The sequence below is a fragment of the Tachyglossus aculeatus genome, chromosome X1 (assembly GCF_015852505.1).
Source record: "Tachyglossus aculeatus isolate mTacAcu1 chromosome X1, mTacAcu1.pri, whole genome shotgun sequence".
In the NCBI taxonomy this organism is placed as follows: Eukaryota; Metazoa; Chordata; class Mammalia; order Monotremata; family Tachyglossidae; genus Tachyglossus; species Tachyglossus aculeatus.
In genome coordinates, this window is record NC_052101.1 from 13,213,940 (window position 1) to 13,280,811 (window position 66,872).

The 66,872-nt window shown below is 43.9% G+C and overlaps 1 protein-coding gene and 1 pseudogene across 1 annotated transcript; one reads left to right on the forward strand and one right to left on the reverse strand.

Annotated features, from left to right (window-relative positions):
• Nucleotides 1-11,024: 11,024 nt before the first annotated feature.
• Nucleotides 11,025-28,397, forward strand: TMEM14A (transmembrane protein 14A). The gene is made up of 5 exons (XM_038739848.1): nucleotides 11,025-11,112; nucleotides 19,519-19,604; nucleotides 24,340-24,441; nucleotides 26,504-26,591; nucleotides 28,186-28,397. Exons 2-5 carry the CDS (start codon nucleotides 19,529-19,531, stop codon nucleotides 28,223-28,225), a joined length of 306 nt encoding a protein of 101 aa, XP_038595776.1. The 5' UTR covers nucleotides 11,025-11,112; nucleotides 19,519-19,528; the 3' UTR covers nucleotides 28,226-28,397.
• A 70-nt stretch (nucleotides 28,398-28,467) lies between these two features.
• Nucleotides 28,468-57,716, reverse strand: LOC119949820 (annotated as a pseudogene).
• Between the last annotated feature and the right edge of the window lie 9,156 nt (nucleotides 57,717-66,872).

A 66,872-nucleotide genomic window follows, 5' to 3' on the forward strand; every position in this document is an offset into this window, starting at 1 on the left:
GATGAGGTAGTTGAGGCACAGAGAATAATAATAATAATGTTGGTATTTGTTAAGTGCTTACTATGTGCCAAGCACTGTTCTAAGTGCTGGGGGGATACAAGGTAATCAAGGTTGTCCCATGTGGGGCTCACAGTCTTAATCCCCATTTTACAGATGAGGGAGCTGAGGCCCAGAGAATTGAAGCGACTTGCCCAAAGTCACACAGCTGACAAGTGGCGGAGTTGGCGGAGCCGGGATTTGAACCCATGACCTCTGACACAGTCTCAATCCCCATTTTGCAGGTGAGGTAGTTGAGGCACAGAGAATAATAATAATAATGTTGGTATTTGTTAAGCGCTTACTATGTGCCAAGCACTGTTCTAAGCGCTGGGGGGATACAAGGTAATCAAGGTTGTCCCACGTGGGGCGCACAGTCTCAATCCCCATTTTACAGATGAGGGAGCTGAGGCCCAGAGAATTGAAGCGACTTGCCCAAAGTCACACAGCTGACAAGTGGCGGAGTTGGCGGAGCCGGGATTTGAACCCATGACCTCTGACACAGTCTCAATCCCCATTTTGCAGGTGAGGTAGTTGAGGCACAGAGAATAATAATAATAATGTTGGTATTTGTTAAGCGCTTACTATGTGCCAAGCACTGTTCTAAGTGCTGGGAGGATGCAAGGTAATCAAGGTTGTCCCACATGGGGCTCACAGTCTTAATCCCCATTTTACAGATGAGGGAGCTGAGGCCCAGAGAAGTGAAGCGACTTGCCCAAAGTCACACAGCTGACAGTTGGCGGAGTTGGCGGAGCTGGGATTTGAACCCATGACCTCTGACACAGTATCAATCCCCATTTTGCAGATGAGGTAGTTGAGGCACAGAGAATAATAATAATAATGTTGGTATTTGTTAAGTGCTTACTATGTGCCAAGCACTGTTCTAAGTGCTGGGGGGATACAAGGTAATCAAGGTTGTCCTATGTGGGGCTCACAGTCTTAATCCCCATTTTACAGATGAGGGAGCTGAGGCCCAGAGAATTGAAGCGACTTGCCCAAAGTCACACAGCTGACAAGTGGCGGAGTTGGCGGAGCCGGGATTTGAACCCATGACCTCTGACACAGTATCAATCCCCATTTTGCAGATGAGGTAGTTGAGGCACAGAGAATAATAATAATAATGTTGGTATTTGTTAAGTGCTTACTATGTGCCAAGCACTGTTCTAAGTGCTGGGGGGATACAAGGTAATCAAGGTTGTCCCATGTGGGGCTCACAGTCTTAATCCCCATTTTACAGATGAGGGAGCTGAGGCCCAGAGAATTGAAGCGACTTGCCCAAAGTCACACAGCTGACAAGTGGCGGAGTTGGCGGAGCTGGGATTTGAACCCATGACCTCTGACACAGTCTCAATCCCCATTTTGCAGGTGAGGTAGTTGAGGCACAGAGAATAATAATAATAATGTTGGTATTTGTTAAGCGCTTACTATGTGCCAAGCACTGTTCTAAGCGCTGGGGGGATACAAGGTAATCAAGGTTGTCCCACGTGGGGCGCACAGTCTCAATCCCCATTTTACAGATGAGGGAGCTGAGGCCCAGAGAAGTGAAGCGACTTGCCCAAAGTCACACAGCTGACAGTTGGCGGAGCCGGGATTTGAACCCATGACCTCTGACTCCAAAGCCCGGGCTCTTTCCACTGAGCCACGCTGCCTTCTGTGCTAGAAGACGGTGGTCACTGACTGTGAAATGCACCTTTGAATAATAATAATAACGGCATTTGTTAAGCGCTTACTATGTACCAAGCACTGTTCTAAGCGCTGGAACGCGTGTGTGACTGAAAAGGATAATTTGGGTCTCAGGAGTAAAATACGATTGATTGATTGATTGATTGCGCACACCCAAGTTGTCTCTTGTGCTGCTTTGTTTTTATTTGTAGTGGCCAGGGTTGTTTTCTCCTTTGCCTTCTGCCTCTGTAGCCTTTCAAAGCTTGTGTTCATTCAATCGTATTTATTGAGCGCTTACTGTGTGCAGTGCGCTGTACTAAGCGCTTGTGACACTTCTTTCCCGATCACAATTTGCCATTTTGACCTATTCAGGGCCACAGTCTTTTAGACTGTGAGCCCACTGCTGGGTAGGGACTGTCTCTATATGTTACCAACTTGTACTTCCCAAGCGCTTAGTCCAGCGCTCTGCACACGGTAAGCGCTCAATAAATACGATTGATGATGATGATTCAGGGCAATTCGTGGCAGTGTTTATCTGGGAGGCAGCACTGGCTGACACTTTTGTTTTACCGTACCCTTAGCAAGTTTCCATAAATGACACATTCCCACTTGGCTCCACTGGCGATGGGGCAGTCCCGGCTCTGAATCGGCCAGCCCTGCTACTCTAAATTATTCACAGAACCTGGTTGAACTTTTCAAAACAGCCAGATTTAGACCGAAGATTAAACAGTCAAAACTGAAGATCACAAGAGGCCCAGAATAATAATAATAATAATAATAATGATAATAATAATAATGGCATTTGTTAAGCGCTTACTCCGTGCAAAGCACTGTTCTAAGCTCTGAGGGGATACAAGGTGATCAGGTTGTCCCACGTGGGGCTCCCAGTCTTCATCCCCATTTGAAAGATGAGGGAACTGAGGCTCAGAGAAGTGAAGTGACTTATCCAAAGTCACACAGCTGACAAGTTGTTTATTTGTTTTATTTTGTTAGTATGTTTGGTTTTGTCTCCCCCTTTTAGACTGTGAGCCCACTGGTGGGTAGGGACCGTCTCTATATGTTGCCAATTTGTACTTCCCAAGCGCTTAGTACAGTGCTCTGCACATAGTAAGCGCTCAATAAATAGGATTGATGATGATGAAGTCACACAGCTAAGTTATTTATTTACTTTATTTTGTTAGTATGTTTGGTTTTGTCTCCCCCTTTTAGACTGTGAGCCCACTGTTGGGTAGGGACTGTCTCTATATGTTGCCAATTTGTACTTCCCAAGCGCTTAGTACAGTGCTCTGCACATAGTAAGCGCTCAATAAATATGATTGACGATGATGAAGTGGCGGAGCCGGGATTCGAACCCATGACCTTAGACTCCAAAGCCCGGGCTCTTTCCACTGAGCCACGCTGCTTCTCAGAAGACTCCCACTTCTGGCCTGGGAGCCAGAGCATTCATTCATTCATTCAATCATATTTATTGAGCGCTTACTGTGTGCAGAGCACTGTACTAAGCGCTTGGGAAGTCCAAGTTGGTAACGTAAAGAGACGGTCCCTGCTCAACAGCGGGCTCACACCCGGATTTTCCTCCAGCCCTGCCACTTGTCTGCTGTGTGACTGTGGGAAAGTCATTATAACATCTCTGTGCCTCAGTTACCTCATCTGTAAAATGGGGATTAAGACAGTGCACGCTGTATGGGACAGGGGCTCTGTCCAAGCCTGATTAACTTGTATATACCCGACTTGTACGTGCCTGTTTGGTTTTTTTTGAGCAAATTTCAAGTGCGAAAAGACAAATAATGTTACAGTACGCATCCCACGCCGTTACAGGGCCGGTTTGATGAGGGTACGTTGTTTTTCTTTACTTTTAACTAAAAGAGCAAGCGAAATTTAAAAATTATAATTCAGCCCACCATCTCTTCACTCCAGCCTGTTGGGCTGAAAACCATTCTGTGGCCTATTACAACTGGAAAGAATTGCATTCCGCAAAGTTTAAAACCTCATATTCCCATCTGTAATGGAAACCCTGATGAGCCATTAGTTGCGCTGTTAAAGCAATGTTGTAATTATAGTCTTACTATAATGAATGTATCCTTGTGGTCAAAATAATGAATTTGCCATGGTATTTTTCCACGGGATAATTCCTCCTTAACAGTTATTGAAATAATTGAAATCTGGGTTTCGGGCTGTAATTGTATTTGGCATTTTCCCCCTGGCATGGGAAGGCTTTTGGACTCTGGAAACCTCCGCTTTTAGAACCCACCCTGGAGATGTATAATAATAATAATAATGATAATAATTATGACATTTGTTAAGCGCTTACTAAGTGCAGAGCACTGTTCTAAGCGCTGGGGGGGAATACAAGGTGATCGAGTTGTCCCACGTGGGATTCACAGTCTCAATCCCCATTTTACAGATGAGATAACTGAGGCTCAGAGAAGTTAAAAGTGACTTGCCCATGGTCACACAGCAGACATGTGGCGGAGCCGGGATTCGAACCCATGACCTCCGACTCCAAAGCCTGTGCTCTTTCCACTGAGCCACGCTGCTTCTCTAAGCATACATGTATATATGTTTGTACGTATTTATTACTCTATTTATTTATTTTATTTCAGCGTGGCTCAGTGGAAAGAGCAGTAGTAAGCTCAGTAGTAAGCGCTTAATAAATGCCATTATTATTATTATTATTATTATTTGTACATATTTATTCTATTTATTTTATTTTGTTAATATGTTTTGTTGTCTGTCTCCCCCTTCTAGACTGTGAGCCCGCTGTTGGGTAGGGACCGGCTCTAGATGTTACCAACCTGTCCTTCCCAAGCGCTTAGTACAGTGCTCTGCACACAGTCAGCGCTCAATAAATACGATTGAATGAATGACTATGTTGCCAACTCGTACTTCCCAAGCGCTTAGTCCAGGGCTCTGCACACAGTCAGCGCTCAACAAATACGATTGAATGAATGAATGAATGCTGTACATATGTATTTTTTAAATTAAATTCTGGGAAGAAGGATCGTGTGGATCAGCCGTGTGACCTTGGGCAAGTCACTTCACTTCTCTGGGCCTCAGCTCCCTCATCTGTAAAATGGGGATTAAGACTGTGAGCCCTCCGTGGGACAACCTGATCACCTTGTAACCTCCCCAGTGCTTAGAACAGTGCTTTGCACATAGTAAGGGCTTAATAAATGCCTTTAAAAATATGTTTAATAGTATGATAATGCTCTGAGGCCTTTGCTTTTAGGACACTTAATGGCCTCTTCCCCCTCCCACGTCCTCATCCTTGCTCCTCTCCCACTAAACCTCATCTCACATATTTTGCTCCTCTGAAGCCTGTTTATTCACTGCGCCTCAATCTCATTTCTTTTCCTCCACTGACCTCTTGCGTGTGCCTCGCCTTCTGCCTGGAACGGAGGAATGCAGCCTGTAACAAATGGGACTGTCGGTCTAAGAAGGAAGGAGAAGGGGGTTTGCTTCACATTCTCCAGATTAGGAAACTGAGGCACAGAGAGAAATAGCATAGCGTAGTGGATAGAGCACAGGCCTGGGAAGGGGGACTGGAGGGTTGTGATGGGGTGGGCGAGGTAAATGGAGCAATAACAATTTAATTCATTCATTCATTCATTCAATCGTATTTATTGAGCGCTTACTGTGTGCAGAGCACTGTACTAAGCGCTTGGGAAGTATAAGTCGGCAACAGATAGAGATGGTCCCTACCCAACAACAGGCTCACAGTCTAGAAAGGGGAGACGGACAACATGCAAAACATGTAGACAGGTGTCAAAATCGTCCGAACAAATAGAATTAAAGCTAGATGCACATCGTTAACAAAATAAATAGAATAGTATGTACAAGTAAAATAAATAGAATAATAAGTCTGTACAAATATATATATACAAGTGCTAGCTCTCTTCCTCCCTTCAAGGCCCTGCTGAGAGCTCACCTCCTCCAGGAGGCCTTCCCAGACTGAGCCCCTTCTTTCCTCTCCCCCTCGTCCCCCTCTCCATCCCCCCGTCTTACCTCCTTCCCTTCCCCACAGCACCTGTATATATGTATATATGGTTGTACATATTTATTACTCTATTTATTTATTTATTTATTTATTTTACTTGTACATTTCTATCCTATTTATTTTATTTTTTTGGTATGTTTGGTTCAGTTCTCTGTCTCCCCCTTTTAGACTGTGAGCCCACTGTTGGGTAGGGACTGTCTCTATGTGATGCCAATTTGTACTTCCCAAGCGCTTAGTACAGTGCTCTGCACATAGTAAGCGCTCAATAAATACGATTGATTGATTGATTGATTGATTGAGGGGAAGGAGGTGGGGCGAGGGGGATGGGGAGGAGGAGAGGAAAAAAGGGGCTCAATCTGGGAAGGCCTCCTGGAGGAGGTGAGCTCTCAGTAGGGCTTTGAAGGGAGGAAGAGAGCTAGCTTGGCGGATGTGTGGAAAAAATATGGAAAATATGGAATTTAACCCGGTGATACCCAGAGGAGATGGTTGAATTGTCCTTGGGTTGTCGAGTCTGAAAAGGCCTGCGACTAGGGGAGCCCTGAGGGGAAAGTTGAATTGTCCTGGGGTATATATATATATATATATATATATAGAACAGTGCTTTGCACATAGTAAGTGCTTAATAAATAATACAAGTGCTTAATAATATATATATATGTATATATGCTTGTACGTATTTATTACTCTATTTCTTTCATTTGTACATATTTATTCTATTTATTTTATTTTGTTCATATGTTTTGTTCTGTTCTCTGTCTCCCCCTCCTAGACTGTGAGCCCACTGTTGGGTAGGGACTGCCTCTAGATGTTGCCAACTTGTACTTCCCAAGCGCTCAGTCCAGTGCTCTGCACACAGTAAGCGCTCAATAAATAAGATTGAATGAAGGAATGATGAATGAATGGGGTCCTGCAGAGTGAGGAGGGCAGTGTTTAGGGGAATTAGGGGAATCCCGAGGGGTCCGTTAAATTGTCCTAGGGGGTTTGGGAGTGAAGAAAGAGGCCAGAGAGTAGGAATAAATAGCCTGGGCTGGGCAGAGTGGGTGTGAAGGTGGGCAGCTTTTGAAGTGTAATAATGTCTGAACCTGGGCTTTTTTTCTGTTTTTTAATGGCACTTATTAAGCGCTTACTATGTGCAAAGCACTGTTCTAAGGCCTTTGACAGCTGGGGGCCAGGCAGTCAATCAATCAATCAATCAATCAATTAATCAATCAATCGTATTTATTGAGCACTTACTATGTGCAGAGCACTGTACTAAGCGCTTGGGAAGTACAAGTCGGCAACACATAGAGACGGTCCCTACCCAACAGCAGGCTCACAGTCTAGAAGGGGGAGATAGAGAACAAAACCAAACATACTAACAAAATAAAATAAATAGACTAGATATGTACAAGTAAAATAAATAAATAAATAAATAAATAAATAGAGTAATAAATATGTACAAACATATATACATATATGCAGGTGCTGTGGGGAAGGGAAGGAGGTAAGATGGGGAGGATGAAGACAACAAAACAAGTAAACAGGCATCAACTGCAAATTCCCTGCACTATTATTCCACTACCTGTATAATAATGATAATAATAATAATAATGACATTTATTAAGCGCTTACTATGTGCAAAGCACTGTTCTAAGTGCTGGGGAGTTTACAAGGTGATCAGGTTGTCCCATGGGGGGCTCACAGTCTTAATCCCCATTTTACAGATGAGGTAACGGAGGCACAGAGAAGTTAAATGACTTGCCCAAAGTCACAGAGTTGACAGGTGGCGGAGCCGGGTTTTGAACCCATGACCTCTGACTCCAAAGCTCGGGCTTTTTCCACTGAGCCATATGTGTCCTCGTCTGCGACTTTCACGTTTTCCCTCTCTGGATTTTTCAGGCATATCAATTCAATCACAGATTAGAGAATTTAATTGCCATTTTAATTTCCTTACTATTGTGCCCATTCTTCCAAGCGGATTTATACATTTTTTCAGAATAATTTTCTGCTCTGTTGGAAGACCACACTTGGACGTATGCAAAACATGATGCCTGGTTACTTGTTTTGATGTCTGTCTTCCCCGCTCCTCCCCCGTCCTCCCCCACCGCGACTGTGAGCCTAATAATAATAATAATGTTAATAATAATAATAATAATAATGATAATAATGTTGCTGGTATTTGTTAAGTGCTTACTATGTGCCAGGCAGTGTGATAAGCACTGGGGGAGATACAAGGCAATAATAATAATAATGATAATAATAATAATAATAATAATGATAATAATGTTGCTGGTATTTGTTAAGTGCTTACTATGTGCCAAGCAGTGTGATAAGCACTGGGGGAGATACAAGGCAATAATAATAATAATAATAATAATAATAATAATAATAATAATAATAATAATAATGTTGCTGGTATTTGTTAAGTGCTTACTATGTGCCAAGCAGTGTGATAAGCACTGGGGGAGATACAAGGCAATAATAATAATAATAATAATAATAATAATAATAATAATGTTGCTGGTATTTGTTAAGTGCTTACTATGTGCCAAGCAGTGTGATAAGCACTGGGGGAGATACAAGGTAATAATAATAATAATAATAATGATAATAATGTTGCTGGTATTTGTTAAGTGCTTACTATGTGCCAAGCAGTGTGATAAGCACTGGGGGAGATACAAGGTAATAATAATAATAATAATAATAATAATAATATAATAATGATAATGGCATTTGTTAAGCACTTACTATGAGCAAAGCACTTCTAAGTGCTGATCAGCTTGTCCCACGTGGGGCTCACAGTCTTCATCCCCACTTGACAGATGAGGGAACTGAGGTCCAGAGAAGTGAAGTGACTTACCCAAGGTCACCCAGCTGACAAGTGAACAGTGCTTTGCACATAGTGAGCCCCACGTGGGGCAAGCTGATCACTTTGTATCCCCCCAAGCGCTTAGAACAGTGCTTTGCACATAGTAAGCGCTTAACAAATGCCAACATTATTATTATTATTATTATTATTAATAAATGCTATCATTAAGTGGTGAAGTCAGGATTAGAACCCAGAACCTCCGACTCCCAAACCCGGGATCTTGCCACAAGCCACGCCGCTTCCCTCCATTGTGGGCAGGGATTGTCTCCTTGTAGCTGTATTGTACTAGAAGCAGCGTGGCTCAGTGGAAAGAGCCCAGGCTTTGGAGTCAGGGGTCATGGGTTCTAATCCCACTCTGCCACATGTCTGCTGTGTGTCCTTGGGCAAGTCACTTAACTTCTCTGAGCCTCAGTTCCCTCATTTGTTAAATGGGGATTAAGACTGTGATCCCCTGGCAGACAACCTGATCACCTTGTATCCACCCCAGCACTTAGAACAGTGCTTTGCATTCATTCATTCATTCAATCAATCGTATTTATTGAGCGCTTACTGTGTGTGCAGAGCACTGTACTAAGCGCTTGGGAAGTACAAGTCGGCAACATATAGAGACGGTCCCTACCCGACAACGGGCTCACAGTCTAGAACGGGGAGACAGACGACAAGACCAAACATGGGGACAGGTGTCAAGTCGTCAGAACAAATGGAAGTAAAGCTGGATGCACATCATTAACAAAATACACAGAATAGTAAATATGTACAAGTAAAACAAATAGAGGAGTAATAAATCTGCACAAACATATAGACAGGTGCTGTGGGGAGGGGAAGGAGGTAGGGCTGGGGGGATGGGGAAGGGGAGAGGCACATAGTAAGTGTGCCAACTTGTACTTCCCAAGCGCTTAGTACAGTGCTCTGCACACAGTAAGCGCTCAATAAATACGACTGATTGATTGATTAACAAATGCCATCATTAGTATTATTACTATTATTAGTATAGTGCTCTGCAGACAATAAGCGCTCAGTAAATACGATTGAATGAATGAATGAATGAATGAATGAATGAATAGTCCTACTGAGAGCTCACCTCCTCCAGGAGGCCTTCCCAGACTGAGCCCCATCCTTCCTCTCCCCCTCCTCCCCATCCTCCCTGCCTTACCTCCTTCACCTCCCCACAGCACCTGTATATATATATATATATATATACACATATATATATACATATATATATACATATATATATACATATATATATACATATATATATTTATAAAAATATATGTAGATGTAGATGTATATGCATATATGTATGTGTATATACATATATACATACATATATGTATATGTATATATGTATGTGTATATACACATATATACATACATATATGTTTGTGTATATATGTTTGTACATATTTATTACTCTATGTATTTATTTATTTTACTTGTACATATTTACCATTCTATTTATTTTATTTTGTTAATATGTTTTGTCGTCTGTCTCCCCCTTCTAGACTGTGAGCCCGCTGTTGGGTAGGGACCGTCTCTATATGTTGCCAACTTGTACTTCCCAAGCGCTTAATCCAGTGCTCTGCACACAGTAAGTGCTCAATAAATACGATTGATTGATTGATTGAATGATTGATTGATAGGAGAGCAGGGAGGTGAGGGAGGAAGGGGCAAGGTGATTGACTACTTTTAGGCCAAAGGTAAGGAGCTTCTGCCCGATGCAGAGGTGCTCTGCACACAAGTGCTCAATAAATGCGATTGAATGAATGAATGAATGAATGAATGAATGAATGAATGAGTGAATGAATGAATCCGAGAGGGGCGGGGCGAGGTCGGGGGCGGGGTCGCAGCCCGGGAGGAGAAAGGGGGCGGAGCCTCATTAAGAGTAGGGGGCGGGGCTTGCCCAGGGGCGGAACCTCATTGGAGTAGAGAGCAGGGGGTGAAGCCTCATTGGTGCAGGGAGCGGGGGGCGGGGCTTGTCCGGGGGCGGAACCTCATTGGTGCAGGGAGCAGGGGGCGCGGCTTGTCCGGGGGCGGAGCCTCCTCGGTGCAGGGATTAGGGGGCGGGGCTTGTCCGGGGGCGGAGCCTCATTGGAGCAGAGAGCAGGGGGCGGAACCTCATTGGTGCAGGGGGCAGGGGGTGGGGCTTGTCGGGAGCTGAGCCTCATTGGAGCAGGGAGCAGGGGGCGGAGCTTGTCTCGGGGCGGAGACTCATTGGTACGGGGGGCGGGGGGCGGGGGGGCTTGTCAGGAGCGGAGGAATAGTGGGCGGGGCTCGTCCGGGGACGGGGCGTCATTGGAGCAGCGAGCAGGGGGCGGGGCCTCATCGGTGCGGGGAGCAGGGGGCGGCGCCTCATTGGTGCGGGGAGCAGGGGGCGGGACCTGATTGGTGCAGGGATCCGGGGGCGGGGCTCGCCCGCGAGCGGAGGCGGGCGGTGCCGGGGTTCGGCGCTGGGGCGTGGGCGCGGGCCCGGCTGGCCCGCGGGCGCGTGCGCGGGCGGCGGAGTCGGTGGAGTCGGACGGCGCCTGCGCGGGGCCCGGCTGGAGGCCGGCGTGGAGGCGGCGGCCAGGTATGGGGGCCGTGCGCGCGGCCCGACGCCCTCGCCTCCCCCCTGTCCTCCCCCCTGTCCTCCCCTCCCTCCCCTTTCCCCTTCCTCCTCCTCTTCTTCTTCTTCCCGTCCTCCCTCTGTTCTCCCCTCCCCCTCCCTCCCCCTCCTCCTCCTCCCGCTCCCCCTCTTCTCCCTCCCTTCCCTGTAACCTTGCTTTGCACATAGTAACTCCCCCTCCTAGCCTGTGAGCCCGCTGCTGGGTAGGGACCGTCTCTAGATGTTGCCAACTTGTCCTTTCCAAGCGCTTAGTCCAGTGCTCTGCACACAGTAAGCGCTCAATAAATACGATTGATGATTGATTGATTTCTCTTCTTCCCCTCCTCCCCCTCTTCTGCCCCTCCTCCTCTTCTCCCTCCCTCTCTTCCTCTTCTCCCTCTCCCCCTCCTCCTCTTCCCCCGTCTTCCTCTTCTCCCTTCCTCCTCCCCTTCTCCCTCTCTTCCTCTCCTCCCTCTCTTTCTCCCCCTTCTTCCCCTCCTCCTCCTCTTCTCCCTCTCTTCCTCGTCTCCCCCTCCTCTTCTTCCCCTCCTCTTCTCCCTCTCTTCCCCCTCTCCTCTCCCCCCTTCCCCCTCTCTTCCTCTTCTCCCCCTCCTCTTCTCCCTCTTCTCCTCCTCCTCTTCTCCCTCTCTTCCCCCTCTCCTCTCCCCCCTTTCCCCCTCTTCCTCTTCTTCCCCTCCTCCCCCTCTTCCCCCTCTCTTCCTCTTCTCCCCCTCCTCCCCCTCTTCTCCCTCTCTTCCTCTTCTCCCCCTCCTCTTCTCCCTCTCTTCCCCCTTCTCCTCCCCCTCTCCTCCCCCCTTCCCCCTCTCTTCCTCTTCTCCCCCTCCTCCTCCTCTCTCTTCTTCCTCCCCTTCTCCCTCTCTTCTTCTTCTCCTTCCCCTCCTCCCCCTCTTCCTCTTCTCCCCCTCCTCCTCTTCTCCCTCTCTTTCTCTTCTCCCTCTCTTCCTCCTCCTCTTCTCCCTCTCTGCCTCTTGTCCCCCTCCTCTTCTCCCTCTCTTCCTCTTCTCCCCCTCCTCCTCCTCTTCCTCTTCTTCTCCCTGTCTTCTTCTCCCCCTCCTCCTCCTCTCCCCTTCCTCTCCCCCTCCTCTTCTTCTCCCCCTCCTCTTCTTCTCCCCCTCCTCTTCTTCTCCCCCTCCTCTTCTTCTCCCCCTCCTCTTCTTCTCCCCCTCCTCTTCTCCCGCCCTCCTCCGTTTCTCCTCCCTCTTCCTCTTCCTTCTCTTCTCCTCCCTCTTCCCTCCTCCCTCCTCCTGCTCCTCCTCCTCCCTCCTCCTCCTCCTCCCTCCTCCCTCCTCCCCCTCCTCCTCCTCCTCCTCCCCCCCTCCCCCCGCAGCTCGGCCCCTCCGCCCCCTCCCTATCCCAGTGGTTCAGCCCTGGGCGGCCTGCCCTCTCCCACAACGTTAACCCCGCTTTGTCATCCCCACCCTTACTTTGTTTTTGTCTTTATAATGATAATTGTGGTATTTAAGAGCTTCCAGACACCGTACAGGGTGCCAGGCCCTGTACTGAGCGCCGGGGTGGATACAAGAAAATCGGGTTGGACACAGTCCCTGGCCCACGTGGGGCTCGCAGTCTCACTCCTCATTTTACAGACGAGGGAACTTGAGGCAGAGAGAGGCGAAGTGACTTCCCCAAGGAAGCACAGCGGACATGTGGCGGAGCCAAGATTAGAACCCATGACCTTCCGACTCCCGGACCGGTGCTTTATCATCATCATCATCATCATCAATCGTATTTATTGAGCGCTTACTGTGTGCAGAGCACTATACTAAGCGCTTGGGAAGTACAAGTTGGTAACATATATTATCTACTAGGCCGCGCTGCTTCCCATTTTATTTATTTGGCACTGTACTAAGTGCTTGGGTGAGTACAGTGGAGCAATATGACAGGTAGATTTCTTGCCCACAGTGAGCTTGCAGTCTAGAGGGGGAGGCAGACATTAATATAAATAAATCCATAACACATCTGGACATTGGGGCTGGGAGGGGAGATGAATAAAAGGAGCAAGTCAGGGTGGCACGGAAAAGAGTTGACGAAAAGGAAAAGCGAGCCTAGTCAGGGAAGGCCTCTTGGAGGAGATGGGTCTTCAATAAGGCTTTGAAGGCGGGGAGACCGTGTCAGCCAACTCTGTTGTTACTGTACTCATACATTCATTCATTCAATCGTATTTATTGAGCGCTTACTGTGTGCAGAGCACTGTACTAAGCGCTTGGGAAGTACAAGTTGCAACATATAGAGATGGTCCCTACCCAACAGCGGGCTCACAGTCTAGAAGGGGGAGACAGACAACAGAACAGAACATATTAACAAAATAAAATAAATAGAATAAATATGTACAAGTAAAATAAATAGAGTAATAAATATGTGCAAAAATATATACAGATGTGGTGGGGAGGGGAAGGAGGAGGATTTGACACACAGTAAGTGTTTAATACTTTAAAAAAAATTAAAGTCCCTGTTGACCTTCCTATTTAGCACTTGGCACATAGTAAGCACTTTACAAATACCATGATTATTATTATTACTTAGTTTATGAGCCCCATATGGATAGGGATATTGCAGTCTAAATTCTATCCACCCCTGTGCTTAGCACAGTGCTCAGCACATAGTAAGAGCTCACCAAATACCGGAAAAAAAATTATCTATATCCACCCCAGTGCCTGACACATGGTAAGCACCTAACAAATAGCACGATAACTATTATTACCCCTCAGAAATCTTTGTTCAGCCTCTCCTGGCTGGCCTTCTTCTCCCACCCTCTTAGCAGGCAGAAGAGGGCAGAGGAAATCCAAGTGCTTAAAATAGCGGCCTGCACACAGTAACCAATCAATAAATATGATTGATTCTAAATATACTCCTGGTTTTTTAACACTATCGTCCTCTGTGGGTTTAGCTCAGGAGGGGCAGACGTGAAAGGCGCTCATCCAGTCCGTGGGGAAATCTGGAAGCAGCGGTTTTTTAAAAGCCACAGTTGGCGAGAGAGGAAAGTCTAAGGAAGATTTGGGAGAGGAGAATTAGTTAACCCGATCACTAAAGCAGAATCAGAAGGGAAGGCTGTGGTGTGCGTTTTACTCTCCGCGAAGTAGAAGCGGTAGAATTTCGCTGACGTACCGTGTCTGGCTTCGGGAACCAATTCCCCATGTGTAACATTGCCAATCCGAGAAAATTGCTTCCGTTATACTATACTTTGACTGAAAGTGCAATTTTCATGACCCGCTTGGGTGTTCAGTCTGGGGAATACCCTTATTTCTCGAGTTTGGCCCAAACTGGTGGATGTTCACTCTACTGGGTCTTGAGGCCTGAACACCTAAGTGACTAGGGAATTTTGAGGACAGACGACATGCCACCACCCTGCCCTGTGGCTCTTGGGATTGAAGGATACATGCTTCATAGGATGCATTTTTCTTTGTTTCTGAAATGAATGAAACGGTAACATAAAGGATCCAACTTTCGTCATAAAATTACTGTCTTCTGCTCCCCTAGGGTAGTGTTCCATGCTGGCCACCCTTTTTTTTTTTAATGGTATTTGTTAATTGGTTACTGTGTGTCATGTACTGAACTAAGTGCTCCTGCAGTTACAGGTAATCGGATTGAAGATGGTCACTGCCACATTCATTCAATCATATTTATTGAGCGCTTACTGTGTGCAGAGCACTGGACTAAGCCCTTTGGAAGTACAAGTGGGCAACATATAGAGACGGTCCCTACCCAACAGTGGGCTCACAGTCTAGAAGGGGGAGACAGAGAACAAAACCAAACATATTAACAAAATAAAATAAATAGAATAGATATGTACAAGTAAAATAAATAAATAATCAATATATGTATATATGTTTGTACGGATTTATTACTCTATTTTATTTGTACATATTCTATTTATTTTATTTTGTTAATATGTTTTGTTTTGTTGTCTGTCTCCCCCTTCTAGACTGTGAGCCCACTGTTGGGTAGGGACCGTCTCTATGTGTTGCCAACTTGTACTTCCCAAGCGCTTAGTACAGTGCTCTGCACACAGTAAGCGTTCAATAAATGCGACTGAATGAATGAAAATCCCATTGGAATTCACCGGACCGAAGCTCTTTCACCCAAAATGGAATCGAAGGCCTGGGATCAAACGTGAATTTGATAATAAAACAGGGAAGGGAATCCAAGCCATTTTACTTCACAGTGTTACTTCACAGTTTACTTCACATTTTACCCACAGGGGCTCACAGCGTGTAAATCCCCATTTTACAGATGAGGGAACTGAGTCCCAGCGAAGGAACTGACTGAAGGTCACTCAGCCGACAAGTGGCAGAGCCGTATTAGAGCCCAGCTTCTTTTGACTCCGAGGCCCAGGGGCTGCTTCTCTGGGCCTCAGTTTCCTCCTCTGTAAAAGGGGGATAATAATAATAATAATAATGGCATTTATTAAACGCTTACTATGTGCAAAGCACTTTTCTAAGCGCTGGGGAGGTTACAAGGAGATCAGGTTGTCCCACTGGGGGCTCACAGTCTTAATCCCCATTTTACAGATGAGGGAAACTGAGGCACAGAGAAGTTAAGTTGACTTGCCCAAAGTCACACAGCTGACAATTGGTGGAGCTGGGATTCGAACCCATGACCCCTGACTCCAAAGCCCGGCTCTTTCCATTGAGCCACGCTACTTCTCAGTGAGCCCCATGTGGGACGTGGACTCTGTCCAACTTGATTAGCTTGTAGCCCTGCCCTTGGAGCAGTGACTGGCCCATAGTGCTTAACAAATCCCTTTTATTTAATGTATTTATTATTAGAATTATTGGCCCTGGGTAGGCAGACCTTATGTTCATTCATTTATTCAATTGTATTTATTGAGCACTTCCTGTGTGCAGAGCACTGGACTAAGCACTTGGGAAGTACAAGTCGGCAACATATAGAGACGGTCCCTGCCCAACAACGGGCTCACGGTCTAGAAGGGGGAGACAGACGACAAAACAAAACATGTAGAAAGGTGTCAAAACCATCAGAATAAATATAATTATAGGTATATGCGCATCATTAACAAAATAAATAGAATAGTAGGTATGGACAAGTAAAATAAGTAGAGTAATAAATCTGTACAAATATATGCAAGTGCTGTGGGGAGGGGAAGGAGGTAGGGCAGCAGGGATGGGGAGGAGGAGAGGAAAAAGGGGGCTCAGTCTGGGAAGGCCTCCTGGAGGAGGTGAGCGCTCAGTAGGGCTTTGAAGGGAGGAAGAGAGCTAGTTATGTGACATCATGACGTAAAATCCTAGTAAGCCGCTGTTCATATTCTACCAAGCTATTAAGCAATAACAGTCCTCAGTGGGGTTAAGCAGTAGAGGAATGTGATGATGATGATGATGGCATTTGTTAAGCGCTTACTATGTGCCAAGCACTGTTCTAAGGGGATACAAGGTAATCAGGTTCAATCAATCAATTGTGTTTATTGAGCGCTTACTGTGTGCAGAGCACTGTACTAAGCGCTTGGGAAGTACAAGTTGGCGACATATAGAGACAGTCCCTACCCAACAGTGGGCTCACAGTCTAGAAGGGGGAGACAGAGAACAAAACCAAACATATTAACAAAATAAAATAAATGGAATAGATATGTACAAGTAAGATAAATAAATAAATAGAGTAAAAAATATGTACAAACATATACATATATACAGGTGCTGTGGGGAAGGGAAGGAGGTAAGACGGGGGAGATAGAGAGGGGGAGAGGAAGGAGGGGGCTCAGTCTCCCACGCGGGGCTCACAGTCTTAGTCCCCATTTTCCAGATGAGGGAATTTAGGCCCAGAGAACTGAAGTGACTTGCCCAAAGTCACACAGCAGACCAGTGGCGGAGCCGGGATTAGAACCCATGACCTCTGACTCCCAAGCCTGGGCTTTTTCCTCCGAGCCATGCTGCTTCTCTTTATGTGGAGAGAGGCTTTTCATATCCCGGTGAATTATAGCCTTCAGCATTTTTTCTGTTGCTCTTTGACCAAGTTGAGGGTGACTTGGTTAGTAGCACAGTAGTTAGCTCGGTTTGCCTTTCAGGCCCCCAGGGACCAGCCAGTCACCCTGGTGGTTGGGCTGGCTGGGAATGAGCAGTGATCAGAGCAGTCATTGGGAAATTTTTATTTGCACAGCAAAGGAGCGATGCCCTATTAACACTGGAGCCTGGTGGGGTGGCGGGAGAGGGAGCTCTGCCAGGAAGATTAGACTTGGGAGTAATGCCCTGAGGACTCTGCTTGCGGCTTCCTTTTTTAAAAAATGGCATTTGCTAAGCGCTTACTATGTGTCAAGCACCGTTCTGAGCACCGGGGAAGTTAAAAATCACAAATCAATCAGGCTGGATACAGTCCCCATTTCACAAGGGGCTCGTACAAGTAGGAGGGAGGACGGGTATTGAAACCCCTTTTCTTCTAGACTGTGAGCCCACTTTTGGGTAGGGACCGTCTCAATATGTTGCCAACTTGTACTTCCCAAGCGCTTAGTGCAGTGCTCTACACACAGGAAGTGCTCAATAAATACGATTGATTGATTGATTGATGAGATAACTGGGGCCCCGAGAAGAGTCCGAGGGGATCTAGAAGGAGCGGGGTGATCCCGGGGGGCAAAGTTTCTGGATCGGGCAAACCTAGGGCAGCGTGGACAACTAGCATCACTTAGTGGATTGAGTCTGGGTCTGGGAGTTGAAAGGACCCGGGTTTTCATCCCAACTCTGCCACTTGTCTGCTGTGTGACCTTGGGCAAATCACTTCTCTGTGCCTCACTTCCCTCATCTGTAAAATGGGGATTAAGATTGTGAGCCCTGCTTGGGACGGCCTGTGTCCAACCTGATTACCCTGTACCTGCCCCAGTGCTTAGAACGGTGCTTGACACACAGTAAGCGCTTAACAAATGCTGTCACTGTTATTACTGAGAAGTTAAATGAGTTGCCCAAAGTCCCACAGCGGGCAATTGAGAGAGCCAGGATTAGAAGCCAGGACCTCCAACTCCCAAGCCCATGCTTTTTCCACTAGGCAGTGCTTCCCCACTACACTGTAAGCTCACTGTGGGCAAGGAATGCATCTGTTATATTGTATGCTCCCAAGCGCTTAGTACAGTGTTCTGCATACAGTAAGGGCTCAATAAATGTGATTGACTAAGAGGAATGTGTCTTCTGTAAGCATCCCAAATGACCCTTTGGTGATTTGAAATCCACCAAGCTAGCTCTCTTCCTCCCTTCAATGCCCTACTAAGAGCTCACCTCCTCCAGGAGGTCTTCCCACCTTGAGCCCCCTTTTTCCTCTCCCCTCCCCCCCACCCTACCTCCTTCCCCTCCCCACAGCACCTGTATGTATGTTTGTACAGATTTATTACTGTATTTATTTTACTTGTACATATTTACTATTCTATTTATTTTAATGATGTGTATTTAGCTTTAATTCTGTTTGTTCTGTCGACTTGACACCTGTCCACATGTTTTGTTTTATTGTCTGTCTCCCCCTTCTAGATTGTGAGCCCGTTGTTGCTTAGGGACCGTCTCTATATGTTGCCAACTTGTACTTCCCAAGCGCTTAGTACAGTGCTGTGCACCCAGTAAGCGCTCAATAAATACGACTGAATGAATGAATGAATGCATTCCCATTCATTAGGCCTTCCCAGACTGAGCCCCTTCCTTCCTCTCCCCCTCGTCCCCCTCTCCATCCCCCCATCTTACCTCCTTCCCTTCCCCACAGCACCTGTATATATGTTTGTACATATTTATTACTCTATTTATTTATTTATTTTACTTGTACATATCTATTCTATTTATTTTATTTTGTTAGTATGTTTGGTTTTGTTCTCTGTCTCCCTCTTTTAGACTGTGAGCCCACTGTTGGGTAGGGACTGTCTCTATATGTTGCCAGTTTGTACTTCCCAAGCGCTTAGTACAGTGCTCTGCACACAGTAAGCGCTCAATAAATACGATTGATAATGATGATGATGCATTTGGCAGCTGTGGGAATTACTCTCAGTTGTTCTTACCAAAGAAAAAGTATACTGAACATGAAGAAGATGGCAGGACACCTGGAGCTGTTAGCTGAAGGTTTAAGTGCTGAACCAACCACTCGGTAGTTGTTATAAGAAACAGAGTTATTTTTCTGAAAACAGAATACTGTAGCCACTATTTCCCCATCCTACATTGTAACTTAACTTCTCTGTGACTCAGTTATTGCCTCGTCTGTAAAATGGGGATTAAGACTGTGAGCCCCAGATGGGACAGCCTGATCACCTTGTAATCTCCCCAGCGCATAGAACAGTGCTTTGCACAAAGTAAGTGCTTAATAAATGCCATCAAAAAAAAAAATCCAGAGAAATTTAAAGGCATGGGAGGGATGCCATTTTTGATGTCATCTACCACTTTGCCCACTCTCTTTTTCTAGAAGTGCAAACATGGCCATCGACTGGATTGGATTTGGATACGCTGGGATGGTGGCTTTTGGAGGCATCTTGGGTTACAGTCGCAAAGGTAAAAAATACATTTGAAACGACAGCAGGAACAGGATTGGGAGATTTTAAATGTGAAAGCCAGAAGCCTGCTCACTTTATCCGAGAGCAACTGTGCAATCAAGTAACGGTTCTAAATTCCTCTGTTTACCGATTCGAAGCTTCAATCATATCTCTGTGAAGTTGATGCTTAAACTGACCTTGGAAAATAGAAGGAGCCCTGAATGTAAGCAGGCTGAAAAGGACAGTGTTCCAGCACCGTTATGTACATTAGACAGATGATAAGGAACATCTGAGAATAGCTAATGTTGAAATTTTATTACTAATATGTATACTGTATTGTCAGTAAAATTGACAAGCGGCCCTATCCCCAAATCACCTGAAGTGGAAATATTTAGAGATAAAAAGTAACTTCTTGCTGGCCATCGTATTTTTGTGGAAGCGAAAACTCAGTGAAATGATTTTCTTTTCTAGAAATTCCCATTTATGGCAATACTGTGTATAAGGAACTATAGTCTGAGAATGAAGTGGTTGTCTGGGGAACTAGAAAATTTCATTGTCAGTCTGGAATAGAATAGACACATCTATCTGTACTGCCTGAAGACCCTAAAGGGAAGTCCCTGACACTTTATTTTCTCATTTCTTAAGTGGAAATCAGTAATAATAATAACAATGACTATGATGATTGTATTTGTTAAGCACCGACTATGTGTCAGGCACTGTACTAAATGCTGGGGTGGTTACAAGCTAAACAAGTTGGACACAGTCCCTGTCCCACACAGGGCTCGCAGTCTCAGTCCCCATTTTACAGATGAGGTAACTGAGGCCCAGAGAAGTGAAGTGACTTGGCCAAGGTCATGCAGCAGACAAGTGGTAGAGCCAGGATTAGAACCCGTGACCTGAATCCCAGGCCCGTGCTCCATCCACTACACCGTGCCGCTTCTCTAGTAGGATTCAAAGTAGTTCATTCAGGATGGTTGACAGATCGGTCTGCTTTAAAATTCAGGGGAATCAAATTCGCATCCTGGTGTTATTTATAACACGTTTCCCTCAATCAGTGAAATTGCAAAGACATTTCTGTGAAGCAGAAGGAAGTGAAACTGACATTTCCCCCTTTGAAAAAATAATACATAAAATTATTACAATAATTCTGAAGACATAAAGATGTTTTCATTACTTCTTTGGAGTCAAGATTGTTGTGACAATGAGGAGCAGTTTCTTTTTGGAGAAGGGCATTGAATGGAAGTGAGTAGAAACTAATCCAGGTTGAACAGATATTTGGCTTAAATGAGTATATTAATATCTAGCCAGGAAACCTGGGTATTTTTTTTTTCCCTACAAAGTGTACTTTATTGTGATTGGGTATAATATGAATATAACTTGTCACAGTACAGAGATAGTAGGTTTCATAGTCACAAGATTATTTTGATTTTTTAAAAATTCTGTAGCTACATCACATCAAATCACATTAATGGAGGTTAGTGGAGAATGGTCAGAGTTCAGTGAAAATGGACTCAGGTGAAGTCTTGGCTTGATGACCCCTCCATTCATTGTCAGTCATATTTATTGAGCGCTTACCATGTGCAAAGCACTGTACTAAGCACTTGGGAGAGTACAATACAACAACAAACGGACACATTCCCTGCCCTCAATGAGCTCACAGTTTGTTGGCTGTATCATAGATATTTGGGAAATTTTTGCTATGCTGTTAGACCTGCTAATACCCTTCCCCCAAAACAATCGATCTTCAGACAACAAATGCCACATTTTTGTGGTCCTTCCCCCCAAACTATTAGACTTCACATAACCAATGAGAAGCAGCGTGGCTCAGTGGAAAGAGCCCGGGCTTTGGAGTCAGAGGTCATGGGTTCAAATCCCGGCTCCGCCAATTGTCAGCTGTGTGACTTTGGGCAAATCACTTCACTTCTCTGTGCCTCAGTTACCTCATCTGTAAAATGAGGATTAAGACTGTGAGCCCCCCGTGGGACCACCTGATCACCTTGGAATCTCCCCAGCGCTTAGAACGGTGCTTTGCACGTAGTAAGCGCTTAATAAATGCCATTAAAAACAAACAAACAAAAAAAAAAAACCAGTGCTACATTTCTTTGGTGCTCTGGGCACGGTATGTGAGCCTGTCTAACCCACAGGTAGGGGAACATCATTAAAGCATGATAAATGGAAGTCTCTCTCCATTTACTCAGGTGCTGTCGGGGTAGGTTTTTGCTCCTTTAAAACTATTCTTTCCCTAGACTAAAATCAGCGGGGAAGATCTCAGAAAATTATCCCTCAAAATGGTGTGAATAGCCTGTTATAGTTGGCACATGTTTGCCGTGTGACCTTGGCCAAGTCACTCCACTTTTCTGTGCCTCAGTTCCCCCACCTGTAAAATGGGGATTAAGAATGTGAGCCCCAAGTGGGACAGGGACTGTGTCCAACCCGATTAACTTGCATCTACTCCTGTGCTTAGAACAGTGCCTCATTTATTCATTCAATCGTATTTATTAAGCGCGTACTGTGTGCAGAGCACTCCACTAAGTGCTTGGGGAAGTACAATTCAACAATAAAGAGTGACGGTCCCCGCCCACAACGAGCTCACAGTCTAGAGGAGGGGGAGACAGGCATCAGTACAAGTAGACATCAATTAAATAAATAAAATTACAAATATATATTGAAGTGCTGTGGGTCTGGGAGGGGGAGAAGAGCAAACGGAGCGAGTCAGGGTGACACAGAAGGGAGTGGGAGATAGGAAAAGTGGGATTTAGTCTGGGAAGGCCTCTTGAGGGGGATGTGCCTTCGGTAAGGCTTTGAAGGGGGCGGCGAGTAATTGTCTGGCAGCTTTGAGGAAGGAAGGCATTCCAGGCCAGAGGTAGTGCTTAGTACAGTGCTCTGCACCCAGTAAGCGCTCAATAAATACGATTGATGATGAGGTAGGACAGTGCTTGACACACAGTAAGAGCCTAACAAATACCGCAATTATTATACGGTGGAGCGGTAGGAAGCTGGCAGGTGGTTCCAGAGGTCTTGAAGACTACTTTTCGGAGAGAAACTTCCATTGACATAAACTCTAGGTAGTGAACGATTGGAGAGAAGGGAACATCATGTTGTAAAAGTTTTGAGAGAGCTTCCGCCTGCAGTTTCTAATGGTTTCCCTACCTGTGAGGCAGCGGAGCTTGTGGAAAGAGCACAGGTCAGAAAGTCGGAGGACATGCGTTCTAATCCTGGCTCTGCCGCGTGTCTGCTGTGTGACCTTGGGCAAATCACCTACCTTTGTGCCTCAGTTTCCTCATCTACTCCCTCCTACCTAGATTGTGAACCCCATGTTGGGCAGGGAGTGTATACAACCTGATTATCTTATATTTACCTCAGCGCTTAGTACAGTGCTTGGCATGTATTAAGGACTTAGCAAACACAATTATAACACTAATGATCACTATTATTATTAGTATATGCCTCTGGCCTGGACCAATCTGGCTTCTACTAGTCCGGCAATTAAGGCCTACCGTCTATGCTTAGCTACGCTGCTTCTCAAGCCTGCACTTTGCCTCTCCTTGATTGCTTTCCAGCATTTGCATTTATATCCAGTCCTTGCCCAGCTGAACTCAGCAGTTTAATTAATTAAATTTGTTGACATTTTGCCTTCTAAGAGAAGCAGACTCTTTATTTGTCTTGCAGGGAGGCAGTAGGGCCAACAGATAGTTATCAATTCCATATATACAGACTGTGAGCCCATTGTTGGGTAGGGACCGTCTCTATATGTTGCCGATTTGTACTCCCCAAGCGTTCTGCACACAGTAAGCGCTCAATAAATGCGATTGAATGAATGAATATATTGTATTTGTTAAACGTGTATTACGTGCCAAGCACTTGTAAGTGCTGGGGAAGATACCAGTTAATTGGGTTGCCTGTCCCACATGGGATTCACAGTTTTAATTCCATTTTACAGATGAGGTAACCGAGGCACAGAGAAGTGAAGTGATCAGAGAAGCAGCGGGGCTCACTGGAAAAGAGCCCGGGCTTTGGAGTCAGAGGTCATGGGTTCAAATCCCGGCTCCGCCACTTGTCAGCTGTGTGACTTTGGGCAAGTCACTTCACTTCTCTGGAACTCAGGTACCTCATCTGTAAAATGGGGATGAAGACTGTGAGCCTCCCATGGGACAACCTGATCATCTTGTAACCTCCCCAGCGCTTAGAACAGTGCTTTGCACATAGTAAGCACTTAATAAATGCCATCATTATTATTATTAGCCCAATGTCACACAGCAGACAAACGGGGGAGCTGGGGTTAGAACCCAGGTGCTCTGACGCCCAGGCTTTTATATTTGCTTTCCTGGTAGTGCCGTTACCAAGGATGTTTGTGATGGAGGCCCAAATCCTCAATTTGAGAACTAAAACTTGGCACCCCAGAGATGCTTCATGAGCTCTCCTAAATTGAGTCCTGAGTTCTAACTGGGGGGACTTTCTTCCAGTCAATTTACTTCTCTTTGGAGAAGCTTCTAGGAATCTCAGAAAGTAAGGTTTTCAAATAGGCCTATGTTGTTCTCTTTCTAAAATTTTTCCCTGAGGACCAAAGTATTCTCTCACTGGTAAGTAATCAACCTCCTTTCTGATGTGTATTTTCGAGCTGTATTATAGCATACGTTTGATGCATACATTTACATTGTGTATGTATTATAGCATACATTTGATGCCCTTTTGAAATTCCGTCAATTCTAGAATGCTGTCCTTTTTGAGCTCTGTAACCTGATTTATTGTTTCAGGTAGTATAGTATCTTTGATTGCTGGACTTTTCTTTGGCTCGATGGCTACCTATGGAGCTTTCTGTGTCTCTCGTGACACCCGGGATGTAAAGGTATCATTGCGTAAGTAATGTATTTTAAAGACACTGGGGGACTATTTCTGAATTAGGTATACGTGTTATGTGGGGTCCGGGGGGGAAAGCAAAATTTAAATCAGTAGCAGCTGAAACCAAGTCACTTGGACAAACAGTTCTCATCTACTCGGATAAGCTGGATTAAGAAAAAAAATAACGTGCCCCCTCCCCAATGCTTAGAACTATGCCTGGCTAATAGTAAGCACTTAACCAATACCATAGTTATTATTATTATAATTATTATAACAAATGCAAAAGTGCAGCTAGGGGCAGTTTTTTTCTGTCCAACAATGTGGAAATGTTGGTTTTATCAGCTGCACTCTCAAACACCCATGAAAAAAAGTATCACCTTTGAATCCAAGAGCAGCTACGAAAGAATTAAGGAGCATAAGATTCACTAAGGTGACCCCGAACCGGATTGGCTTAGTCTTCCAAGGTTTCACTTATGAGTTTTTGATATATATGGAAAAAAAGCCCCCATAGTATCACCTTTGAATCCAAGAGCAGCTACGAAAGAATTAAGGAGCATAAGATTCACTAAGATGATCCCGAACCTGATTGGCATAGTCTTCCAAGGTTTCACTTATAATAATATAAGCGCTTATAATCGCTTATTATAATCTTTTAATAGATTGAGGCGTTTTGAGTGTTCATTCATTCTAGTAAGTGTGCTTTGATTCCGAGGGTAAATAGTAAATAAGTGCAGGAGAGACAGTGAGGAATTGAGCAAATATATTACATAGTTTCAGGATCAACGGAGGACGTCGAGCAAACATTTCCCCAAGCGCAGGTTGAGGTAGAAAGTGATGGTGATAATTTTGTTTGAGGAACTAAACCAATATTGAGTGTGTCCTGTCACTGTGAAACCTGGCCCCCGGCCCACGTCCTTCCCCTGGCCTGGAATGCCCTCCCTCCACACATCCACCAAACTTTCTCTCTTCCTCCCTTCAAAGCCCTCCTTAGAGCTCACCTCCTCCAGGAAGCCTTCCCAGACTGAGCCCCCCTTTTCCTCTCGTCCTCCTCCCCTCCCCATCACCTCCCTCCCTCCCTCTGCCCTCCCCCCCGACAGCACTTGTATATATTTGTACATATTTATTACTCCATTTTATTAATGATGTACATATAGCTATAATTCTATTTATTCTGATAGCATTGACACCTGTCTATTTGGTTTTGTTGTCTGTCTCCCCCTTCTAGCCTGTGAGCCCGTTGTTGGGTAGGGACCGTCTCTATATGTTGCCGATCTGTACTTCCCAAGCGCTTAGTACAGTTCTCTGCACACAGTAAGCGCTCAAATACAACTGAATGAATGAATATGTACATTTGTCTTCAGATATTTTTCATTATGAATGGAAAGGCAGTCAGTGATAGTGAAATTGCCTTTGTTGGCTTTACTTGTTGTGCCTTCCTTAGGGGTCTGCGGTCAATCATTCTCAAAGTAATCCAGTCCCAAACTTAAAGTCATTATGGAAGTAGATATATTTGTTTTATTTTCTTTTCTAAAGGCATATGTATTGGGGGCTGTAGAGAATCAATCAATCAATCAATTGTATTTATTGAGCGCTTACTGTGTGCAGAGCACTGTACTAAGCGCTTGGGAAGTACAAGTTGGCAACATATAGAGACAGTCCCTACCCAACAGTGGGCTCACAGTCTAAAAGAGAAGAGTGAATAACTATTGGCTGTACATAATGATTTTTAATCCGCAATTTCCCCAGAATTATTTATCGGGGTTGCTTACTACCCAATGACTTTTCAGCTATTACTATCCAGGTACATTCACGTATGACAGGAACCTTTTCTCAACAGCTCATGAGCTTTTCAGGGTAAGGTTTCTACTCAAAAATTATACTTGGAACAGTGTTCCTGATTAATTATAACGCGCAAAACCTTCTCACCGCACTTCTGAGTTTAAAGTAGCTGAGCATCAGAGCAAAACCAGTAGTTGACCTTGCAAGAGGTTTTGGCCAGGAGGATTCATGTGCCGATGTGTGGTGAAAGAGACATGACCTCTCATGGAAATTTCTTCCCTGGATTGCCTTGTTTTACAGTTACGGCTTTCGTCCTGGCTACAATAATGGGCGTGCGGTTCAAGAGATCCAAGAAACTCATGCCAGCCGGAATTGTCTCTGGGCTCAGGTAAGAAGACCCCAATTCCTCATTGTTTCCCAGTCTAGAGGGTGACGGGGAATTTTCGTTCAATAGCGAGCCCCTCCTCCCCCTCCCCGTCCCCAGCTTTACCTCCTTCCCCTCCCCATAGCACCTGTATATATATTTATACGTATTTATTACTCTATTTTACTTGTACATATTTTGAAGCCCCCCTCCCTCCTCTCCCCCTCCTCCCCCTCCGCCTTACCTCCTTCCCTTCTCTACAGCACCTGTATATATGTATATGTTTGTTCGTATTTATTACTCTATTTATTTATTTATTCTACTTGTACATATCTATTCTATTTATTTTATTTTGTTAATATGTTTTGTTTTGTTCTCTGTCTCCCCCTTCTAGACTGTGAGCCCACTGTTGGGTAGGGACCGTCTCTATATGTTGCCAACTTGTTCTTCCCAAGCGCTTAGTACAGTGCTTTGCACACAGTAAGCGCTCAAATACGATTGATTGATATCTATTCTATTTATTTTATTTTGTTAATATGTTTTGGTTTGTTGTCCGTCCCCCCCCTTCTAGACTGTCAGCCCGCTGTTGGGTAGGGACCGTCTCTATGTGTTGCCAACTTGTACTTCCCAAGCGCTTAGTCCAGTGCTCTGCACACAGTAAGCGCTCAGTAAATACAATTGAATGAATCAATGAATACTTCATTTCCCTTGTATAATACCCAGCACTGTATCATGCTCTTTTTTTCTGATGATGGTTAAGATGCCATTAGTCTGGATTCTCCTTTTGAAATATCAATCAATCGTATTTATTGAGCGCTTACTTTGTGCAGAGCACTGTACTAAGCGCTTGAATATGAATATGAATAGGAATATGAAACTTCTTTTGGGCAGGGATAGTGTCTAGCCACTGTATAGAACACTCCCAAATGAATATTCATTCATTCATTCAATCGTATTTATTGAGCGCTCACTTTGTGCAGAGCACTGTACTAAGCGCTTGGGAAGTACAAGTCGGCAACAGATAGAGACGGTCCCTACCCAACCACGGGCTCACAGTCTAGAAGGGGGAGACGGACAACAAAGCAAAATAGTACAGTTCTCCTCAAACAGGTGCTCAGTAAATCAATGCTATTCGTTGACCACACTGCTTCTAACCAGTTCCCTCATCTGTAAAATGGGGATTAAGACTGTGAGCCCCATGTGGCACAGGGACTGCGTCCAACCCGATGTGCTTGTTTCCACCCCAGCGCTTAGTACAGTGTCTGGCACATAGTGAGTGCTTAACAAATACCACAGTTGTTATCATTCTTATTATTCAAGGCTGAACGTAAATGAACTCTGTAGATGGGAATCTGTGTGACTCTTAAATATTTTCATAACAGATGCCTCACTCTCTTTTGACAATCCATTTCAGGGCCCTCTTAATTTATTTAGTCCTACAGTACGCGCTTAATGAGTGTAATTGATTGATGGATTGATAGAAAGCAGTACGTTAGTCCGCAGTGTCTTCACTTTGAAAATAGAGAATATGCACGTACCTGTTGAATAACAATGAAATTTCAAGAGCACTCGTGTTTCACTCACATCTCTATTATTTTGACTCTGTGTTTTGATGCAGCCTCTTGATGATTTTGAGACTCGTTTTTATGCTGCTGTAAGAATCCAAAGCAACTGAGGATTGAGTTCGTATCATTCCATTGCAACAGGCAAACCCGGCTTAGTACTTGAAAGATAAGTTTCACCGAAAAAGGTTGCTTGTCTATTTCTGTGTAAAAATGAACATTCACGTCTGTATCTAAAAGTGCACTAGAATTAGCCCAGGCCTTTTTTTTTTTACAGAACTGTTTTTAAAAAAGTCTTTAATTGTCCATCACTGCTTTCATCAAAGGAACTAAATGAATCATGAAATCTGTTTCACCGAACTGAAAAGATACAAAGAAAATACCTAATTATAGTTATAAACTGCAGGTTTTTCTAATCGAATCCCTTAAGGACTCAAGTCGGCAGATGTTTGTAATAAAATGAAACATGTCAAATAATTTAAAACCCCGTCTCCAATGGAACTAAACTAATAATGGTCGTTGATATTTGTAATACATGTTTCAATAGAAATTATTTTTCTCTTGAAAATTTTATCTCATCTCATTCATAGCAAAGCGCACTGTTCAAATAGAGCCATATTTGAATAAATAAAAATATACTCTTTTACATCCGTTTCTGTATTTTGTTTGCTTCACAGCAGATGCTTACAACTTTTATCCGGGATTTAAGAACTTTCTGATTTGGTGAAGAAGTTTAAGTAGACAGGATTATTTATTCAAGCCAAAAGTCTCCCTGTCTCTTTGGAAACCATTTGTCAGTGAAATAAGGATTTCACTGGAAGTAAATACTCACGAAGCCAAGCAGAAATTCTATTGGAAATTCTTCCAATAGAACAGAGTCAAGCGCAAAGATCAGATTAATCCTTCGGAGTCACAGTGGGAAGCTCTGAAGAATTTCCCATTTGAGTGGCCTCTAGGTATTTTGAATTTTATCATTAGAATGAATAGGAATTTGCCCCATGTGTTTTACAAGAACAAGGAAACATTCTGCTAAATTTTCCTGTCCGTTATCAACTGGATGATGTTCCTAAATAGATTGGCTGGGAGACGAGGAGAAAGTGGATGACAAGGTGGGAGACAATATGGGCTGTGTGGGACAGAGCATAGGGGTTAGGGTAAGGGCCTGGAGTATGATGGCCTAGCAGAAGTTCCAATTTTTCTTTTTCAGTAGGATAGGACGAATTTGGGAAAGTCTTTAAGGACTGCCGTGGCTAGTGGAAAGAGCACAGGCCTGGGAATCAGGAGACCTGAGTTCTAATCTTGGCTCTTGCCCGCTGGGTGACCTTAGGCAAGTCACTTCACTTTTCTGTACCTCAGTTTCCTCATGTGTAAAATGAGAATTAAATATGAGGGCAGGGAACAGGTCTACCAATTCTGTGGTATTGTGTGCTCCCAAGTGCAGTGCTCTGCACAAAATAGGTGCTCAACAAATACGACTAATTGATGGATTCTTCTCCCTCCCCAGTGCTTAACAAATACCGCAGTCGCTGTTATTACCGTTACCGTTATTACTATTGTTATTTGGTGGGCTTAGGGGAGCAGAAGCCCCTCTCTGTCTTTGCTGATCCTCTCTCTTCATTGTCAGTGGGGAAAGTAAGACTGTTTCCACTTAAAAAAAGCAGTGTGGCCTCGGGGAAAGAGCACGGGCCTGGGATTCAGAGGACCTGGGTCCTAATCCCGGATCTGCCATTCATTCAATCGTATTTATTGAGCTCTTAGTGTGTGCAGAGCACTGTACTAAGCGCTTAGGGGGTACAAATTGGCAAAATGTAGAGACGGTCCCTACCCAACAACGGGGTCACGGTCTAGAAGGGGAGACAGACACCAAAACAAAAAAAGTAGATAGGTGTCAATACCATCAGAATGAATAGAATTATAGCTATATACACATCATTAATACAATAAACATAGTAAATATGTACAAATGAAATAGTGTAATAAATATGTGCATATATACTACCATCAGAATCAATAGAATTATAGCAATATGCACATCATTAATACTATAAATATAGCAATATGTACAAATATATACTACCATCAGAATAAATAGAATTATAGCAATACGCACATCATTAATACAATAAATATAGTAAATATGTACAAATAAAATAGTGTACTAAATATGTGCAAATATATACTACCATCAGAATAAACAGAATTATAGCAATGTGCACATCATTAATACAGATAAATATAGTAAATATGTACAAATAAATAGTGTACTAAATATGTACAAATATATACTACCATCAGAATAAATAGAATTATAGCTGTGTACACATCATTAATACAATAAATATAGTAAACATGTACAAATCAAATAGTGTACTAAATATGTACAAATACATACTACCATCAGAATAAATAGAATTGTAGCAATACGCACATCATTAATACAATAAATATAGTAAATATGAACAAATAAAATAGTGTACTAAATATGTACAAATATATGCTACCATCAGAATAAATAGAATTATAGCTGTGTACACATCAATACAATAAATATAGTAAATATGTACAAATCAAATAGTGTACTAAATATGTACAAATACATACTACCATCAGAATAAATAGAATTATAGCTATATACACGTCATTAATACAATAAATGTAGTAAGTATGTACAAATCATATAGTGTAATAAATATGTACAAATATATACTACCATCACAATAAACAGAATTAAAGCACTATGCACATCAGTAATACAATATAGTTATGTACAAATAAAATAGTGTACTAAATATGTGCAAATACATACTACCATCAGAATAAATAGAATTATAGCTGTGTGCACATCATTAATACAATAAATATAGTAAATATGTACAAATAAAATAGTGTAATAAATATGTACAAATACTACCATCAGAATAAATAGAATTTTAGCTATATACATGTCATTAATACAATAAATATAGTAAATATGTACAAATAAAATAGAGTAATAAATATGTACAAATATATAAAAGTGCTGTGGGGAGAGGTCACACTGTGCCTGTAGTGTGACCTTGAACAAGTCACAACTTCTCTGTGCCTCAGTAACCTCATATAGGGTTATAATGGGGATTAAATCTTACTTCCTCCTACTTAGACTACGATTCCCCATATGGGACAGGGATTGTGTCCAACCTGATTAACTTGTCTCTAGCCCATTGCTTAGATCAGTACTTGGCATATAGTAAGTGCTTACCCAATACTGGTATTATTATTATTATTATCATACTTTAAATTTATTTTTGCAGCCATGCTGGAAGATGCAACAAAGGACCTAAAACTCTGTTGTTTGAGTGCATTGACAGTATAATCCCCTGAGAAACAGAATGTGAGCATCATTAGAAGCCTAAGCAGATGAAGGTACCTTACACCCCGCCGCACCCCGGTCCGTCCCCCAAGAAGATACGCAGATAATCATCGTCATCATCATCAATCGTATTTATTGAGCGCTTACTGTGTGCAGAGCACTGTACTAAGCGCTTGGGAAGTACAAATTGGCAACATATAGAGACAGTCCCTGCCCAACAGTGGGCTCACAGTCTAAAAGGGGGAGACAGAGAACAAAACCAAACATACTAACAAAATAAAATAAGTAAATAAATGAATAAATAAATAAATAAATAAAAGTAAGTAAGTAAATAAATAAATAAATAAATAAAAATAATGTGAAATAATTTGCGGAGCTAGCCTGGAGTGTAGAGAGCATCTGCCTGTTCTAGGAAATCTTAAACACACAACCAAAGATCCCTGCTTTCAGAGGGATAAATGCCGTCGAGGAATTCTTCTACTTAGCAGTTTTCAGCCACACGCGTAAGTGAACTAAAGACCGTAAGAAATGCCATAATGGGGTAGGATAGCCCAGTTTTCTGTCTCTGACCGGCAAAAGGCCACTCGGAAGAGCTGAGAAGCAGTGTGGCCCAATGGACGGAGCTTGGGCCTGAGAGAAGGACGTGGGTTCTAATCCTGGCTCCGCCACTTGTCTGCTGTATGACCTTGGTCAAGTCACTTCACTTCTCTAGGCCTCAGTTACTTCGTCTGTAAAATGAAGCTTTGTGTGGGACGGGGACTGTGTCCAAAATGATTAACTTGTATCTTCCCCAATGCTTAATACAAAGCCTGGCACAAAGTAAATGCTTAACAAATGCCATTAAAAACAAAACCCAAGATGGGTTTTTTTTTTTGCCTATTTTTTTAAGAGTTCTCAGGGCTCAAATTGACTGAAGGTGTAAAGCCCATGCACCCTAAATGGAGGACTTGATGTTTTCCCCTAAATTTCTTCCGTTTCCACTGTTCAGTAAAGACCAGAGAAACCGCGTGGCTTAGTGGAAAGAGCCCGGGCTTGGGAATCAGAGGTCGTGGGTTCTAATCCCGACTCCGCCATGCCAGCTGTGTGACTTTGGGCAAGTCACTTCACTTCTCTGTGCCTCAGTTACGTCATCTGTAAAATGGGGATGAAGACTCTGAGCCCCACCTGGGACAACCTGATAACCTTGTATCTCTCCCAGTGCTTAGAACAGTGATTGGCACATAGTAAATGCTTAACAGATACCATTATTATTATTATTATTATTATTATTATTATTATTATTATTATTATTATCATGTCTGCTGTGGTATACAGCCTCACTGAGGGCAAATGGTTAGTGATTAAATAGTCTAGGGATCCTCAATCCTTTGCTGCAGAGGGAAGGGGCAGAGGCTATGAGGAGTAGAAGAGAATTAAGCTTTAGGTTAAAGCATAATGATGGTATTTCTTAAGCACTTACTATGTGCCAGGCACTGTACTAAGCGCTGAGGTAGTCGCAAGATAATTAGGTTGGACACAGTCCATGTCCCACATGGGGCTCACAATCTCAATCCCCATTTTACAGGTGAGGTAACTGAGTCCCAGAAACGTGCTCTAGGCACTACACCATGCTGCGAGGGATAGAAGGAAGAAGGAAACTGTTGAAGGGGAGAGAAACTATCGAGGCCAGGAGAGATTGGGAAGATTTTAAAAAGCATGAATTTGGGGAAAAGGGACCGTGAATCTTTGTTTGTGAAATTTGTTCATGCTGATTGGCGATTTTGGTAAGTGAGAACTGGGTCTGAGTCAAATATTCCGCCAAATAGCTACCCGTTCCCCATGGTGGGTTTTTTTTTGTTTTTTGTTTGTGGTTATTGTTGTGTTTATTTTTTTAATGGTATTTGTTAAGTGCTTACTGTGCCAGACCCTGTACTAAGCGCTGGGGTAGATACAAGTTAATCAGGTTCCAAATAATAATAATGATAGCATTTATTAAGCGCTTACTATGTGCAATGGGGCTCACAGTCTTAATCCCCATTTTACAGATGAGGTGAGGCCCAGAGAAGTGAAGTGCCGGGCCCAAGGTCACACAGCATATTAGTGGCCGAGCTGGGATTAGAACCCAGGTCCTCTGAGAGGCAGCGGGGCTTAGTGGAAAGAGCCCTGGCTTGGGAGACAGTAGTCATAGGTTCTAATCCCGACTCCGCCACTTGTCAGCTATGTGACCTTGGATGAGTCACTTAACTTCTCTGTGCCTCGGTTACCTCAGCTGTAAAATGGGGATGAAGACTGTGAGCCCCACGGGGGGACAACCTGATTAACTTGTATCTACTCTAGCGCTTGGCACATAGTAAGTGCTTAAGGAATACCAACAGTATAATAATAATAATAATAATATAATATATATTGTATAATATTATATAATAATATATTATTATTATTATATTATTATTATTATTCCCAGGCCCGTGCTCTATGTCAGGCCACGCTGCTTCACTAACCACACTGGGAATGATCGAGCTGTCTTAAACACAGAGAGCAGATCTGACACGCAGAGACCTGGGCCGGAGGAGACCCGGCTGTTTTTTTTTTTTTTAATGACATTTATTAAGCGCTTACCACGTGCAAAGCACTGTTCTAAGCGCTGGGGAGGTTACAAGGTGATCAGGTTGTCCCACGGGGGGGCTCACAGGCTCAATCCCCATTTTACAGATGAGGTAACTGAGGCCCAGAGAAGTGAAGCCACTTGCCCAAAGTCACACAGCCGACAGTTGGCAGAGCCGGGATTTGAACCCATGACCTCTGACTCCAAAGCCCGGCCTCTTTCCGTTGAGCCCCGCTGCTTCTCCCTTTTGGACTGTGAGCCCACTGTTGGGTAGGGACTGTCTCTATATGTTGCCAATTTGTACTTCCCAAGCGCTTAGTACAGTGCTCTGCACATAGTAAGCGCTCAATAAATACGATTGATTGATTGATTGATTGATTCTCCGAGCAGTGGGCCGCTAAAGGAGACAGGCAAGCAGGCCTAATCCCGGAGGAGACCCGGGGAAGTTGGGGGTTCACGGCCTTTGTTGTCCAGAGATTTTCTCCACCCTGGAGACAACTACCAGGGAATGCTGAGGAAGGGATATGTTGGAAAGCGGCGGTTCAATGGAAAGACTGTGAGCCCACTGTTGGGTAGGGACCGTCTCTATATGTTGCCAACTTGTACTTCCCAAGCGCTTAGTACAGTGCTCTGCACACAGTAAGCGCTCAATAAATACGATTGATTGATTGATTGATTGAAAGAGCACGGGGCTGGGAACCTGGAGTCCCAGGTTCTAGTCCGGCTCTGCCACGCATCTGCTGTGTGACCTTGGGTAAGTCACTTCACTTGCCTGTGTCTCTGCTTCCTTATCTGTAAAACGAGGGTTAAAATACAGGTCCTCCCCCGACTCTTAGGCCCTGAGCCCGGTTGAGGGGCGGGGCAGAGACTGTGTTCGACTGATTATCATCATCATCATCATCATCATCCTCAATCGTATTTATTGAGCGCTTACTATGTGCAGAGCACTGTACTAAGCGCTTGGGAAGTACAAATTGGCAACATATAGAGACAGTCCCTACCCAACAGTGGGCTCACAGTCTAAAAGGGGGAGACAGAGAACAAAACCAAACATACTAACAAAATAAAATAAATAGAATAGATATGTACAAATAAAATAAATAAATAGAGTAAAAAATATGTACAAACATATATACATATATACAGGTGCTGTGGGGAAGGGAAGGAGGTAAAATGGGGGAATGGAGAGGGGGATGAGGGGGAGAGGAAGGAAGGGGCTCAGTCTGGGCCCCTAATCTAGTAGTAGTCTAATAGGTTATCTAGAACCTAATCCAGTGCTTAATGCAATGTTGAATAATAATAATAATAATAATAATGGCATTTATTAAGCGCTTACTACATGCAAAGCACTGTTCTAAGCGCTGGGGCGGTTACAAAGTGATCAGGTTTTCCCACGGGGGGCTCACAGTCTTAACCTCCATTTTACAGATGAGGGAACTGAGGCCCAGAGAAGTGAAGTGACTTGCCCAAAGTCACACAGCTGACAGTTGGCGGAGCCGAGATTTGAACCCATGAACTCTTGACTTCAAAGCCCGTGCTCTTTCCAGTGAGCCATGCTGCTTCTCTTAGTACATAGTAAGCACTTAACGAATACCAAAATAAGCATTATCATTACTATTATTATTATCCATGAATGATCTGATTATCTCGTATCTACCCCAGCCCACAGTAAGCACTTAAAATAACCATTTTCATCATCATTAAAATTTATTTTCCACACTGATTCTGCAGATTTTCCCGGAGATTGTATGGCCGATGGATTCCGGTGTAGGGAGCCCAGAGTGCTTTTTTGGGCAAATCGAAAATCATCATAAAGCAGTTATTCGGGTGACATCCTACTCTGTATCTTTAAAGTGAAAATAATAGTAAAACGTGCCAGAACAAATTCCCTTTTAAACCATACTTGAAAGGAAAAACAACAAATGGATTCATTCGTTCATTCAGTCGTATTTATTGAGCGCTTACTGTGTGCAGAGCACTGTACTAAGCGCTTGGGAAGTACAAGTTGGCAACATATAGAGACGGTCCCTACCCAACAACGGGCTCACAGTCTAGAAGGGGGAGACAGTTGGAAAACAAAAGCTAAGACAGGAACTTTCCACAGCGGAGTGAAAATTAGCGACAATTTTTCCTAACTCTCCTGGAATGAATCAAATTCAATCGCTACCTAACCTATTTGTTCACTTCCAGGATTAGTAAGAGAAATATATCCGATCCATGGTAAATGTAACTCTTAAAATTCAATCCCAGAAGAACTGAGCTTGGCCTTGTGAAGCGGATAAATGCCGTTATCCCGAAAGATTGTATTGGTAAATACGCAAAGTCGGCGAGGCTATTAGCTGCAATTATTGTGGACTGTCCGAAGAACACGGTGTACTTAAGGTTCCTGAGTGAATGCAGGGCATGAGAACTGTTAGTGAAAGAAAATGGCTAGGGATACCAATTGGGAGCAGCTATTGCTTTCTTAGGATGGTGAGACTGGATTTGAACTTGGAGAGCTTCTTGGAGGACACAGCTCAAATGTTAAACCTGATATAATCAGATAAAAGAAAGCAAATTTTCTTTTGGCCCTGCTCCTGACACCCAGTAAACCTATTTGTTTCAGGCAGTCTTCTTCCTCCGACTTGGCACTGTTGCCATTTTGTGTGCCATGAATTTTTGGGTAGGAAGTGAAGGCAGCATGTGTCTTCTGACAAAAACGATCTTTGGTTTACATGTTACGGTGAGGGGGAGGTAGGATGGGCAAAAGGGGCAGGGCAGGGAAAAAAGTTATTTAAACAAAACCCGCCAGTCCTTTGTATTTTATTTTGCAAGATTTTAAATGTCTACAAGAAGGTCATGGACTTACGACACAGTTGGTTCCAAAATACTGAAGCAACATCATCCAGTGGAAAGAGCACGGACCTGGGAATCAGAAGACCTGAGTTCTAATCCTAGCTCCACCACTTGTCTGCTGTGTGACTTGGCACAAGTCACTTCATTTCTCTGTGTCTCAGTTCCCTCATCTGAAAAATGAGGATTAAGGAAAATGTGGGACATGGATTGGGTCCAACCTGGTTAGTAGATACAAGCTAATCACCTAATAACTAATACGAGATAATAGTTAAGCTAATAAAAGCTAGTTGTATCTACCACAGCACTTAGTACAGTGCCTGACACAGAGTAAGTGCTTAACAAATACCATAATTTTAAAAAAAGTGGTAGGGAGTTTCTGTTAGATGTGGAGGTAGTTGGGCAACCATTGGAGGCTCTTGAGGAGTGGGCAACATGGACTGAATTTTTTTTGTGCAAGCGTCGCTGGAATGTGAATGCTCACATGGGAATGAGAAGCAGTGTGGCTCAGTGGAAAGAGCCCGGGCTTTGGAGTCAGAGGTCATGGGTTCAAGTCCCGGCTCCGCCAATTGTCAGCTGTGTGACTTTGGGCAAGCCACTTCACTTCTCTGGGCCTCAGTTCCCTCATCTGGAAAATGGGGATGAAGACTGTGAGCCCCGTGTGGGACAACCTCATCACCTGGTAACCTCCCCAGCGCTTAGAACAGTGCTCTGCACATAGTAAGCGCTTAATAAATGCCATCATTATTATTATTATAATGTGTGTTTGTGCAGGTATGAAAGTGTGCATGCACAAATGAGTAAGTGCATATCTGCAAGCAAGGAGTGTGTGTGCCTATGTGATAAAGGAGGGCAATTCCCTGGGGCGCCCAAAACAAGCACTCAGTACAGTGCTCTGGACACAGTAGACTCTAAGCTCCTTGAGGGTAGAGTTCACCTGTAACTCTAATTCTATTGTACTCTCTCAAGGACTCAGTACAGTGCTCTTCATTCATTAGACTGTAAGGTCCTTGAGGGTAGGGGTGGGGTTACTTCCCTTATCATCCCCTTTCCCAGTGGTCAGGGAAGATGTCTACCAACTCTGTTGTATTGTACTCTCCCAAACGCTTAACTCAGTGCCATGCACACAGTAAGCGCTCAATAAATGCTGTCAATTAATGGATTAAGTGTTATGAGAGCAGCTTGGCTCAGTGGATAGATCTCGGCCTTTGGAGTCAGAGGTCCTGGGTTCAAACCCCGGCTCCGCCAATTGTCAGCTGTGTGACTTTGGGCAAGTCGCTTCACTTCTCTGTGCCTCAGTCACCTCATCTGTAAAATGGGGATTAAGACCGTGAGCCCCCCGTGGGACAACCTGATCACCTTGTAACCTCCCCGGCACTTAGAACAGTGCTTGGCACATAGTAAGCGCTTAATAAATGCCGTCTATTATTATTAATTGGAAGTACTGCTTTATCCTTTGCCAGCGGCACCCACTGAAGGAGAAAATCCAACTTATTGATAGCTTTATGACTAGGCGTCTAAGATCGATTGTTGGAGGCCGCCAGGTTTCTCATAAACACTGACTTCCCTCATTTCACTGCCTCCACACCCCTCTTTTTTTTGGAGAAGATTCTGCTGGAGGAGCTGGGGGTCTCTATATGTTGCCAACTTGTACTTCCCAAGCATTTAGTACAGTGCTCTGCACACAGTAAGCGCTCAATAAATATGATTGAATGAATGAACTTCATGCTGCTGCCCGGATTGTCTTTGTCCAGAAACGCTCTGGGCATGTTACTCCCCTCCTCAAAAATCTCCAGTGGCTACCAATCAATCTGCGCATCAGGCGGAAACTCCTCACCCTGGGCTTCAAGGCTGTCCATCCATCCCCTCGCCCCCTCTTACCTCACCTCCCTTCTGTCCTTCTCCAGCCCAGCCCGCACCCTCCGCTCCTCTGCCACTAATCTCCTCACCGTTAGGCCTCGTTCTTGCCTTTCCTGCCATCGACCCCCGGCCCCTGTCCTCCCCCGGGCCTGGAATGCCCCCAATCCCTCTGCCCATCCGCCAAGCTAGCTCTCTTCCTCCCTTCAAGGCCCTACTGAGAGCTCACCTCCTCCAGGAGGCCTTCCCAGACTCAGCCCCTTCCTTCCTCTCCCCCTCGTCCCCCTCTCCATCCCCCCCATCTTACCTCCTTCCCTTCCCCACAGCACCTGTATATATGCATATATGTTTGTACATATTTATTACTCTATTTATTTTAGTTGTACATATCTATTCTATTTATTTTATTTTGTTAGTATGTTTGGTTTTGTTCTCTGTCTCCCCCATTTAGACGGTGAGCCCACTGTTGGGTAGGGACTGTCTCTATATGTTGCCAACTTGTACTTCCCAAGCGCTCAGTACAGTGCTCTGCACACAGTAAGCGCTCAATAAATATGATTGATTGATTGATTGAATGAATGAATTAATGGATTACTCCTGGGTTGGAGTGAGATCACCTCGACTTTTCTCCACAGGAGGGGAAGGCCGGTCGGTACAGCCTGTAGCCGATGGCCTCTTCTCACAGCCAAAATCTGGCCTTTCAAGATGCCAGCTCGTAGTCAGATGGCACCTGGCCTTTCAGCCAAGAACCTGAGGGCAGGGCTACACTCTCTGAAGAAAATTGTTGCCACCCATTTTGCCTGTGAGGAAACCAAGGCTTAGCGAGGCTCCAGTGACTTCCTGAAGACTACACATTAGTGAGACGGTAAGAAATCAAATGAGCTCTCCTACCTCCTGCGCATCTGAATGTCTTATCTCTGTCGGTCTGCCCATCCATCCATCCACCCATCTATCCATCCAACCTCATTGTTTACTCATAAAGCTTTGTGCCATTCCTGACAACAATAAAAAACAAGAAAAATAACAAAAGAAAAAAGATAGATGCACGGTTGTGCGAATGAGAGCACAAGCTTTGTCGGACAGTGGGAGCAGGAGCCGGGATATAATAATAATGATGGCATTTGGTAAGCGCTTACTATGTGCAGAGCACTATTCTAAGCGCTGGGGGTGGATACAAGGTGATCAGTTTGTCCCACATGGGGCTCACAGTCTTAATCCCCATTTTACAGATGAGGTAACTGAGGCTCAGAGAAGTTAAGTGACTTGCCCAAGGTCACACAGCAGACGTGGCGGAGCCGGGATTCGAACCCATGACCTCTGACTCCAGAGCCCGTTCTCTTCTCCACTGAGCCACGCGGATATGCAGGTACAGGTGAGGAATTTGTGCTACAATAATTCCAAGAAGGACCAGGCAGAAACCCGACATCCCAGGCGGTATGAAATCAGAGCCTACTAATAATTAAATAGGACCCTAAAAGAGCAAGAAAAATGAGATTTGTTTTTTTTTTTTTAATTTGGCTTTACTCTCTACCACTCAGCAAATAATTAGGATGGGATTTCAGCTTTATCAAATGCAGATGGTTGATTATATGTCAATTTTCTAGACATCATATCCTGGAATACTATATCAGCATATTCTAGCATTCCTGATGATGTTGCTGTGATCTAAAATTGCAATATTTATTGTACCATGTCTGTATCTTCTCAGGAGCCTGCTTAATAATAATAATAATAATAATAATAATGGCATTTATTAAGCGCTTACTATGTGCAAAGCACTGTTCTAAGTGCTGGGGAGGAGGATACAAGGTGATCAGGTTGTCCAACGTGGGGCTCACAGTCTTCATCCCCATTTTACAGATGAGGGAACTGAGGCACAGAGAAGTTAAGTGACTTGCCCAAAGTCACACAGCTGACAAGTGGTGGAGCCAGGATTTGAACCCATGACCTCTGACTCCAAAGCCCGGGCTCTTTCCACTGAGCCACGCTGCTTTTAGTACTCAGCTAGTATAGTGCCCATATATATTTTTAAGGCATAAACCTTTTTCCATTTTGAAAATCTTTTTTATGACCTCAAGAGACTTTCCATTCACTGCTGGCTTCCTCAAGCTTCCAGGTTGCAGGAATTTCTTAATTGTTGGAATGTTGCTGACTCTGGTTTGGAATCCCTGAATGTGAAACAGCACAACCGAAATAAGTCATAGAATTAACACCGTAGATTACAACAAAAATTTACCTCGAAGTAGGACTCAAAAATGGTGGGTGAAGGTGGACAAGGGGGGAAGTTTGGGAAACGTTTCTTTCGCCTCTGTTATTTTATACTCCTCCAAGCATTCATTCATTCAATCGTATTTATTGAGCACTTACTGTGTGCAGAGCACTGTACTAAGCGCTTGGGAAGTAAAAGTTGGCAACATACAGAGACGGTCCCTACCCAACAACGAGCTCACAGTCTAGAAGGGGGAAACAGACAACAAAACAAAACATGTGGACAGGTGTCAAGTCATCAGAATAAATAGAAGTAAAGCTAGATGCACATCATTAACAAAATAAATAGAATAGTAAATAGTAAACTGTGTTGCAGAAGTGGAAGTCATAGTAAGAGAAGTAGTAGTAGGAGCTGCAGCAGTAGTAGTAGAATCAATCAATCAATTGTATTTATTGAGCGCTTACTGTGTGCAGAGCACTGCACTTAGTACAGTGCTCTGAACGTAGTATTCACTCAATAAATACCATTTATTTTTTTAAATGCTTATTGTGCCAGATGATGTACTAAGTGCTGGGGTAGCTAAACAGATTGGACATAGTCCCTGTCCCACATGGGCTCAACTTGTAACCTCCCCAGCACTTAGAACAGTGCTTGGCGCATAGTACGTGCTTAACAAAACAAATATGGGTAAGACAGGGAGACATGGGAAAATATGGGAAGGACATACAAATATGGGAAAAACAAATATGGGAAAGACATGGGAAAGATATGGGAGGGCAGGGTTTGGGAGGGAAGATAAGGAGTTCAATATTGGACATATTGAGTTTTAGATGGAAGGCAGACATCCAGATGGAGATCAATCAATCAATCAATTGTATTTATTGAGCGCTTACTGTGTGCAGAGCACTGCACTTAGTACAGTGCTCTGAACGTAGTATTCACTCAATAAATACCATTTATTTTTTTAAATGCTTACTGTGCCAGATGCTGTACTAAGTGCTGGGGTAGCTAAACAGATTGGACATAGTCCCTGTCCCACATGGGCTCACCTTGTAACCTCCCCAGCGCTTAGAACAGTGCTTGGCGCATAGTATGTGCTTAACAAAACAAATATGGGAAAGACAGGGAGACATGGGAAAATATGGGAAAGACATACAAATATGGGAAAAACAAATATGGGAAAGACATGGGAAAGATATGGGAGGGCAGGGTTTGGGAGGGAAGATAAGGGGTTCAATATTGGACATATTGAGTTTTAGATGGAAGGCAGACATCCAGATGGAGATCAATCAATCAATCAATTGTATTTATTGAGCGCTTACTGTGTGCAGAGCACTGCACTTAGTACAGTGCTCTGAACGTAGTATTCACTCAATAAATACCATTTATTTTTTTAAATGCTTACTGTGCCAGATGCTGTACTAAGTGCTGGGGTAGCTAAACAGATTGGACACAGTCCCTGTCCCACATGGGCTCACCTTGTAACCTCCCCAGCGCTTAGAACAGTGCTTGGCGCATAGTAAGTGCTTAACAAAACAAATATGGGAAAGACAGGGAGAGGGCAGGGTTTGGGAGGGAAGATAAGGAGTTCAATATTGGACGTATTGAGTTTTAGATGGCAGGCAGACATCCAGATGGAGATCAATCAATCAATCGTATTTATTGAGCGCTTACTGTGTGCAGAGCACTGTACTAAGCGCTTGGGAAGTACAAGTTGGCAACATATAGAGACAGTCCCTACCCAACAGTGGGTCCTGAAGGCAGGAGGAGACACGAGCCTGAAGGGAGGGAGAGAGAGCAGAGAGCAGCATGAATGTGCTTGGACCAAAATCTTCCAACTTTCCATGTGAGAGCCACCATTTGCTCACCACTCGATAATTCATTCATTCAATCGTATTTATTGAGCGCTTATTGTGTGCAGAGCACTGTATTAAGTGCTCAGTCTGCCCTACACTACAGCTCTTGCCTCCATGACCAAAATCATCTGGGCATGCCACCCCTTCCCTCTCTTGTGAGACCAAGGGCACAAGATAAGTACCCTCCCAAGCACTTAGTACAGTGCTTTGCACACAGTATGCTCTCAGTAAATACGATCGAATGAATGAACTGCAGCTGGATAGGGAGCGTGTGAGCACCTGGTGGTATAAAGCAGCGTGGCTCAGTGGAAAGAGTACGGGCTTTGGAGTCAGAGGTCATGGGTTCAAATCCCGGCTCCACCAACTGTCAGCTGTGTGACTTTGGGCAAGTCACTTCACTTCTCTGTGCCTCAGTTACCTCGTCTGTAAAATGGAGATGAAGACTGTGAGCCCCCCGAGGGACAACCTGATCACCTTGTAACCTCCCCAGTGCTTAGAGCAGTGCTTTGCACATAGTAAGCGCCTAATAAATGCCATTATTATTATTATTATTATTATCACCTTGTAACTGCCCCAATCAATCAATCGTATTTATTGAGCGCTTACTGTGTGCAGAGCACTGTACTAAGCACTTGGGAATTACAAGTTGGCAACATATAGAGACAGTCCCTACCCAACAGTGGGCTCACAGTCTAAAAGGGGGAACAGTGCTGTGCACATAGGAAGCGCTTAACAAATACCGTCATTATTATTATTTATTATAAGGGACTGTGTCTGACCTGACTGTCTTGTATCTGCCCCAGTGCTTAGTACAGTGGCCAACACATAGTAAGCACTTAACAAATATCACAATTATTATTACTGTATCTGGGAGCGCCATCAACTCCTACTGATCATTCAGTAAACTGGTCACTCGGTAAGTTGTCGGCTCCATCATCATCATCATCATCATCAGTCGTATTTATTGAGCGCTTACTATGTGCAGAGCACTGTACTAAGCACTTGGGAAGTACAAATTGGCAACATATAGAGACAGTCCCTACCCAACACTGGGCTCACAGGCTAAAAGGGGGAGACAGAGAACAAAACCAAACATACTAACAAAATAAAATAGAATAGATATGTACAAGTAAAATAAATAAATAAATGGAGTAATAAATATGTACAAACATATTGACTCTTTCGTTTGGTCCTACTGCTAACCTCGTCTGCTTCCTTAATTGTTTAAACCAAATGGGATATTAAAAATCGGAACAACCCATGGCTTTTGGGGTACCATTACTTGACATGATCTGCTGACAATTACCCGAAGCAGGGGAATTCCTGAAACGATGCTAGGCTTCAATTCTTTCATCATTAAAAATGACTTCAAGGAGTTGTACATCTGCCCAGCTAAGTTGGTTGCCAGCCAGAAAAATCTTGTTGGTGGGTTCTTAAAACCTGTCAGACAGAGGATAAGCAGAAAAAGTAAAACTTGATTTGTCCACTTTTTTGCTTGCCTGAATTAAGTCCCACGGTCTTGCACTATTTCATTTCAACCGAAGAACAAAGGAAATGTAGAACATGCAGTTGATCAAGAAAACATTTATTGTAAGAGGCAGGTAGCCTAATGAAAATTGCATTGGGAAATTTCGGGTGTGCTGCTCTCAGATTGGGAGAAGCAGCATGGCTCAGTGGAAAAAGCACGGGCTTTGGAGTTGGAGGTCAGGGGTTCAAATCCTGGCTTCGCCACATGTCTGCTGTGTGACCTTGGGCAAGTCACTTAACTTCTCTGAGCCTCAGTTACCTCATATGTAAAATGGGGATTAAGACCATGAGCCCCACGTGGGACCTGATTATCTCGTATCCCCCAGCGCTTAGAACAGTGCTTTGCACATAGTAAGCACTTAACAAATGCCATTTTTTTTATTATTATTATTATTATTATTATTATTATTAGTCAGTGGACTTTATTGAGTACCTACCGGGTGTACAGCACTGTATTAAGTGGTCGAAAGAGTACAAGCACTTAGTACAGTGCCTCCAGCGCTTAGTACATTGGCTGGTACACAGTAAGCACTTAACAAATGCCACAATCATTAATTAGTAGCCATGTTACCAACCCCAAAGGAATTTACAATATAGCAGGGAGAGATAGACACTCAAATTATAGGAGGAAGAAAGAAAAGGGGACATGGTCACAAATTAGTGTATAAGCAATAGGGTTTGTTTAGTTTCCTAAGGATAATGCCACAGTCATGGGCTTTGGAAGCAGAGAGGTTAGTGGAGGTGTCTAGTGTAATCGGCAAAGTTGGTGGAGGAGCGAACTTGGAAGGAAAGTTGAGGAGTTCAATTCATGACAGTAATCGCATTATGGGCAGGGAATGTGTCTGCTAATTCTGTTGTGTTGTACTCTCCCAAGTGCTTAGTACAGTGCTCTCCACATAGTAAGTGCTCAATAAGTACCATTGATGGATTCATAGATTGATGACTGGGGATAGGATGAGGACAATGAAATAATAGAGGGCATCTGGATTGGACAAGTTTGCTTTTTTTCCCCCCCCCAGAATGTTTTCTTTTGTTATTGGGTAACTTTAGCGTTCTTTGGGTTGCAGAAATATTGGCAAGAAAGATATTTAAGTCCTCTAAAGACTTAATTTTGAGTCACACTTTCTGTTTCAATTCTGCCTTGCCCAAGGACAGCGGCTGAGCAGTAAAAGAAGCTTTTAGCAAGTTGGAGAAAACTTTAGCCATTGGGGCTGACTGGAGGTCCAGGACCTGATAGACTGGGGCCCTGGTATTTTCCCTGCTTGGGGATCGCGGGAGACTGGCAGAGCCAGGAAATGAAGGGCCACTGCAAATACCTCTTTATAGGCCGGAAAGAAGTTGGTAGTGACTTTCTCAACGATGTAGGCAAGATTAATCTCCTTCTCCTCGAGCAGCGAGAGGGGAAAGAACATAATCATATCGCTCAGATCCCTCATCCCTTCCACGTACATGTCAATACTGGAAAATAAAGCACCTGATGTAAAAATTCACCGAATTGAGGAAAAATTTCCCTTTTGTGCAAAGAGATTTAGCTCAGTAGCTCCTGTTTATCCCACTCCAGGAAGCTGAGTGTCTCTCTGAAAATGCTTCATTCACTTGGGGAAAAAGTCGAGAGGAGAGGCTCAAAAGATCACAAGCAATGTCATCCTGGACCAGATCCTGGTTCTATCCAGCCCAGAGCTCTACTTCCAACGGGAAGATGAAGGATGATTGAAATGACATTTGGGAACTTTCCTTTTTATGGTATTTGTTAAGCACTTACTACACGCCAGGGACAAGTACTGGGGTAGGTGCAAAGTAATCCGGTTGGACACAGTCCCTGTCCCACATGGGGCTCACAGTTTTAATCCCTATTTTACAGATGGGGGAACTGAGGCACAGAGAAGTTGTGACTTGCCCCCAGTCACACAGAAGACAAATGGCAGAGGTGGAACTAGAACCCATTTCCGTTTGACTCCCAGGCTGGTGGTGGTCTATCCACTAGACCACCCTGGCTCTTCTTAAAGCCCTTTACTTGAAATTCCACTAGAGTCAATGTCAGTGGAGTATATGTCAGCCACTTGATCAGTTGAGCTACCTCTCAGAAACAAATGGAGGCAAATGATTTCTTTCTTGTTCAAATTTCGCCTTGAAACTTACCTTCGAGTGGATGGGCAGCCTTGTTTATTTCAGCAGGCAAATATTGTCTCTCAGGTTGGCATGCTCACAGAGTTGCCTGTCAGTGACCTCCACTGTTGACTGTGGCCACAGAAATTGTTTTTTTTTTTTTGGCAGGAGGTTGTAAACTACAGTGTAAACTCCTTGAGGGCAAGGATTATGTCTGCTAATTCTATTGGAAGCAGTGTAGCTCAGTGGAAAGAGCCCAGGCTTAAAAGGCAGAGGTCATGGGTTCATATGCCGGCTCCACCACTTGTCAGCTGTGTGACTTTGGGGATGTCACTTCTCTGTGCCTCAGTTACCTCATCTGGAAAATGGGGATTAAGTCTGTGAGCCCCCTGTGGGACAGCTTGATTACCTTGTACCTACCCCAGCCCTTAGAACAGTGCTTTGCACGTAGTAAGTGCTTAACAAATGCCATTATTATTATTATTATTATTATTATTATTATTATTATTATTGGGCTCGCTGAAGCGTTTTTTCCTGTGGTCTAAATGCAGCTGGAGCTCAATTAATATTATCGATTGAGAGAGACAGAGACAGGTAGGGTATGGAATGGTTAAATTTCCTCTTGAGACTTGCCATTCCTCCGCTTTTTCCATCTGGGGGAGACAAACACTGTAGTCCCAGATCAGTAGGTCTTTATAAAGCGGGGAAAAAGAGAAAGCTGCCATTTTCACAAGTTATTGCAAATTTTACAGCAGAAAACAGATCATAGGATAGTTTCAGAATTGTCCCTTGTATTTGAAAACTTGTGATTGTGTTTCAGGTCCCTAAAATCTGTAAGGAGAAATGACAAACCAAGGACGAAGCAACTTGTAATGGTCCAGGCTTCCAAAGGCCCTCGAACACAGGGCTCAGAGTTAACAAACGTGGTCTGTGTTTACCGGGAATCAGGGGATTCTTGTTGGGGACTAGAGGGAGGGAGGAGAGAAAGAAGTGGGGGGATTGGGGAGTGAGGACGTGTGTGTGTGTGTGTGTGCGTGCGTGCGTGCACACATGCATATGCACATCTGTCAATCAATCAATCAATCGTATTTATTGAGCGCTTACTGTGTGCAGAGCACTGTACTAAGCACTTAGGAAGTGCAAGTTGGCAACATATAGAGACAGTCCCTACCCAACAGTGGGCTCACAGTCTAAAAGGGGGAGACAGAGAACAAAACCAAACATACTAACAAAATAAAATAGAATAGATATGTGAAAGTAAAATAAATAAATAAATAGAGTAATAAATATGTACAAACATATATACATATATACAGGTGCTGTGGGGAAGGGAAGGAGGTAAGATGAGGGGGATGGAGAGGGCGACGAGGGGGAGAGGAAGGAAGGGGCTCAGTCTGGGAAGGCCTCCTGGTCTAGGGAAGGTGCCAGCTGGGAGAAAGAAAGACGGTCTGGTCTTTGTGAACACATGGCTGTGTGTTTGTGTGGACATTAATAATAATAACAATAATAATAATAATAATGGCATTTAAGCGCTTACTATGTGCAAAGCACTGTTCTAAGCGCTGGGGAGTTTACAAGGTGATCAGGTTGTCCCACGGGGGGCTCACAGTCTTAACCCTCATTTTACAGATGAGGGAACTGAGGCCCAGAGAAGTGAAGTGACTCGCCCAAAGTCACACAGCCGACAAGTGGCGGAGCTGGGATTTGAACCCATGACCTCTGACTCCAAAGCCCGGGCTCTTTCCACTGAGCCATGCTGCTTCCCTTGCTTGTATGATATGTTAAGGTAGAAACACGGTGTTTTTTCCTTACAATTTAGATGGCGTTCGAAATCTAGACCAAAAACCCAAGGGCTATCACACTCTGTTTTCAAAACAAACTGATAGAGGGGGAAAAAAATCCCCTTTTCATAGCCATTATTTGGCGGGGGGGGGGGAATCACCACTAGAACTTGGCATTATTTGAAAAGTAGAGAAATATAGTGGAGGTCACAGCTCTTCTAGTGAATTCTAAATCAGAGTTCCAATCAATCAATCAATCGCATTTATTGAGCGCTTACTGTGTGCCGAGCACTGTACTAAGCACTTGGGAAGTACAAGTTGGCAACATATAGAGACAGTCCCTACCCAACAGTGGGCTCACAGTCTAGAAGGGGGAGACAGGGAACAAAACAAAACATATTAACAAAATAAAATAAGTAGAATAGATATGTACAAGTAAAATAAATAAATTCATAGAGTAATAAATATGTACAAACATATATACATATATACAGGTGCTGTGGGGAAGGGAAGGAGGTAAGACGGGGGGGAATGGAGAGGGGGATGAGGGGGAGAGGAAGGAGGGGGCTCAGTCTGGGCCCACCCTCCTTAATTTGACTGGAAGTAGTAGTGTATTTTTGAAATAATAATTATGGCATTTATTAAGCGCTTACTATGTGCAGAGCACTGTTCTAAGCTCTGGAAGTATGGGAGGCTATGGGGATGGGGCAAGATTACTGTAAAGGGCTCTCTCCTTCAGGTCCTTCCCATACAACTTATATTTTACAGCGATGTAGCTTAGAATGGCTCTGGGCTGGACCAATTTCATCCCATCAATCTCAACCATCGGCACATTTTGGTACATTGTTTCCGCCTTGAAGAAGAGAAACAAAAGTCAAATGACAGTTTTTTATACAAGCAGAAGTAATGGATGCAGCTTGTTTGCTAAATGGAGTTGTGGTGTTCTGTGCTGTCAAATAATATTACAAGTCTTTGAAAGCTAGGCCAAAATGCCTCTCACAATACTGATTTTCTTCAGTGAATTACCTAAAAAGCATGAAAAGCAGTGTGGCCTAGTAGATAAAGCACAGGCTTGGGAGCCCACAGTTGGGTAGGGACCGTCTCTATATGTTGCCGACTTGTACTTCCCAAGCGCTTAGTACAGTGTTCTGCACACAGTAAGCGCTCAATAAATATGATTGAATGAATGAATTGGGAGTCAGAAGGACCTGGGTTCTAATTGCAGCTCTGCCACCTGTCTGCTGTGGGACCTTGGGCAAGTCACTTAATTTCTTTGTACCTCAGTTACCTCATCTGTAAAATGGGGAAGTTCCATGTGGGGCAGGGACTGTGTCCAACCTGATTAGCTTGTATCTACCTTAGCGCTTAGTACAGTGCCTGGCACATAATAAGAGCTTAACAAGTATAAAAAACAAAGCGGAACAACACAAAAAAGCCTCTGAAATTGATGCTGGGTGGCCTGGGAGAGAGGAGACTATTCATTCATTCATTCATTCATTCATTCAATCGTATTTATTGAGCGCTTACTGTAAGCACTTAGTACAGTGATCGACACACAGCAAGTGCTCAAAAAATACCACTGATTGATCGACCCAGGTTCTAGTTCCAACAGGTTCTAGTCTGCTGGGTGACTTTGGCAAGTCACTTAACATCTCTGGTCTTCCGTTTCCTCATCTTTAAAATGGGAATGACACCCATTCTTCCCACACTTTGGATTGTGAATTCTATGTGTGGAACGGAGACTGTAGCTGGCTTAATTAATCTGTTTTTATCCTGGCACTTAGTACAGTGCACGGCACAGAGAAAGTACTTCCCAAATACCATATTCAATGTAAGAGGGCCATGCTCATTAAGAAGCACTGTGGACTAGTGGATAGAGCACGGGCTGGGAGTCAGAAAGATCTGGGTTCTAATTCTGGCTTTGCCACTTGTCTGCTGTGTGACCTAGGGCAAGTCACTTAATTTCTCCATGCCTCACTTACCTCATCTGTAAAATGGGGATTGAGACTGTAAGTCCCACGTGGGACAGGGACTATGTCCAACCTGATTAACTTGTAGCTACCCCAGTGCTTAGTACAGTACCGGCACATAGTAAGTACTTAACAAATCCCATAAAAAAAGATTATAAATTCTGCCTTGAAAGGGTATGAGAGTCAATATGTGTGTGGTTGCACATGTCTTCAGGTTCGCTGAGAGGCTTTCCTTCAAATAGTCCAAGGCCTTGCACTCCTCAAATTTTTAAACTTTAAACAAGGAAAAGTAAGGGAGAGAAACTGAAAAGGAAAGTTGTATGAAGCAGCATGGCTCAGTGGAAATAGCACGGGCTTTAAAGTCAGAAGTCATGGGTTCAAATCCCAGCTCCACCGACAGTCAGCTGTGTGACTTTGGGCAAGTCACTTAACTTCTCTGGGCCTCAGTCACCTCATCTGTAAAGTGGGGATAAAAACTGTGAGCCCCCCCCATGAGACAACCTGGTCACCTTGTAACCCCCCCAGTGCTTAGAACAGTGCTTTGCACATAGTAAGCGCTTAACAAATACCATTATTATTATTATTATTATTATGAAGGAGGGGAAGGCAAGGAAGGAGAGAAACCAGGGTCTTTCGTGACAAATCCAAACCATAAGCAGCCCACGGCGAACCCAGCCCTTTTGTGAATCTTTCTGTTCTAGGGTATCTCCCTACAATTTAGCAGGACCAGATTTTCAGAAACTCAAAGTGGAATAGTGACAGAGTCTCCGGGAGCAGAGTGGAACGTGCAGGAAAGGAAGACAGACAGGCGGAGGTGGCTGGGACCAAGGTGGAATTGAGTTGAGGGACTGTGTGGGGGGTAACTGATACACACACACACACACCACACACCCCCGACAACAGACTTGGTCTCGGAGATTTCTACTGTGGCTAGAACTGCCCAAAGCAGAACTTCAGGCCATTCCCTGGAGACTTTCTTGCCTCTGGAAGCTTGAGAAGCGATGTGGCCTATTCATTCATTCAATCATATTTATTGAGCGCTTACTGTGTGCAGAGCACTGTACTAATCAATCAATCAATCGTATTTATTGAGTGCTTACTGTGTGCAGAGCACTGTACTAAGCGCTTGGGAAGTACAAGTTGGCAACATATGTACAAGTTGGCAACATATAGTGACGGTTCCTATCAATCAATCCATCAATCAATCATATTTATTGAGCGCTTACTATGTGCAGAGCACTGTACTAAGCGCTTGGGAAGCACAAATTGGCAACATATAGAGACAGTCCCTACCCAACAGTGGGCTCACAGTCTAAAAGGGGGAGACAGACAACGAAACAAAACATGTGGACAGGTGCCAAGTCATCAGAATAAATAGAAATAAAGCTGGATGCACATCATTAACAAAATAGATAGAATAGTAAATATGTACAAGTAAAATAGAGCGATAAATCTGTACAAACATATATACAGGTGCTGTAGGGAGGGGAAGGAGGTAAGGCGGAGGGGATGGGGAGGAGGAGAGGAAAAAGGGGGCTCAGTCTGGGAAGGCCTCCTGGAGGAGGTGAGTTCTCAGTAGGGCTTTGAAGGGAGGATCTGTTGGAGATCTCGAACCTGGAAGTCAAGGGACCTGGGTTCTAATCCTAGCCCTACCGCTTGCCTGCCCTGTGACTTTGAGCAAATCGCTTAACTTGTCTGTGACTCAGCTTTCACTTAACTTCTCTGCGCTTCAGTTTCTCATCTGTAAAATGGTGAGAAAGTAAATTCAACCCCTGTGCTCCTATCTACTTAAACTTTGAGCCCCATGTAGGACAGGGGCTATGTCTGATTATCTTGTATCTACCTCAACTCTCAGTAAGTGCTTGGTACATAGTAAATACTCAACAAATACCGAAGTAGTAGTGTTATTATTAGGTGGTGGGATGAAAGCACAAAATGTTTAATGCCCCACCTATCTCTGGAGCCTTGTGTTATTTTAACTCGTCTTTTACCGTTCCTACTGTGCACTGTAGCCTTTCACCACGTAAACCCTTCCTGGTGCCTTGGTATCACCATGAATACGATACCCTCTTACACAGTTGAGCCCACTGTTGGGTAGGGACCGTTTCTATATGTTGCCGACTTGTACTTCCCAAGCGCTTATTACTCTATTTATTTATTTATTTTACTTGTACATATCTATTCTGTTTATTTTGTTTTGTTAGTATGTTTGGTTTTGTTCTCTGTCTCCCCCTTTTAGACTGTGAGCCCACTGTTGGGTAGGGACTGTCTCTATATGTTGCCAAGTTGTACTTCCCAAGCGCTTAGTACAGTGCTCTGCACACAGTAAGCGCTCAATACATATGATTGAATGAATGAATTGATTATATGATGATGATGATGGTATTTGTTAAGTGCTTACTATGTGCCAAACACTTTTCTAAGCACTGGAGGAGATACAAGGTAATCAGATTGTCCCACGTGGGGCTCAGAGTCTTAATCCCCATTTTACAGATGAGGTAACTGAGGCACAGAGAAGTAGCTTGCCCAAAGTCACACAGCTGACAAGTGGCAGAGCTGGGATTAGAACCCACGACCTCTCACTCCCAAGCCCGTGCTCTTTTGACTGAGCCACGCTGATATCCCTGACCTCATGATCCCTTCACCTCTATTCACCTACTTTCTGGGTTCTAGCTGTAGGATTAGAAGAAATTCAGTAGCCCACAGGCCTATGCCCTATCCCCTAACTTCTGAGGACCATTTCTATCAGTCAGTGGTATTTATTGGACATTTAACTGTGTGCAGAGCACTATACTAAGCGCTTGGGAGAGTTCATTTGATTTAGTAAAACGTGTTCACTGTTTCTCAGCTTATTGGGTTTAGTCACTACTCTTCTCACATTTCCCCAGTGTCTTTTACCACCACCCTTGGGTGACCAATTCTATTTATTTTATTTTGTTAATATGTTTTGCTTTGTTCTCTGTCTTCCCCTTCTAGACTGTGAGCCCACTGTTGGGTAGGGACCATCTCTATATGTTGCCAACTTGTACCTCCCAAGCGCTTAGTACAGTGCTCTGCACACAGTAAGTGCTCAATAAATACGATTGATTGATTGACCATGAGAAGCTTAGCTTGCAGAGTACATCTCAGACATCCAAATCAGCATTCAGGACTAGCACGGAGAATCACTTATTTTTTCTTCTGAATGGGTTTAGGTCCTACAGCGCATTAAAACGTTCATGATATTCTGTGTGGTTTGGGGAACATTCGTTTCTTCCGAACACCCGAAACATTATTTCAGAGGAAATTGACCTTCTTTTATTTTTAATATCTGTGCCTTTCTCCTGCTTTAAGTCCCTCTCCATCATTGCCTCCTTGCCTCGTTGCCTTTTGCCTTTAGCTGTCATTTCCCAAAGACAGTTCCCCCCAAAAGTTGCTTATCCCATTCCGCTCCCTGCTGCTTTTCACTTGCTTGTGAAGTGGACACCTGATTCCGAATATGGTCATCATCATCATCGTCAATCGCATTTATTGAGCGCTTACTATGTGCAGAGCACTGGACTAAGCGCTTGGGAAGTACAAATTGGCAACATATGGAGACAGTCCCTACCCAACAGTGGGCTCACAGTCTAAAAGGGGGAGACAGAGAACAAAACCAAACATACTAACAAAATAAAATAAATAGAATAGATATGTTCAGGTAAAATAACTAAATAAATAGAGTAATAAATATGTACAAACATATACATATATATATATATATATACAGGTGCTGTGGGGAAGGGAAGGAGGTAAGATGGGGGGGATGGGAACCTCCCCTGGTTCAGTCCCCACGGCCCGGCAGAGGAGAAATCCTCCCTAAGCAAGATCTTGGGACACTTTTCCTTCAGGGGAAGAAATCGAGTTTCCCCCGATGTGTTGCTCACTACAGTGCCCCCTTAGAATGGACCCCACCCGGAGTGATCCTCTGACCAGTGCTATTATCACACTTCCAGTTGAGCTGTTTACACACTTCACACTGAGCCAGCTAATCTTTCTCTCCCCACCCAACCTTGACAAAGAAAACTAGTCTCACCTTTCACTGCATTTTCAAATTCCTCACGGGTTTCAAACAATTCTCCTTCAAACTAGAAAGGAAAGCCTGATGAGGGGTTAGTTGGGAACCACAATCAGAATCTACGGTCACAGGGTCAGAAGGACTTGGATTCTAATTCCGCTCTATCACATGTCTTCTGGGCAGCCGTGGCCAAGTCGCTTCACTTCTTTGAGCCTCAGTTACCTCTTCTGTAAAATGGGGATTAAGATTGTGAGCCCCATGGGATTAGCTGTCATCTACCCCAGTGCTCAGAACAGTGTTTGACACATAGTAAGCAAGCTGTTCTGGGACTGAACCAGGGGAGGGACCATATTCAGGTGTCCACTTCACAAGCAAGTGAAAAGCAGCAGGGAGCGGAATGGGATAAACAACTTTTTTCGGGAACTGTCTTTGGGAAGTGACAGCTAAAGGCAAAAGGCAACGAGGCAAGGAGGAGATGATGGAGAGGGACTTAAAGCAGGAGAAAGGCACAGATATTAAAAATAAAAGCAGGTCAATTTCCTCTGAAATAATATTTCAGGTGTTCGGAAGGAACGAATGTTCCCCAAACCACACAGAATATCATGAACGTTTTAATGCACTGTAGGACCTAAACCCTAAACCCTGTTCTGTACGCAGTTCAGTGCTCAATAAATAGGATTGAATGAATGCACAAATACCATTATTATTATGGTTTGGGGAGATCCCCACCTACCTCCACCCCAGCTGCTGCAAACAGCCACTGGATAGACTGTGAGCCCGTTGTTGAGTAGGGACCATCTCTGTATATTGCCAATTTATACTTCCCAAGCACTTAGTACAGTGTTCTTTATGCAGGAAGCACTCAATAAATATGATTGAATGAATAAATCCTGCCTCTTCCATTGAAGTAGTGAAGCTTGGGTTTCACGCCATGACCGTTACCCTGAAACAATGAGAAAATTCAGAACTGGCACCCAACTCTTTCCTTGCGTTAATCTTGGACCTCCCATTACTTTAAATGAAAATAGGCCAGAGTTAATATGATTATTCTTCTTAATAATAATAAGTATAACAACAATAATAATGGTATTAGTTAAGTGCATAGTATGTGTCAAGCACTGTTCTAAGCACTGGGGTAGATACAAGATAATCAGCTCGGACACAGTCCTGGTCCTATATGCGCTCATAATCTAAGAAGGAGGGAGAATAGGTGTTGAACCCCTGTTCTACAGATGAGGAAACTGAGGCACAGAGAAGCAAAGTGACTCGCCCAAGATCACACAGCAGGCAAGTGGCAGGCCCTGGATTAGAACCCAGGTCCTCTGACTCCCAAGCCCATTCTCTTTCCACTGGGCCCCATTGCCAATTAGAGCAACTCATATTTATTCAGATCAATCGAGTAATCGTATTTAGTGAACATCTACTGCGGAATGCTTCCTGGGTACAGAGCAACGTACTAAGCGCTTGGGAGAGTAGAGTACAGCAGAGTTGGTAGACATGTTCCCTGCACACAAGGAACTTTTAGTCTAGAGGGGATCACGGACAATGTAAGTGTATAAATTTTGAATACTCATTCATTCAATCGTATTTATTGAGCGCTTACTATGTGCAGAGCACCGTACTAAGCGCTTGGAAAGTGCAGTTCGGCAACAGAAAGAGACAATCCCTATCCAACAGTGGGCTTACAGTCTAGAAGTGGGGAGACAGACAACAAAACAATATGAAGGGTGGACACAAAACCTCCTTTGCCTTATAGTCTAGACTATAACTATGGTATAACTGCAGTAGCTTCTATGGGTCTAAAATGGAATGAATCGTGGGGCAAAGCTTGTACATAATCCAGCCTTGGTAAAATAATTAAAGCAGACATTTTGGGCAGTGGGAGAGTGAGTTCTGGAGTCTGTGCTCTTATCTCAGGCATCTTTTATAACCCCCAACTTCCAGCCCCGCAACTTTTAGTTTGGTTGAAAAAAATATTCAAGACTAACCTGAATCAAAATAGCTTAAAGTGTAAGTCAAACAAATATCTGTATAAGTGCTGTGGAGCTGAAGGTGGGGTAAATAAAGGGTGCATATTGAAAAGCAGTGCAGAAGAGAGGGAGAGAGCCCTTGAAAATCTTGAGGAATTCCTGATCTCCTGAAAGAGGGAGAGCAAATATTTCAGGAGACGGTCAGCAGTGGTCAGAAAAGTCAAAGCAGAGGTCAGCTAGTTGCCCCATGATGTGATTCTTAGCCAGGCTGTTCGTGTCTTAGAGAGGAATAGGAATATGGCAAGCCCCTGTTCGTAGCTCTAGTTAAAGAGGAGCGTCAAAACTTTAAAAAGATTCAAGCAAACCCTGAAGTTAAAACCAAGGAAATGAAATAAAATTAAATGTGTGATTTTTGTCTTTATGAATCAAGGGAAAGGAGAAGTACAGATAACAAGGATAGAAAGAGATTTGTCTAATCACTTCCCACCCATTTCCAGAAAACTAATATAGATTCAATTCATTGAGGGCAGGGAACATGTCGACTTTGTTATAGTGTATGGTCCTAAGTGCTTAGAACAGTGCTCTTCACACAGTAAGTGCTGAAATACAATTGATGGATTGATGTTGTATATTTAACAGTAAGTGCTCAAATACAATTGATGGATTGATGTTGTGTATTTAACAAATTACCTCTAGAAAACTGTAAAAGCTCTACCACTGGCAATCACTGCTTGATACAATGAGTAGCTATGGATTCAATCCCAATACGAATTAATGAATTCCTGGCAATCATCTTAAAATTGTCGATTCCATGATACAATTGGAAGGAAATGGAAGAATCAATAAAAAGGAATTTCTGGAGGAGCAGTGTGGCTCAGTGGATTGAGTTTGAGCCTGGGACTCAGAGGATCTGGATTCTAATCCTGATCTGTCACCTGCCTGCTGTCTGACCGTGGACAAGCCACTTCCCTGTGCCTCAGTTTTCTTGTCTGTAAAATGAATCCATAGCTACTCATTGCATCAAGCAGTGATTGCCAGTGGTAGAGCTTTTACAGTTTTCTAAAGGTAAGATTCCATGGCTGTTCTTTCCACCGAGACTACGAACCATGTGGGACAGGGACTGTGTCTGGTCTGACTGTCTCGTTTCTACCCCAGTGCTTACTACAGTGTTTGGCACATAGGAAGTACTTAACAAATACCACAGTTATTCCTGGTACCAGCACCTCTTTTTCCTTAAAATAGTCCTAGAAGAATATACTTTATTATTTTAATTATATTATATTATTATGACGTTTAATAGCAATAAATCATACGTTGGAGCTGAGGAAAATGACTCCTTCAATAGTTTGCCAGAGGAAACATTTTTGCCCTGTCACCCCATTGTCTGTTTTCAAGACATATTTTAGAAGATTACAACATTAACTCCGGGTGACTTGAATGACCTTACAAAGTCTGACGGAGTTTTCTATCCCAAGACACAGATTTGTCTTCTTCATACCGAGTCTCTCATGGTTGAAGACCTAGAATGTGGAGTTTTGCAAGGCAAAGATATTGTAAATTTAATGACGATTTTGTGTGTATTTGCCGACTTTTGCAATCCCGCAGAGCAAATTTGCACGTCTTTTGAAATGTGGATCTGTCAACCTATCATTCTAACAGACTCATTAGTAGAAAGTAAAATATTGCAAGGTGCAGTGTGAAATGCATTTTTAAAAAATAAACACTAATCACTGGCCAGGCAGGATCCTTTCTTAAACACAAAAGGAGTAGGCTAAAGTACATTCTTCCTTGAAGAACTAAGTTTTGCTTTAATCTAATAGTATCTCAAAGGTTTTGAAGTAGTGATCTAGACATATATCAAGGCAGTTTAGTTAAGCATTTAGAGGTTACTCTCTTCAGGAAAGAGAAGCAACATGGTTTTGTGGAAAGAGCACAGTCATATTAACTCTGGCCTATTTTCATTTAAAGCAATGGGAGGTTCAGGATTAATGCAAGGAAAGACTTGGGTGCCGGTTCTGAATTTTCTCATTGTTTCAGGGTAACGGTCATGGCTGCGAAACCCAAGCTTCACTACTTGAACGGAAGAGGCAGGATGGAATCCAACTTGTACTTCCCAAGCGCTTAGTACAGTGCTCTGCACACAGTAAGCGCTCAATAAATACGATTGATTGATTGATGGAAACCATCCGGTGGCTATTTGCGGCAGCTGGGGTGAAGTAAGTGGGGATCTCCCCACACCATAATTATCAAGTGCTTAATACAGTGCTCTGCACACAGTAAGCACTCAATAAATACTATTGAATGAATGAATAATTGTATTTATTCATTCATTCAATCGTATTTATTGAGCACTGAACTGTGTACAGAGCACTGTACTAAGCGTGCTTACTGTGTGCCAAACACTGTTTTTAGCCCTGGGGTAGATGAAAGCTAATCCCATGGGGCTCACAATCTTAATCCCCATTTTACAGAAGAGGTAACTGAGGCCCAGAGAAGTGAAGCGACTTGGCCACGGGCTGCCCAGAAGACATGTGGCAGAGCGGAATTAGAATCCAAGTCCTTCTGACCCTGTGACCGTGGATTCTCATTGTGGTTGCCAACTAACCCCTCATCAGGCTTTCCTTTCTAGGTTGAAGAAGAATTGTTTGAAACCCGTGAGGAATTTGAAAATGCAGTGAAAGGTGAGACTAGTTTTCTCTGTCAAGGTTGGGTGGGGAGAGAAAGATTAGCTGGCTCAATGTGAAGTGTGTAAACAGCTCAGCTGGAAGTGTGCTTGCTTACTAAAGAGTTTTTTAATGATATTCACTGAGTGCTTACTACGTGCCAGACACTGTATTAAGAACTGAGAAACATGGCTAAAATCCGCCCTTTCCTCTCCATTCAAATTGCCGGTACAATCACTCATCCTATCCCGCCTAGATAACTGCATCAGCCTCCTTGCTGACCTCCCAACCTCCTGTCTTTCCCCACTCCAGTCAATCAATCAATCAATCAATCGTATTTATTGAGCACTTACTGTGTGCAGAGCACTGTACTAAAGCGCTTGGGAAGTCCAAGTTGGCAACGTATAGAGACGGTCCCTACCCAACAGTGGGCTCACAGTCTAGAAGGGGGAGACAGAGAACAAAACAAAACATATTCATAAAATAAATAGAATAGATATGTACAAGTAAAATAAATAAATAAATAGAGTAATAAATACATACAAACACGTATACATATATACAGGTGCTGTGGGGACGGGAAGGAGGTAAGGCGAGGGGGATGGAGACGGGGAGGAGGGGGAAACACTTCACTCTGCTGCCCGGATTATCTTTCTACAGAAACGCTCTGGGCATGTCACTCCCCTCCTCAAAAATCTCCAGTGGTTTCCTACCCACCTCTGTATCATCATCATCATCAATCGTATTTATTGAGCGCTTACTATGTGCAGAGCACTGTACTAAGCGCTTGGGAAGTACAAATTGGCAACATAAAGAGACAGTCCCTACCCAACAGTGGGCTCACAGTCTAAAAGGGGGAGACAGAGAACAAAACCAAACATACTAACAAAATAAAATAAATAGAATAGGCATGTACAAATAAAATAAATAAATAAATAAATAAATGTATCAAACAGAAATTCCTCATCATTGGCATTAAAGTTCTCCATCACCTTTCCCCTTCCTACCTCATGTGACTTCTCTCTTTTTACAACCCACACTTGGCTCCTCCGGTGCTAACCTTCTCACTGGGCCTCGATTTCCCCCTCCTTGCCGCCAACCCCTGGCCCACATCCTGCCTCTGGCCTGGACCACTCTCCCTCCACAAATCCACCAGGCAATTACTCTCCCCCTCCCCTTCAAAGCCTTACTTAAGAGAAGCAGCGTGACTCAGTGGAAAGAGCCCGGGCTTTGGAGTCAGAGGTCATGGGTTCAAATTCCGGCTCCACCACTTGTCAGCTGTGTGACTTAGGGCAAGTCGCTTAACTTCTCTGGGCCTTAGTTGCCTCATCTGTAAAATGGGGATTTAAGACTGTGAGCCCCCTGTGGAACAACCTGATCACCTTGTAACCTCACCAGCGCTTAGAACAGTGCTTTGCACATAGTAAGCGCTTAATAAATGCCATTATTATTATTATTATTACTGAAGGCCCATGTCCTCCAAGAGGACTTCAAAAACTAAGCCTGACCTTCCCCACCTCCCCCCAGAACTTATTTATATATGTAATTTTATTTATTTATATTGATGTCTGCTTATTTGCACTGATGTCTGTCTCCCCCCTACCCCCAGACTATGAGCTCACTGTGGGCAGGGATTGTCTCTCTTTATTGCTGTACTGTACTTTCCCAAGCACTTAGTACAGTGCTCTGCACACAGTAAGTGCTCAATAAATAGAATTGAATGGATGAATGAATGATTGAATAAACTAATCAGTTTGATCACAGTCCCTGCCCCACATGGGGTTCACAGTCTCAATCTCCATTTTACAGATGAGATAACTGAAGTACAGAGAAGCAGAGTGACTTGCCCAATGTCACACAGCAGACAAGTGCCAGAGTCGGGATTAGAACCCAGATCCTTTTGATTCCCAGGCCTGCGCTCTATCCACTAGGCCGTGCTGCTTCGCTTTGTGTCCCCATAGAGCCTCTACATTTGTGTTTTCAATCTAGATTCCAACAATTTGGGTATTTCCTGGAACTGTTTGGACTTGCTCTATCAGTTAAATATTTACCACAAATTAGATGTTCCTTCTTATCTCCCAAGACAAAGCAAAGTGCAATCCCATTCTCTTAATAGCCCTGAAGTGAATTGAGGAGCAATAAGAAAAAAAAAAAAACTGGGAGAGAGAGAGTTACTTTTCATTCATTCAGTCTTATTTATTGAGCTATTACTGTTTTCAGAGCACTGTACTAAGCACTTCCTACAGGGAGCTTACAGTCTACAGGGAGAGAGAGACATTAAAATAAACTACAGTTAGGGGAAATAGTAAGAGTCCAAGAGGCCTTTCCTGACTAATCCCTCTTTTCCTTTTCTTCAAGTCCCCCAGCGCTAAGAACAGTGCTTTGCACATAGTAAGCGCATAACAAATACCATTATTGTTATTATTATTATTACATAGCTGTAATTTATTTTTTTATTAATGCCTGCCTTCCCCTCCAGACTGTAAGCTCCTTGTGGGCAAGGAATGTTGTAGGCGGGGAATGTGTCTGTTAGGCTGTTTTTTTGTACTCTCCCAAGTGCTTAGTACAGTGCTTTACACACAGTGAACACTCAATAAATACAACTGACAAGGATATGTAATAATAATGATGGCATTTGTGAAGCGCTTACTATGTGCAAAGCGCTGTTCTAAGCACTGGGGAGGGGAAACAAGGTAACGAGTTTGTCCCATGTGGGGCTCACAGTCTTCATCCCCATTTTACAGATGAGGCAACAGAGGCTCAGAGAAGTGAAGTGACTTACCCAAGGTCACACAGCAGACATGTGGCGGAGCCGGGATTCGAACCTAGGATCTCTGACTCCAAAGCCCGGGCTCTTTCCACTGAGCCACGCTGATATAGTGCTGTGGGGCTGGGGGAAATATCAAAGTGCTTTTGATAGACTGATCCAGCGTTCTAGCTCCGAGCTTGATTTATTACCGGAATCTCGTCTGGATTTTGACATCAAGGTTGTCCGAGGACCGCTCCGATATTTATTTCGGGGGGTGTGGCTAGCTGGGGAAAATCCGCTCACTAAGAATGACACAGCTCTATTTTTTTGTATTTCTGAACCATGTTTCCAGTTGGCTTCATCTCTCATTAGCAGGTCAACGTCCACTTTTGAGATAACAGCCCGCAGAAGTGAAAATCGAGATAAAACTTTGGATCATTTTTAATACGGCTATTGGCGTATGGTCACTTTCTGGGATTCTTTATCCCTGGATAAAGACCCTGGATTCTGGTGGCCCTTATGATCACCGGCGATGAACATATTTACTCTCCCCGGGTCGCCTGGAAGAACGCTTTTCTCAATTTCAGCTTAGACAAACTAGAGTCCTGATTGTTGTTGGAATAGACAAGGTCAGTATGATTGGTGTAAGATTCTCCAAGGCCATAGTGCATTTCCATCTGAATCAAGCTGATTTTCTTCAGAGAAGCAGCGTGGCTCAGTGAGAAGAGCCGGGGCTTCGGAGTCAGAGGTCATGGGTTCTAATTCCGGCTCCGCCACTTTTTTTTTTAATTGGCATTTGTTAAGCGCTTACTATGTGCAAAGCACTGTTCTAAGCGCTGGGGAGGATACAGGGTGATCAGGTTGTCCCACGTGGGGCTCACAGTCTTAATCCCCATTTTACAGATGAGGTAACTGAGGCCCAGAGAAGTTAAGTGACTTGCCCAAGATCACACAGCAAACATGTGGCGGAGTCGGGATTCGAACCCATGACCACTGACTCCAAAGCCCGTGCTCTTTAGTGACTTTGGGCAATTCACTTAACTTCTCTGTGCCTCAGTTACCTCATCTGTAAAATGGGGATTAAAAATATGAGCCCCAAGTGGGACAACCTACCTGTACCCCCCCCCCACCCAGCGCTTAGAACAGTGCTTGGCACATAGTAAGCACTTAACAAATGCCATCATTATTATTATTGGGCCCTAAAAAGTAAAGATGATAAAAAAAGAGGGTGCACGCATAATCAAATGGAAATGTTTGTCCTTGTGGGAACTTGTCTACCAACTCTGTTGTACTGTATTATCCAGTACAGTGCTCTGATCAGAGTAAGTGCTCAATAAATACCTTTGATTGAATGATTAACTGTATCTACCCCATAGACTAGTGCTTGGCACATAGTAAGTGCTCATCAAATAGCACGATTATTATTGCAATTCATTTTCATAAAAATCTGAATGCTATCTGTCCATACAACTGGTGAGTGCCCAGGTCATCTTTTCCTTTCCCTATTTCAGGGACAGTGGGGAGTGGGATTTTTCTACGGTGGAACTGGGAAAAGCATGCTTACTGTGGAATCATGGGGACATGGACGCTGTCCTCTCCCTGACTTTCCCATCTCTGTTGACGGCACTACCATCCTTCCCGTCTCACAAGCCCGCAACCTTGGTGTCATCCTCGACTCCGCTCTCTCATTCACCCCTCACATCCAAGCCGTCACCAAAACCTGCCGGTCTCAGCTCCGCAACATTGCCAAGATCCGCCCTTTCCTCTCCATCCAAACCGCTACCCTGCTCATTCAAGCTCTCATCCTATCCCGTCTGGACTACTGCTCTAGCCTTCTCTCTGATCTCCCATCCTCGTGTCTCTCTCCACTTCAATCCATACTTCATGCTGCTGCCCGGATTATCTTTGTCCAGAAACGCTCTGGACATATCACTCCCCTCCTCAAAAACCTCCAATGGCTACCGATCAATCTGCGCATCAAGCAGAAACTCCTCACCCTGGGCTTCAAGGCTGTCCATCCATCACCTCGCCCCCTCCTACCTCACCTCCCTTCTCTCCTTCTACTGCCCAGCCCGCACCCTCCGCTCCTCCACCGCTAATCTCCTCACTGTACCTCGCTCTCACCTGTCCCGCCATCGACCCCCGGCCCACGTCATCCCCCGGGCCTGGAATGCCCCCAGTCCCTCTGCCCCTCCGCCAAGCTAGCTCTCTTCCTCCCTTCAAGGCCCTGCTGAGAGCTCACCTCCTCCAGGAGGCCTTCCCAGACTGAGCCCCTTCTTTTCTCTCCCCCTCGTCCCCCTCTCCATCCCCCCGTCTTACCTCCTTCCCTTCCCCACAGCACCTGTATATATGGATATATGGTTGTACATATTTATTACTCTATTCATTTATTTATTTATTTATTTATTTATTTTACTTGTACATTTCTATCCTACTTATTTTATTTTGTTGGTATGTTTGGTTCTGTTCTCTGTCTCCCCCTTTTAGACTGTGAGCCCACTGTAGGGTAGGGACTGTCTCTATGTGATGCCAATTTGTACTTCCCAAGCGCTTAGTACAGTGCTCTGCACATAGTAAGCGCTCAATAAATACGATTGATTGATTGATTGATTGATTCTCACTTAGCAATCATGCCCACCGAAAGCCGTATCACTCACAAAAATCACAATTCCCAAGCCATGGGGAATGTGTCTGTTTACTTGTTATATTGTACTCTCTCAGGTGCTTAGCACAGTGCTTTGCACACAGTACACGCTCAGTAAATACTTGCCCAAAGTCACACAGCTGACACTTGGCAGAGCCAGGATTTGAACCCATGACCTCTGACTCCAGTGCCCGTGTTCTTTCCACTGAGCCACGCTGCTTCTCTTAATACTGTGCTCTGCACACGGTAAGCGCTCAATAAATGTGACTGACTGATGGGAAGGCCTCTTGGGAGAAATGCGATTTTATTAAGGCTTTGAAGGTGGGAAGCCCACTGTTGGGTAGGGACTGTCTCTATATGTTGCCAACTTGTACTTCCCAAGCGCTTAGCACAGTGCTCTGCACACAGTAAGCGCTCAATAAATACGATTGATTGAGCGTGATGGTCTGAAGGGGGAGGGAGTTGCAGGATAGGGGCAGGATGAGGTTGAGGAGCAGCGTGGATCAGTGGAAAGAGCCTGGGCTTTGGAGTCAGAGGTCGTGGGTTCAAATCCCGGCTCCGCCAACTGTCAGCTGTGTGACTTTGGGCAAGTCACTTCACTTCTCTGCGCCTCAGTTCCCTCATCTGTAAAATGGGGATGAAGACTGTGAGCCCCCCGTGGGACAACCTGATCACCTTGTAACCTCCCCAGCGCTTAGAACAGCGCTTTGCACATAGTAAGCACTTAATAAATGCCATCATCATCATTATTATTATTGAGGGCAGCGAGATAGACGAGGTGGAGGAACAATGAGGAGGTTGGCCTTAGAGGAGCCAAGTGAGCACCGGATTGTATTAGGAAATCCATGAGGTTAGACAGGAGGGGACAAGGCGATGGAGTGCTTTAAAGGGATTGTTTCCCAGACAGTGAGGAGGAGGCTTTTTCGAAGGGGGAAAACCAGTGGAATTTTCGACACAGGAAGTTTCAGAAAACCAATCTACAAGACCAACCCTTTTCCATTATTTGTGGTGCAATATGATGACTTTTCTAATCCCTATCCTGTGTAACTCAACTCCCCAGGAATTCTGCCTGGTAACCTAGCCTTGGAATGACCCCAGTCCATCAAGTTGTGGCCATTGTACACTGAGTTCATGCCCTGAATCAAGGAGTTGGTCTAATATGATTTGTCACCGTGACACCCCCCCCTCCATCACGGCTCCAGTGGGGATTCAGTTGTGTCGCTGATGGAGGTAATGATCCGAGGAAACGTATCTGCTTTTTGAGAATGGACTTGGGAAGACAGTTTATAAACCTTGAAGGAGTTGTATGAGAATGTTGACAACGTTCGCGCGCAATCTGTTTATGGCTGACTTTGGTTCAGAAAGGAGGGAGGGAGGAGGTGGTGGTGCGAAGTATCTGTTGAGTTCTTTTGATGTGTATATATCTACAATTCTATTTATTTATATTGACGCTATTCATTCAATTGTATTTACTGAGCAGTTGCTGTGTGCAGAGCACAGTACGAAGCGCTTGGGAAGTACAAGGCCCTACTGAGAGCTCACCTCCTCCAGGAGGCCTTCCCAGACTGAGCCCCCTCCTTCCTCTCCCCCTAGCCCCCCTGTCCATCCCCCCATCTTACCTCCTTCCCTTCCCCACAGCACCTGTATATATGTTTGTACATATTTATTACTCTATTTATTTAACTTGTACATATCTATTCTATTTATTTTATTTTGCTAATATGTTTGGTTTTGTTCTCTGTCTCCCCCTTCTAGACTGCGAGCCCACTGTTGGGTAGGAACTGTCTCTATACGTTGCCAACTTGTACTTCCCAAGCGCTTAGTACAGTGCTCTGCACACAGTAAGCGCTCAATAAATACAATTGATTGATTGATTACAAGTTCCTGTATATATGTGTATATGTTTATACATATTTGTTACTCTATTTTATTTGTACATATTTATTCCATTTATTTTATTTTGTTAATATGTTTTGTTTTGTTCTCTGTCTCCCCCTTCTAGACTGTGAGCCCACTGTTGGGTAGGGACCATCTCTATATGTTCCCAACTTGTACTTCCCAAGCGCTTAGTACAGTGCTCTGCACACAGTAAGCATTCAATAAATACGATTGAATTATTAATTACAAGTTGGCAACATATAGAGATGGTCCCTACCCAGCAACGGGCTCTGATGCCTGTTTAGTTGTTTGGATGTCTGTCTCCCTCCTTCTAGACTGTAAGCCCGTTGTGGGCAGGGATTGTCTCTACTGCTGAATTGTACTTCCCAAGCGCTTAGTGCACGCAGTAAGCACTCAATAAATACGATTGAATGAATGAATAAAGAGGCAGAATCTGAGGAAAACTAGCTAGGATCTAGCTAGTATGAGAATTTCTTTCTCCTTGCCTAATGCAAAACAATAAGTAAATAGAACCAGCAATCTCCACAGAGGGTGTATTGAAAATCATTTCCTTCTTGCTTATTCAGAGAACTAATGGTATTGGAGAAGTTGCACATAATGGACTGAAACTTGTCTGCTATGGGGAGAAGGCAGACGCAAAGGACTTTAACAAAGCCCCAGGTAAGACAAGAAGCGAGTGCCGAGAAACATTAAAATCTCTTTCTGAATTTA

Bases quoted from the DNA above. Each gene is read 5' to 3' on its own strand.
- TMEM14A (XM_038739848.1), top strand. From the start codon at position 19,529: ATGGCCATCGACTGGATTGGATTTGGATACGCTGGGATGGTGGCTTTT. The intron at 19,605-24,339 runs GTAAAAAATACA...TTATTGTTTCAG, and splicing joins CTTGGGTTACAGTCGCAAAG to GTAGTATAGTATCTTTGATT. The intron at 26,592-28,185 runs GTAAGAAGACCC...GTTTTGATGCAG, and splicing joins GGAATTGTCTCTGGGCTCAG to CCTCTTGATGATTTTGAGAC.